This window comes from Bufo gargarizans, chromosome 3, assembly GCF_014858855.1.
Source record: "Bufo gargarizans isolate SCDJY-AF-19 chromosome 3, ASM1485885v1, whole genome shotgun sequence".
In the NCBI taxonomy this organism is placed as follows: Eukaryota; Metazoa; Chordata; class Amphibia; order Anura; family Bufonidae; genus Bufo; species Bufo gargarizans.
This window is the reverse complement of record NC_058082.1, coordinates 402,000,991-402,073,079: the sequence shown is the minus strand read 5'-3', so window position 1 is coordinate 402,073,079 and position 72,089 is coordinate 402,000,991. Positions and strand designations below refer to the sequence as shown.

The 72,089-nt window shown below is 44.7% G+C and overlaps 1 protein-coding gene across 4 annotated transcripts; it reads right to left on the bottom strand.

The window, feature by feature from the left end:
• Positions 1-32,203: 32,203 nt before the first annotated feature.
• On the bottom strand, positions 32,204-54,293 carry NFYA (nuclear transcription factor Y subunit alpha). Of its 4 annotated transcripts, XM_044285987.1 has the most exons (10): positions 54,180-54,293; positions 45,483-45,582; positions 41,731-41,874; positions 40,969-41,100; positions 40,777-40,882; positions 40,351-40,499; positions 40,096-40,269; positions 36,407-36,508; positions 32,670-32,711; positions 32,204-32,588 (listed from the first exon to the last, which is right to left on the bottom strand). In XM_044285987.1, exons 2-9 carry the CDS (start codon positions 45,555-45,557, stop codon positions 32,694-32,696), a joined length of 900 nt encoding a protein of 299 aa, XP_044141922.1. In that variant the 5' UTR covers positions 45,558-45,582; positions 54,180-54,293; the 3' UTR covers positions 32,204-32,588; positions 32,670-32,693. The 4 variants fall into 4 exon arrangements, with proteins under 4 accessions (XP_044141922.1, XP_044141918.1, XP_044141920.1 ...); XM_044285983.1 differs by lacking the exon at positions 32,670-32,711; XM_044285985.1 differs by lacking the exons at positions 32,670-32,711; positions 54,180-54,293 and adding an exon at positions 52,661-52,779.
• Between the last annotated feature and the right edge of the window lie 17,796 nt (positions 54,294-72,089).

Below are 72,089 nucleotides of genomic sequence, written 5' to 3'. Positions count from 1 at the left end.
CCCTCATTTTCTTGGATCAATCCCCAAAACACGCCAGATTACAAACGTGTAGCATCATCACTAAATATGCTTTGGACATGTGGAAAGACTCCAAATGGACACAGCATCTACTGTCTAATTACCACACCCTAATGCAGGTTCGGGATGTACTTTGCCACTCCTCGACCCAGTTTTGGGAAACCGTATCGGACAGAGCCAAAGCTATTACCACTCCGGTTTTGGCGTTATGCCCAGATAATGATGTTCCAACTTTTGAAGATTTGGGTAAACACCCGACAGTAGCGTGCCTGTCAGACTTCCAAAAAGCACATTTTCTTCACTCTATGAAGTCCCATCTTAAAACTTTAAGTGCCCCTTTAGAAAACTCCCTTTTTGAAAAAATGGCTCTGCAATTAAAAGACTCAAAAGGTAAGATGTCTAAATTATATAGCCTACTAATGGCCCTATCCCGCCCAGACAAGTTTCTTTTCATATCTAAGTGGGAGAGTGAGCTAAGTATTCAGTTTTCAGCGAAAGAATTACATAGTGTATTGATGGCTCCTCATGGGGTGTCCAGGTGTGTCAGACTACAAGAGAATAGCTATAAGGTACTCACTCAATAGTATTATACGCCACAAAGAATTAACCGCATGTTCCCTGAATGCAGCCCAAACTGTTGGAGATGTGAACAGGATATAGGTGATCATAGCCATTTATGGTGGAAGTGTACGAAGATTTCTCCCTACTGGCAAAAAAATATGTAGAGTCCTGTCTGAGATATGTAAGATATCATTTCCGGTCTCTCCGAAAGTTTGTCTCTTTGGGGTGTTCGGGGATCTCAGGTGCCCTAGAGACACGCGAAAGTTGAGTCAAATATTATTGGCGGCTTCCAGAATACTCATTGCAGTTTACTGGAAAAAGATGGAGATTCCCCCATTAAAACAATGGATCACTAGATGTGACCAATTGTACCGCCTGGAGCAGATAGCTCACTGGGAGGCCCGAACACCACACAGATTTGAAGCGATATGGAAACCTTGGAAAGACTATAGAGGTTTTTCGATCTGACTTGTACAGCTTTAGGGATCTCGCAAACATCAACGGTAGCATAACAGCAAGTATTTGGTAATAGTCCAACCTTATGGCAACATGGGGAAATTTCTCTTCCCCCCCACCCTTCCCTTTCCTCCCCTCAGACCTTCCTATGTTATTATCTCCCTCTTTTTGTTTGTTATTATGTGATATGCACTTTATCATACGAATGTACTACTTCAGATGCATTCTTGTATTTGCGCCTATGAAGGCAAACAAAGATTGTACGTCCTGCTGTTGTAAAACCAATAAAAACAATTTTAAAACAATAAAAGGTTAGTATATAAAATGAGAATGCTCGGACTGGGAGAGAATGTCTGTATGTGGATAAGTAACTGGCTGGGTGATAGAAAACAGAGGGCGGTTATTAACGGTACACACTCAGATTGGGTCAGAAGGAAAGGAATGACATATGGTTTTTGGAAGGCAGATTTTGCTGGACTGGTTTTTTGACACCATGTCCCATTTGAAGCCCCTCCCGATGCACCCCTAGAATAGAAACGCCAAAAAAGTGACCCCATTTTGGAAACGACTGAATAGGGTGGGAGTTATGTTGGTACTATTTTAGGGTAAATATGATTTTTGGTTGCTCTATATTACACTTTTTGTGAGGCACAGTAACAAGAAATAGCTGTTTTGTCACGGTTTTAATTTCTTGTTATTTACAACATTCATCTAACAGGTTAGATCATGATGTATTTTTATAGAGCAGGTTATTATAGAGCAGCGATACCTAATATATGTCAACTTTTTTTTATTTATGGAAGTCTTGCACAATTATTTCATTTTTGAAACAAAATAAATCATGTTTTAGTGTCTCCATAGTCCGAGAGCCATATATTTTTCAGTTTTTGGGCGATAATCTTGATTAGAGTATGATTTTTGCGGGATGAGATGAGTTTTATGGGCACTATTTTGGGGTGTATGACTTTTTGATCGCTTGCTATTACACTTTTTGTGATGTAAGGTGACAAAAAATGGCTTTTTTTTACACTTTTTTTTTCTTTACTTTTTTACGGTATTCATCTGAGGGGTTAGGTCATGTGATATTTTTATAGAGCAGGTTATTACGGACGTGGCAATACCTAATATATGTATGCATTTTATTTTAAAAAAATGTAATCAGTGATAAATGTGTTTTTTATTTTCTACTTTTTTTTCACTTTCTTTTTAAAAAAAATTGACCCAGACCCACTTGGTTTTGGGGATCCAGTGGGTCTGATGTCTGTATAATACAGTACAGTACACTATATAGTGTACTGTACTGTATTTTCACTTTACACTTAGTATGATCAGACTTCTGCCTTTAGCAGAAGTCTGATCAGCACCATGGAAAGCCAGAAGCCTGTGAAGGCACCCGGTTGCCGTGGTAACCATCGCCCACTGCCACAACAGAGGAGCGGGTGATGGGGAGGGAGGGGGCCCCCTCCCTCTGTGATCCCGTCAAGAATCGGGGGCTGAAATGGCACAGCAGCCCCAATGGGAGAGGGAGGTAGCTCCCTCCCTGTTAACCCCTTCCATACCGCGGTCCCTACAGACCGCGGCATGGAAGGGGTTAAACGGCTGACATCACAGCACATATGTCAGCCGTTTCAAGCAGAGTGTCAGCAATGTGCTGACACTCTGCTTGCTAACCACTCGGCCATCCTGGAAATTCAAAAATGTAGGTCATTTTGAAGTTTCTGATCCCCATGGTCACGGACCGCGGGGATCAGAAACTTCTGTTGTGGAAATTTTTTTAGGATGTGTATTTTATATATTGTGTATGGTCATCATGTCTCTCAGTGTCAGGGTAAACCATTGGAGTGGATATCTTTCCGTGTATGTCCTGTCACAGCTGCTGGGCGCAGAGGTCTCCGTCGGCGAATGGTCCATGTGCTAAGCACTGGGCTGTGGGCGGGGGTAGACTGATGTGTTCAGCAGTGCAGTGTTTTGTTGGCTGATGTATGGACGTCGGCTAGGGCCCCCGCGCAAGACACGGATTTATTGGCTTAGCGTGGATGCATTTGTTAAGAGAACAATATATGAAAGGAAAGTGCCTTTGTTGTCGCTAGTGCGCCTGATCAGCCGCTGGAGATAATGACATTGTCCTGTAAATAAACATGCATGAGGATCATAGTCATTTTATCTGGCATTGATCACTGAGAAAGGCTGGATAAAATTAGCTCCAGTGGTAATGGTAGGTTATAGTATACATGTGTTTGAACGCTAGCTAGGTTATTCTAAATGCTGGTGTCTTGTCTTCTTATGTCATCACTTCCTGTATCCTTGTCTTGGGCCAGCCCCTTTTACACCTTTTGTTAGTAAATAAAAGACACAGCCTGAGCAGGGCGGAGGGGAGTAGCTCAGCAAGAATTCAATCAATATCATAACATCTGATTACAACTATTTCTACATCAGATGGCGAGCTTGGAAGGATTCAACTGATTTTTTTTCTCTGCACAGCAGGTAAAAGGGAGAGAATAGTAAACTGTAGTTTTGTCTGCTGTCAGAGAAAATTTCTGCTTGTTAAAAGAACATTTTTCGCTCTATTTGTGTAAGGATAAGGTAAGAGTTTTTCCGTTGTGTAGTTTTTGGTGGATCTGAGTTGATTGTACAGAGATTGTATGATGAGCAGTACAGGGTATTGTGTATTTTTGTAACTTCTTAACTTTTATGTTACTGTCATTTTGTAAGAGGCGATTCTATAGAGGTTTATAGAGGCAGCAATTGGTTTTAGTGTTTGTAGATTAGAGACAGCATTTAAAGAGTATTTTTATATTGTTAACCTGTAAATCACCCACAGAGTGGAGGTTTTGCTCTGGTTTCGGGGGTAGGGAACAGGAAACATAGAAACTTTCTATTGCTGGATTTTGTAGACACTATCTTGATTTCCTTTGTGTGATGACGGCTTGTCGGCCATCTTTATGACCATGTGGCTCGTCGGCCATCTTTATGACCATGTGCTATGTCGGCCATCTTTAACCCCTTAAGGACCGGGCTCATTTTCACCTTAAGGACCGGGCCATTTTTTGCAAATCTGACCAGTGTCACTTTAAGTGCTCATAACTTTCAAACGCTTTGACTTACCCAGGCCGTTCTGAGATTGTTTTTTCGTCACATATTGTACTTCATGACACTGCTAAAATTGGGTCAAAAAAGTTATTTTTTTTGCATAAAAAAATACATTTTTTACCAAAAATTTTGAAAAATTAGCAAATTTCAAAGTTTCAGTTTCTCTACTTCTGTAATACATAGTAATACCCCCAAAAATTGTGATGACTTTACATTCCCCATATGTCTACTTCATGTTTGTAGCATTTTGGGAATGATATTTTATTTTTTGGGGATGTTACAAGGCTTAGAAGTTTAGAAGCAAATTTTGAAATTTTTGAGAAATCTTCAAAATCCCACTTTTTATGGACCAGTTCAGGTTTGAAGTCATATTGTGAGGCTTAGATAATAGAAACCTCCCAAAAATGACCCCATTCTAGAAACTACACCCCTCAAGGTATTCAAAACTGTTTTTTCAAACTTTATTAACCCTTTAGGTGTTCCACAAGAGTTAATGGCAGATGGAGAAACAATTTTGAAATTTCTATTTTTTGGAAAATTTTCCAATATAATAAATTTTTTCCAGGAGTAAAATAAGGGTTAACTGCCAAACAACACTCAAAATGGGTTGCCCTGATTCTGTAGTTTGCAAAAACACCCCATATGTGGTCGTAAACTACTGTTTGGCCGAACGGTAGCACATAGAAGGAGGGGAACACCATATGGGTTTTGGAAGGCAGATTTTGCAGGACTGGTTTTGTTTATACCATGTCCCATTTGAAGCCCCCTGTTGCACCCCTAGAATAGAAATTTCAAAAAAGTGACTCCATCTAAGAAAGTACACCCCTCAAGGTATTCAAAACTGGGTTTACAAACTTTGTTAACCCTTTAGGTGTTCCACAAGAGTTAATGGCAGATGGAGAAACAATTATGAAATTTCAATTTTTTGGAAAATTTTCCAATATAATCAATTTTTTCTAGGAGTAAAACAAGGGTTAACTGCCAAACAACACTCAAAATGGGTTGCCCTGATTCTGTAGTTTGCAGAAACACCCCATATGTGGTGGTAAACTACTATTTGGCTAAACGGCAGGACATAGAAGAAGGGGAACGCCATATGGTTTTTGGAAGGCAGATTTTGCTGGACTGGTTTATTTACACCATGTACCCTTTCAAGCCCCCTGATGCACCCCTAGAGTAGAAACTCCATAAAAGTGACCCCATCTAGGAAACTACGGGATAAGGTGGTTGTTGTTTTGGGACTATTTTTGGGGTAAATTTGATATTTGGTTGCTCTATATTACTCTTTTTTGAGGCAATGTAACAAAAAAATTAAAATCTAAAATTGTTTCTACATTCGCTATTTAGTTTTGTGGAACACCTAAAGGGTTAACATAGTTTGTAAAGTAACTTTTGAATACCTTGAGGGGTGTAGTTTCTTAGATGGGGTCACTTTTTTGGAGTTTCTAGTCTGGGCTACATCAGGGGGGGCTTCTAATGGGACATGGTGTCAAAAAAAAAACTGTCCATCAAAATCTGCCTTCCAGAAACCGTATGGCGTTCCCTTCGTTCTATGCCCTGCCGTGCGGCTATATAGCCATTTACGACCACATATGGGGTGTTTCTGCAAACGACAGAATCGGGGCAATAAATATTTAGTTTTGTTTGGCTGTTAACCCTTGCTTTATTACCGGCAAAATGGATTTAAATTGAAATTTTGCCCAAAAATAGGTGTTTTGGCACCGTTTTTATTTTATATTTTTAACACCGTTCATCCGAGGCGTTTGCTCAAAAGTTATTTTTATAGCGACGACTTTTACGCACGCGACGATGCCCAATATGTATGGCTCTCAGACTTTGGAGACACTAAGCAGGCATCCTAAAACTGCGGCCCTCCAGATGTTGTAAAACTACAATTCCCACCATGCCCTGCTGATGGCTGTAGGTTGTCTGGGCATGCTGGGAGTTATAGTTTTACAACATCTGGAGGGCCGCAGTTTGAGGATGCCTGCACTAAAACTAATATTTTGGGGGGAAAGAAAAATAGTTTTCGTGTCTCCAAAGTCTGAGAGCCATAGTGTTTTATGTTCTCTAGTGAACTGTTGGGGATTATAAAAATTTAGTACTCCATGGAAGTGTGATACTCCCTGAAGCAATCGATAACGCAGAGGCCCGGATGATCGGGGCACGTGTCGCACTGAGTGGTGGTGTCCTTCCGTATCCCCCTCCTGCGACACACTCTGCACTTTTTTTGGGTTCGTCCCTTCTTTCCAGTATGGGGGACCACACCTGGAAAGTGTTGGCCAGGGACGATCCGGGCGCCTCCAGTTCCCGAGGTACTCCGGCCTGCTCTTTCCCGGTCCGAAAAGATCAGGTCCTTGAGGACTGCCTCATAGAATTGGAGGAATGTCCCTGTGCTGCCAGCGCTTCGGGATAGTACAAAAGAGTTGTACATGGCAACCTGCACCAAGTAGACCGCAACTTTTTTGTACCATGCCCGGGTTTTGCGCATGGCGTTATATGGCGTGAGGACTTGATCCGAGAGATCAACTCCTCCCATATACCGATTGTAGTCGACGATACAATCGGGCTTGAGGACCGTTGCCGCGGTACCTCGCACAGGGACTGGGGTGGTGCCGTTACCGTGGATTGTGGACAGCATAAGGACATCCCTCTTGTCCTTATACCTGACCAGCAACAGGTTTCCACTGGTAAGTGCACGGGTCTCACCCCTGGGGATAGGTACCTGGAGGGGGTAGGCAGGGAGGCCGCGCTGATTTTTCCGCACGGTCCCACAAGCGAACGTAGATCTGGCGGCAAGGGACCTGAACAAGGGAATGCTGGTATAAAAGTTATCCACGTACAAGTGGTAACCATTATCCAGCAGTGGGTACATAAGGTCCCACACGAGTTTCCCGCTAACACCCAGAGTGGGGGGACATTCTGGGGGTTGAATACGGGAATCTCGCCCCTCGTACACACGAAATTTGTAAGTGTACCCTGAGGTACTCTCACAAATTTTGTATAGCTTCACGCCATACCTCGCTCGCTTTGTGGGAATATATTGGCGGAAACTGAGTCTCCCCTTGAACGCAATGAGCGACTCATCAACCGCGACCTCCCTTCCAGGTACGTAGGCCTGCTGAAATGTGGCCCCAAAGTGATCGATGACAGGCCGTATCTTATACAGCCGGTCATAGGCAGGATCACCTCGGGGTGGACATGCTGCATTATCGGAATAATGCAGACATTTCCGGATGGCCTCAAACCGGGAGCGTGTCATGACCATACTGTACAGTGGGGTCTGGTACAGGACGTCCCCACTCCAGTATTGCCTGACACTGGGTTTTTGGACTAGACCCATATGCAGCACGAGGCCCCAAAATGTCCTCATTTCGGCTGCACTGACCGGCGTCCAGCCACCGGGTCTAGCCAAAACTGAGCCTGGGTTTTGAGCGACGAACTGTTGGGCGTACAGATTCGTCTGCTCCACCATCAAATTCACCAGTGGGTTACTGAAAAAAAAACTAAAATAGTCAATTTCAGTAAACCCCACTGTGGGAATCTGGATTCCAGGATTGCCAGCAAAATCCGGAATCTCAGGCTCAAAGTCCACTGGGGGACACCAGCTAAGTTCATCGGCAGGGGTCTCCGGTGAACTTATTTGGTGGGCCGGGAAACCAGTACGAACCCCAGGGCGGCTCGTACTAGGGTGGGCCACAGGATCCCTAGCATGTGCGGCCCCTGGCTCCGCCTGGCGGCGTCTCCGCCGCCTTGGTGGCTCATCGTCATCCGATGATGAGGAGGATGCTGATGATAAGAGGAATGTGGGGTCATCCTCATCCTCACTGGGGCTCTCGGAGTCGGAGGCAATCTGGGCATATGCCTCCTCGGCCGAGAACACCCGGCGGGCCATGGGTGTGTGTGCGTGTAGGTGTGCGTGTGTGTAAAACTTTATTATATGTGCGTGTGTGTGGGGGCAACGGGTGTTCGCGTACTAAAAAAAAGGAAAAAAGGGCAAGTGTTAGGGAAAAAAAAAAAGTTGCTGATTAGCGGTACAACGCTGATCAGCGGTGGGGCAGGCGATGCGCTAACAGTGGACGGACGCTAAAGAGTGCCGACCAGTCAGCGAAAAAAAAAAGTGGTGGTGAGGGGGCTAGTGGTGGGGGGGGGGGGGTTGGGGGGAGTGGTGGGGGGATGGGTGGAGGGGGTGGGGGGGCTGGTGGTGGTGGGGGGCTGGTAGGGGGGGGGCAAGTGGCAGGGGGGGGTCTGGGGTCTGATAGATGGATCAAAAAAAGTTTTGTGTAAAAGTTAAAAGTTTTTTTTTTTTTTTTTTTCCTAACTAACTTTTCCCTTCTTTCCCTGCCTAACGATGCCTCTCCCTCACTGACCCTAACCTACCTGGGTGGCGATGGGTGCAGGAGGGTGATGGATGGCGATTAGGGGGACACAGGAGCTGGTGCTGGACGATGCTGCCGGGTGCTCGTGCAGAACAGGAAGAGGAGGGGAGAGAGGAGCGCAGGAAGTTTGAATCTCGCGCCTCTCTCCCCTGCACCAATCAGCACCCTGGACAGCAGTGTTCAGCACCAGGGCCAGCACCGCCTCCTCAAATCCTCGGACTGCGATTGGTGGTGTATAATTACGCCACCGATCGCAGTCTTTTTCCGGTTCATCGGGTCACCGGACACCCGAATGGACCGGAAACGCAGAAAACCGCAGGTCTGAATTGACCTGCGGTTTTCTGCGATCGCCGATACGGGGGGGTCAAATGACCCCCCCCTGCGTTGTTACGGGATGCCGGCTGAATGATTTCAGCCGAAATCCCGTTCCGATTAACCCCCGCGGCGCCGGAATGCCGATTTTAAGTCAGGACGTACCGGTACGCCCTTGGTCCTTAAGGACTCGGGAAATAGGGCGTACCGGTACGCCCTGTGTCCTTAAGGGGTTAAGTTGCTATGGAAAGCGATTTGATTGTTTTTGCCTGAAATGTTAGTTTTGTCCAGAATAGTTATCTTGTCTTTTTGTAACCTTTCTATGTACAGTTTGATTTTGTTTTGATAAGTTTTGTGCTGGATATCAGTTGAGTGTTCGGTTATGGTATAGCGCAGTGACCAGTCTGATACAGGAATCATTGTGTGAGCATTAGTGGCAGTTTAGTGGTGAAATCGTCCTATAGTTGATGATTCTGCTTAAAGGGGTTAGCCACCATAAGTATAAAAAACAATAAAGTGCCCCAGGCAATAACTAAAGCCAAGAGGAATTTGTATCATGACAGATATACTATATATATATATATATATATATATATATATATAATTTTTCTACTGCATTCGGCATAGCATGCCCTCATTAATGAGAGGCTGCGGGGGTGGAGCAGCTGCAAAGTGAAAGTAAAAATCCCAGCATGCATCACAGCAAAGCATCTCCAGGGGAGCAGTCACATGACATCTCTGCCTACTTGTGATGCCATAGTGACAACAGAACATTAGGTGTCATTTCATCAGTGCTTTAGCATACCTCCCAACTTTAGAATAGAAGGAAGAGGGACACTACGTGCCCAAGGCTACATTCACACTTGTGTTTTTTGCGGATCCGTCATGGATCTGCAAAAAACGGTTCTGTTACCATAATATAACCACATGCATCCGTCATAAACGGATCCATTTGTATTAGGTCTTCTATAACCATAACGGATCCATCTTGAACACCATTGAAAGTGAATGGGGGACGGATCCGTTTTCTATTGTGCCAGAGAAAGCGGATCCGTCCCCATTGACTTACATTGTGTGCCAGGACATCCGTTTGGCTCAGTTTCATCAGGCGGACAGCGTTTTGGTGTCCGCCTCCAAAGTGGAATGGAGACTGAACAGAGGCAAACTGATGCATTCTGAGTGGATCCATTTCCAGTCAGAATGCATTAGGGGAAAACTGATCCATTTTCGACATACCTCCCCCGTACCAGGACCGCCACTGAAATCCGGGACTGTCCTTCCGGATACTGGAAGGAGGTATGGCTTTAGGCCTCATGCACATGACCATAGCCTGCCTGTGCTTGTATTGTGGCCCGCGAACAGGGGGTCCGCTATATACAGGCACCAGCCGTGTACGCACCGTATCAAGTGATGGGTCTGAAATTCGAAAGATATGGTGTGGTCTGGAATGGAAGCACATATCGGAAACCTATGGAGTGCATCCATGGGTTTTCTGTCCATGCCTCTGCACTGCGAAAAAGTACTGTCAGATGCAGATTGCAGACCCCATTTAAATGAATGGGTTCATATCTCCAGACAGTGGACACACTGTCGGCGCCCATGCATTGCAATGTATACACACACACACACGTGTGTAAATATATGTATATAAATATGTATACAGTACAGACCAAAAGTTTGGACACACCTTTTCATTCAAAGAATTTTCTTTATTTTCATGACTATGAAAATTGTAGATTCACACTGAAGGCATCAAAACTATGAATTAACACATGTGAAATTATATACATAACAAAAAAGTGTGAAACAACTGAAAATATGTCATGGGTTCTTCAAAGTAGCCACCTTTTGCTTTAATTACTGCTTTGCACACTCTTGGCATTCTCATGATGAGCTTCAAGAGGTACCAGAAGAAGATACAAGCGGCACTTCTGCTATCAGCGATGCGGTGCGCGTGTCCCAGAGAAGATCCACAGATAATTGTATAGAAAGGACCAGCACTCGCTCTAATTGTAATTTCAAGTAGATTTAATGGTCACATACATGTGGTAAGTGACGCGTTTCGGCTGCTGAGAGCCTTTGTCAAACATAATGAATACAGGTTACAAACAAATTTAAATAGCCCGCGATGGAGCCGGAAGTGACGTAGGTAACCATAGCAACGTCGTAAACAAAGGACACAACAATGCAGAGATAATGAATTAACAAGTAAATGAACAAGTGACTATCATTAGTTAACAGGGCACCATGCTTTGCAGTGCTACATTCTGCTGATCATAGTTATATTGTAATGTATTACTCAATACTGGATGCTACCAACTGTAGCAAACTTTGTACAACAGAAAAAAGAAGACATCATTGAATCTCAGTGCACCATGCTTTACAGTGCCACATTTTGCTAAACATAGTATAATAATGCAAAATACTGAATGCAACAGTGCTACAATATTGCGTGGTAAGACTTACGCCCTGATCAAGCACTAAATGACATGGGATTTGGAATCAAGTTCTCTGTGGAAGAAAGAAAGAGAAATAGTGTCCGGGATTACCGCAAATGCGGATTTTCTGAAGGTACCATCTGCTGAGTACAAGGGACGCGAGTGGGAGAAGAAAGCAAGGAAACAGACAGCTTGGGAGCTGCACACTACTACGCTGGCTGAATACTGCAGACTTCAACGCATCCCACGAGGGAGATGGGTGAGAGACGTCTGGCCCGGCGCATGCGCGGTGCAGAGGGAGGGACGCCAGCGCTGGCTGACTCGGCGGGTCCATTGGCGGTAAGCTCCACTGTTTTTAACTTCTGATATGATGCAGCTGCATCATGAATAATGAATTTTAACCCTTGATGCACCGAGCACGTCTGCACCGTACTTACCCTTTGGACTTTGCACTCAAGGGACACTAATTTTGTACATCAAACTGTAATAATATATATATATGAACTGGAGTGTATATTTTATAACACTGATGTAAGATCACTTATAATGTATTTTATAACTTTTGTACCTTTTATATGGATTTAATACAAATGTATACTAGACACAGAGTGTCATGTGATGATGATGTAGTTGGAGATCATGTGACCCGATTGTTAACATGTGTATTCACTAATTGTATTGAGTATGTACTGAGTTGTGGGTATATATACCCAGTTGTAAGCACTGTTGTGTAGCTTGATAAAGGCCTCATTGAGTAGGCCGAAACGTTGCTGGGATTAAAGTTTTGGGGTCTTCACCCTGTCACCTAAAGCTGGAAGTGCTGCCTCGTCATTTGCAAAGTGTGTGTATATGTGTGTATATATATATATATATATATATATATACACACATATACACACACTTTGCAAATGACGAGGCAGCACTTCCAGCTTTAGGTGACAGGGTGAAGACCCCAAAACTTTAATCCCTGCAACGTTTCGGCCTACTCAATGAGGCCTTTATCAAGCTACACATATACATATACATACATACAACTAATAGGGGCATGTATGCATATCTATATATATATATATATATACACACACACACACACACACACTTGGGCCCATACAATATATACACAACCTGGGGGATACAGGGGACATAAATATCTATCCACATATATACTGGGCCCAAACAGGAATATATATGTATATAGAGATACACATACACAGAACCTGGGTCAAATACTAGGACCCCCTTCTGGCCATACAGGGCAAATATATATGTATATATGTATAACTTAGACATATATGCAGATATATACCAAGAGGTTTAGTCTTCAAGGTGACGGAGTGAAAGGCATAATTAGACCTTGATCCAGTGAAGGGATTACAGGATGAAACCACCCTTCTATTTGCAGGCCTTCATTATATAGTGGTGGGAATACAGAGAGATGACACCCCCATGCTTTCAGTGGTACTGAAGCTTGGCATAAAGAAAAGTTAAGAATGATCACCATGTGCAGATGTTTTTCTCTGGGTTCAGTGAAAGGCAAACGGAAAAGAAGATAGCCTACTCAAAAAGGGCAGAGATATAAAGGTAGCTATTACTATTTTACGCTTATATGTCTTGTCAATGTAGTGTACAGGTTGCAGCACCTGAACGTGGAATGGTAACAGAAAGTAGTATAAAGCAGCACTTAAAAGAGGACTATAGCACTTAACCCTAAAACTTAAAGGGAACCCTGGAGCATACACTAAGCACAAGTCGAGAGTGGCTTGGTTTAAAGTAAGGGTGTATGTAGTACCCCAGAGCAGGCACTACCATTCCTACACCCTGCTACTGTCTCTAGTGGCTAACAAATAATGTCGTCTGTGTATTTGATTCAAGGTCCTTTAATATTGTGCATTAATAATATTGCTATGTAACTTATGTATTGTATTACATGTAATGTCCCTGGTTCACCAGCAGGTTGCCTTGTATCTGGCAGAGGGAGATCATTAGATAGAATGGAACTTAACATTTCATTCTTCCCCCTTTTGGGCAGAAGTGGGCTAGCCCCGTTTTCCTATCAAGGGAAAGGTTGCAGGAAGCTATAGTAGTTGATAGAAGAATTGAAAAGAGACAAGACATGATGAAGTGGGGGGGGGGGGGGATCCCTCCCCCTCCTGCAGCAGGAGTCTTCCAGGGGAAGCAGCTCATACAGCAACATGAGTCAAGGAAGTTCATAGACTGAGTATTAAAAGGGGGTCAACAGCAAAAGGCACCCCCACTCAAAAGGTATCAGAACTGCTACAAAGTCCAGTATCCAGAATTTAGCACAGCAGAGAGAAAAAGCAAGGTATCCAAGTTTGCATGCCAGTTTACCCCAAAACCTGCTGGAACCAAGAGAAAGATCAAGTGATGTCTGGATGCCAGTTTAATCAAGTAAAACTCTTGAACTTTATCAAGTCTGGACTCGACTTATTCTCCACCGACTACAACTCTCTTTTTTGAATGCTAAGGAGCCTAACCCTGGGGAAAAACAGTATCCAGGTAGGAGCACTGTAACACACAGAACGATCACCACTCTGCATTTCCTACACACTGGGACCCCGATCGTGCCCTAGGGGGCAACAAGTTGCAAAAGGTAGCAGCCAAGGAGCAAAAACAAGTAATAATTTTGTCCCAGAGTTAGCCAATTGACATCCCCTTGCAATGATAGTAGAGGCGCACGTTTAGGTTAGTTTTGAGGACCATGCTGCTAGAAACATGCAAAACTGCAGGTGTGTTTTGCACTTGCCAAAGTAAACTGTGGCATTATTCCAATCTGCACAAAAGGGTATTTTTGGACAATGCCTCTCCCCATGTAAAACGGCACCCTCGACTCACAGAAATACAAATGTGCCCTCACCTATTGATTTGAGAAATGAAGTGTCATGGCTGCTGCCAGATGGCAAACAGTCAGGACCCATTGTGATGGTCATCGTCCATGGATGCTAAGGGGCTCCATTATGACACACTCCGTTTTCCTTCTATGGAGATTTTCTATTGGGGCTGCTTTTTAGATCTTCAGTTAGACAGACAAGTCAATCGAAAGAATTTGGGCTCTGCAGAATAGTTGGAATTGGAAAAGTAGGAGCCAGCAAGGAGGAAACCCTGTCTCTGTGCAGCATTGCTTACAGCTGCACTGGAGCGCTGGGCTGGGCTCAGTTTTCTGGAATAGGTCAGGTGCAAAAGTCCTGAGGACGTTTCCTACCAGCACTGTAGGTTGATCAGACAGACAGGCGCAAACTCAATTTCCATTAACCAAAACCTTTCAAAAGGTATGTTTGCTATTCTAAGGAAACTGGACCTCCAGACAAACTAATCTGAACCTGCAAGGAACCGACCAAGGTGCAAAAACAAGAATTTATTTTGTCCCAGAGTTATCCGATTGACATCCCCTTGCGATGACAGTGGAAGCATACATTTAGTCAACAAGAATTGAAGTTCGAATTCAGGTACATGCTGAATTGCGTTATGGATTCTGTTACCACAAACCATAACGCAATTCCATGGCGGAATGCATAACGAAATGCCTTTAGTGCCATTCCGTCATAATAGAAGCATAACAGATAAATTCAGTTTCCGTTATGCAGGAGTCCTCAATTTCCATGGGCGAAAACTTTTTAAAAAGGCATGCTTGCAATTCTAGGTGAATGGGACAAGAGCAAAAACAAGAAAAGAGTAAGCAGATTCCCATACCCTTGTGATGACATCAGAGGTGCACATTTACTGACAAGTTTTAAAGACCATGCTGCCGGACACAGGGATGACGTGATGAACAGGCACGTCAAGCCCTCCTCCTGCTTCACATGATGTCTGCTGTTGGGAGCTGCTCCTGAGCCTCAGAGCTACCTAGTCCCGGATCGAAACCCTTCTTTGACATGGAGGCGCTTCACCTGACTGCGGGGGCTTGTTATTGACGATGATGCTATTTGCCTTTGCGGTTCTCTCGGTCCCGCTGGCTGCCCATGTGAACTCCCTTGTTGGCTTCTCTCCTCTGCCCTCTGTGTTGTCTTCCCGGAGCTTGGGCGTCCTGCTGAATCCTGTTGATATTTAGTGAGAGGACTGATGAGATCTTTCCGCTTTGGATTATGTTTTTTCTTGTTTTTTGTGCTTATGTACTTATAACGAACGAACACTCTAATATGCAAGGGATGAGAGAATTTCAAGTTTTGAAGTTCGAATTCAGGTACATGCTGAATTGCGTTATGGATTCTATTACCACAAACAATAACGCAATTCCATGGCAGGATGTATAACGGAATGCCTTTAGTGCCATTCTGTCATAATAGAAGTCTATGGCCAGCATAACAGATCCATTCAGTTTCCAGTTATGCAGGAGTCCTCAATTTCCATGGATGAAAACTTTTCAAAAGGCATGCTTGCAATTCTAGGTGAACGGGACCAGATCAAAAACAAGAAGTGATTCTGCCCCAGAAATAGCAGATTCCCATACCCTTGTGATGACATCAGAGGTGCACGTTTACTGACAAGTTTTAAAGACCATGCTGTCGGACACAGGGATGACGTGATGACGTGAAGAACAGGCGCGTCAAGCCCTTCTCCTGCTTCGCATGATGTCTGCTGTTGGGTTCTGCTCCTGAGCCTCAGAGCTACCTAGTCCTGGATCAAAACCCTTTTTGACATGGCGGGGCTTCACCTGACTGTGGGGGCTTGTCATTGACGATGTTATTTGCATTTGCAGTTCTCTTGGTCCCACGATAACCATCAAAAATATACCCAAAGGAGAACTAATCAGGGCTAGAAGAAATTGCAGCGACAAGACAGCCTATGAGACAGAGGCCAAGAAATTATGAGAAGGTTAGCACACAGAGCATATTCAGAAAAAATGATGAAAAAATGCATATTTCAAATATGAACAGAAACACATTGCTGGTCTACCTGGGACTTCTGAGCAGAGTACTTTTGTAGCTGGTTCCTACACAGCCCTGAATATTGGAGACTTTAGTAAGTCCAAAGTGAGGCAGTATCTTTAGTGATAGGGACCCATCTGCGGAAGCCACCTTGACGCTTGGTAGGTGGGCCCGACACGTATGTGCGCTAAGAGCTTCCATTACTAATTTATAGTCGGTATTGTACCACTTATCTAGAACGACCCCCATTTCTTAGCTCTATTGTTTGCATATATAATGGTGTGCAGCCATTTAGTTTTTTGTAATTATGTTTGCTTCATGGATATGCACCTGTGATTCTGAAGGTTTTAGTCTAAATTTTCTTGCAATATATTGGGGGTGGCACCCCTTTTAGACTGGACACGCCCATCTACCTGGGACTTCTGAGCAGAGTACGTTTGTAGGTGGTTCCTACACTGCCCTGAATATTGGAGACTTTAGTAAGTCCAAAGCGAGGCAGTATCTTTAGTGATAGGGACCCATCTGTGGAAGCCACCTTGACGCTTGGTAGGTGGGCCCGACACGTATGTGCGCTAAGAGCTTCCATTACTAATTTATAGTCGGTATTGTACCACTTTTATCTAGAATGACCCCCATTTCTTAGCTCTATTGTTTGCATATATAATGGTATGCAGCCATTTTGTTTTTTTGAATTGCAGAGGTGGGAGCAGGCAAGGAGGAAACCTGGTCTCTGTGCAGCATTGCTTGCAGTTGCAATGGAGCGTGGGCTGGATCCTACTCTCAGGTTTCTGGAACAGGTAGGTCAGGTGCAGAGGTCCTGGAGAAGTATGCTACCACCACAGGGATTTAATCGGACAGACAGGTGCAAACTCAATTTCCATGGACCAAAACTTTTCAAACGTTATTCTTGCTATTGCAGGTAAACGGGACCTGCAGACACTAAACTGATCTGAACCTGCAAGGCAGCAGCCAAAGAGCAAAAACAAGAAATTATTTTGCCCCTGAGTTAGCCAATTGATATCCCCTTGTGCTGACAGCGGAGGCCCACGTTCAGATAACAAGCTTTGAGGAACATGCTGTCAGAAACAGGTAAGGCTACTTTAACACTCACCTTGAACTCTGCCAGCACCAGGTGATCAGTGAGCAATAGCAGGAGAATGAACATATACCGTATTTAGGGTACAGATATTAATCTATTGTCCACTATGTGAGGGAGCAGTGAGGGCAGACGCCCAGCACAGCCGTCTTCACAGTCAGTACTGCACTGTACTAGGAAGACAGATGTGCCTACAGAGTGCTGTTAAGGGACATTTCTGACCAAGTTTTTTACTACAAACCGGATTCCCAAAAAGTTGGGACACTATACAAATCGTGAATAAAAACTGAATGCAATGATGTGGAGGTGCCAACTTCTAAAATTGTATTCGGAATAGAACATAAATCACGGAACAAAAGTTTAAACTGAGAAAATGTACCATTTTAAGGGAAAAATATGTTGAATCAGAATTTCATGGTGTCAACAAATCCCCAAAAAGTTGGGACAAGGCCATTTTCACCACTGTGTGGCATCTCCCCTTCTTCTTACAACACTCAGACGTCTGGGGACCGAGGAGACCAGTTTCTCAAGTTTAGAAATTGGAATGCTCTCCCATTCTTGTCTAATACAGGCCTCTAACTGTTCAATCGTCTTGGGCCTTCTTTGTTGCACCTTCCTCTTTATGATGCGCCAAATGTTCTCTATAGGTGAAAGATCTGGGCTGCAGACTGGCCATTTCAGTACCCAGATCCTTCTCCTACGCAGCCATGATGTTGTGATTGATGCAGAATGTGGTCTGGCATTATCTTGTTGAAAAATGCAGGGCCTTCCCTGAAAGAGATGACGTCTGGATGGGAGCATATGTTGTTCTAGAACCTGAATATATTTTTCTGCATTGATGGTGCGTTTCCAGACATACAAGCTGCCCATGCCACACGCACTCATGCAACCCCATACAAATCAGAGATGCAGGCTTCTGAACTGAGCGTTGATAACAACTTGGGTTGTCCTTGTCCTCTTTGGTCCGGATGACATGGCGTCCCAGATTTCCAAAAAGAACTTCGAATCGTGACTCGTCTGATCACAGAATAGTCTTAGATTTTGCCACACTCCATTTTAAATGATCCCTGGCCCAGTGAAAACGCCTGAGCTTGTGGATCTTGCTTAGAAATGGCTTCTTCTTTGCACTGTAGAGTTTCAGCTGGCAACGACGGATGGCACGGTGGATTGTGTCCACTGACAATGGTTTCTGGAAGTATTCCTGAGCCCATTCTGTGATTTCCTTTACAGTAGCATTCCTGTTTGTGGTGCAGTGTCGTTTAAGGGCCCGGAGATCACGGGCATCCAGTATGGTTTTACGGCCTTGACCCTTATGCACAGAGATTGTTCCAGATTCTCTGAATCTTCGGATGATGTTATGCACAGTTGATGATGACAGATGCAAAGTCTTTGCAATTTTTCGCTGGGTAACACCTTTCTGATATTGCTCCACTATCTTTCTGCGCAACATTGTGGGAATTGGTGATCCTCTACCCATCTTGGCTTCTGAGAGACACTGCCACTCTGAGAAGCTCTTTTTATACCCAATCATGTTGCCAATTGACCTAATTAGTGTTAATTGGTCTTCCAGCTCTTCGTTATGCTCACATTTACTTTTTCCAGCCTCTTATTGCTACTTGTCCCAACTTTTTTGGGATTTGTTGACACCGTGAAAATTTGAATCAACGTATTTTTCCTTTAAAATGATACATTTACTCGGATTAAACGTTTGATCTGTCATCTACGTTCTATTACACATAAAATATTGACATTTGCCATCTCCACATCATTGCATTCAGTTTTTTTTCACAATTTGTTTAGTGTCCCAACTTTTTTGGAATCCGGTTTGTATAAATGTACAACTTTAATAAAGTATATTAGAAAAATGTTCCCCATCACTGTCCCTACACATTAGCAGAAAAAATAAATAAAACTGTTACACTTTAAAGCGATCTCGGAGGTCCCTTTTTTATGTCTGGAAGGGGGGCAGTCTCACAGGTGCAATCATAGGATGTAAGAAAAAAAAATATCTGGTTTTATAGACAGATACGTATTATATGGACATAACCTTAGTTCTTATGCACAAAACTGTATTTGTTCATACATGTGCTATCCACATTTTTGGGGACAGTACACTGATCCTTTAATTTCTAAGGGGCCATGCACAGAACTGTATTTTTTGCTAATATGTTTGGCCAATTAACAGTTATAATTCATATTCGTATTGCAGACTAGAATAGCCCTTTCTATTGATAGAAGTGAGAAGCATACATAATGCACATGGAAGGTATCTGCAGATACATTGCAGAGTGAAATCAGATATGGCTGTGAGCTTGAAGACTAATGCTAAGGGTTAAATTCACTGTATAAAGTTTTCAAATCCCCAAAGATTTCAATTCCCCATACTATCCGGACTGAACCCATTCATTTCAATGGTTATGGGTACGGGTACATGAGCATTATTTTCCACTGACCATCTGTTCATTCAGGAAAAATCACAGCATCTCCATACGTCCATTCAAGTCAATAGGTCAGTGCAAATTCTTAACTTTTTCTTTATTCGCTTGAAAAAGGATGTAAAATGAATGCAATCCTGAATGCAATTGCAGACCAAACTTACTCCACTTGCATGCAAAACCATCAGTTTTTTCACTGAACTGAAAGAGGCCTAAGAAAGGATTCACATAAGGAATGTTTATTGCAGAAATTCATTCATCTTCACCGAACTTGCAGAAATTCATGCCACTTCAATGAAAATGATTTTCAGGAAGTTTCTGAATTTCAAAGCCTGCCCAGTGTGAATCCATCTTAAAAACTAGAACCAAAACACAGATGTCATATTTAGGGCTCGTTCACACGACCATGCCATTTTTATGGTCCGCAAATTGCGGATCCGCAAAACACGGAGGGCGCCCGTGTGGCTTCCGTAATTTGCAGAATGGAACAGGAGGCCTATTATAAAAATGCCTATTCTTGTCCGCAAAACAGACAAGAATAGAATAGGACTAAATTTTTGCGGGGCCATGGAACGAAGCAACGGATGCGGACAACACACAGAGTGCTGTCTGCATATTTTGTGGACCCATTGAAATGAATGGTTCCGTATATGGACTGTATGTAGAACGCAGAAAACGGCCCGTATACGAAACGCTAAATAAGTTTGTGTGAACGAGCCCTTACTTTTAAAAATGCCAAATACGAGAAAAGAATTTAAAGGCTATGGATACACTTGCGGCATTTTGTATTATTGCATTCTGCTTATCTTGGGCTAAAATCTTCTTTCCATTTGGTCTTTGTTACAAAATAAATCTGTCAGAGTGGATAGCTCTGTCTGTAGGACATATGTATATTTTCTTCAATCTAGATTAGGTCCGGATGATTCTCAAATGTGTTCAGTGAAAAATGTGCGATTTCGCAGGGAAAATCATTTCGTTTTGCCTGTGATCGCATTCAGTTGTTCAGTTTTTATTGCGCGGGTGCAATGCGTTTTGATGCATTTTGCACGCGCATGATAAGGATTACACTTACCGGTAATTGGATTTCCAGTCCCCACAACAGCACTACAGAGAGGATCTGCCATCAGGGACAGGAAACCTGCAGAATAAAAAGGTGGAGCCTCTCTCAAACCTCAGTGGTTTACAGAGCATGAGAGGGATTCCCAACCTGGGTTAGTTCACCTAATTATGTACAGGTCCTTCTAAAAAAAAATTGCATATTGTGATAAAGTTCATTCTTTTCTGTAATGTACTGATAAACATTAGACTTTCATATACTTTAGATTCATTACACACAACTGAAGTAGTTCAAGCCTTTTATTGTTTTAATATTGATGATTTTGGCATACAGCTCATGAAAACCCAAAATTCCTATCTAAAAAAATTAGCATATCATGAAAAGGTTCTCTAAACGAGCTATTAACCTAATCATCTGAATCAACTAATTAACTCTAAACACCTGCAAAAGATTCCTGAGGCTTTTAAAAACTCCCAGCCTGGTTCATTACTCAAAACCGCAATCATGGGTAAGACTGCCGACCTGACTGCTGTCCAGAAGGCCATCATTGACACCCTCAGGCAACAGGGTAAGACACAGAAAGAAATTTCTGAACGAATAGGCTGTTCCCAGAGTGCTGTATCAAGGCACCTCAGTGGGAAGTCTGTGGCAAGGAAAAAGTGTGGCAGAAAACGCTGCACAACGAGAAGAGGTGACCGGACCCTGAGGAAGATTGTGGAGAAGGACCGATTCCAGACCTTGGGGGACCTGCGGAAGCAGTGGACTGAGTCTGGAGTAGAAACATCCAGAACCACCGTGTACAGACGTGTGCAGGAAATGGGCTACAGGTGCCGCATTCCCCAGGTCAAGCCACTTTTGAACCAGAAACAGCGGCAGAAGCGCCTGACCTGGGCTACAGAGAAGCAGCACTGGACTGTTGCATGTCATTCGGAAATCAAGGTGCCAGAGTCTGGAGGAAGACTTGGGGAGAGGGAAATGCCAAAATGCCTGAAGTCCAGTGTCAAGTACCCACAGTCAGTGATGGTCTGGGGTGCCATGTCAGCTGCTGGTGTTGGTCCACTGTGTTTTATCAAGGGCAGGGTCAATGCAGCTAGCCATCAGGAGATTTTGGAGCACTTCATGCTTCCATCTGCTGAAAAGCTTTATGGAGATGAAGATTTCATTTTTCAGCACGACCTGGCACCTGCTCACAGTGCCAAAACCACTGGTAAATGGTTTACTGACCATGGTATTACTGTGCTCAATTGGCCTGCCAACTCTCCTGACCTGAACCCCATAGACAATCTGTGGGATATTGGGAAGAGAAAGTTGAGAGACGCAAGACCCAACACTCTGGATGAGCTTAAGGCCGCTATCGAAGCATCCTGGGCCTCCATAACACCTCAGCAGTGCCACAGGCTGATTGCCTCCATGCCACGCCGCATTGAAGCAGTGATTTCTGCAAAAGGATTCCCGACCAAGTATTGAGTGCATAACTGAACATAATTATTTGAAGATTGACTTTTTTTGTATTAAAAACACTTTTCTTTTATTGGTCGGATGAAATATGCTAATTTCTTGAGATAGGAAATTTGGGTTTTCATGAGCTGTATGCCAAAATCATCAATATTAAAACAATAAAAGGCTTGAACTACTTCAGTTGGTGTGTAATGAATCTAAAATATATGAAAGTCTAATGTTTATCAGTACATTACAGAAAATAATTAACTTTATCACAATATGCTAATTTTTTGAGAAGGACCTGTATATATATTGTGACATAGCAAGGGGTTTGTTTGGGAAGGCAGGTATTTTCCTCCCAACATGGGCGGCTGGTCTAAATTCCAGCCAGGCGAGATCAAATATCGGACCGGAGTTTAAGTGCCAGTCCGGGTTTTGGCAGCACCTGGCTGTCCTTTAAATAGGCAGCTGGGCTCAGAATCAAGGTCTCTGTTTTGTGATCTGAGGCATGGTGCTGTGCTAGAGGGCTGAGAGCCGCATGAGGGGGAAACAGGCCCCCTAAAGCTTGTTGTGGACAGTTGGAAAAAACCTGCTTACAAGGTGATTGTTTTACACTTTGGACTTTCCTTTGTGTGAACGAACACTAAGACTGAAAAGTGATGCTTTGTTTTTTCCGCCTGTGTGAATAAACACTGAAGTTTTGTTAGTGTGCACCATAGGAAAATAATCCAGCGGCACTTACCAATCAACGTTTTCATTTACTTTATTCACCACGGGTCAGGAGCAGACACGATACAGTGCAACAAAACAAATAGTAAGCGGCGACGGCCGTTTTGTGCACAAAGCACTTCCTAAACGAAAACGTCGATTGGTGAGTGCCGCTGGATTATTTTCACCACTTGCAGAACTTCTTACCGACAGAAGAACAGAGGCAGAATTTAGCTGGAGCCAATAGAGACAGTAAGGTAGAAGGAGAAGACCATGTGGCAGCCTAACAGGTTTGCACAATAGAAACATTAGCCCACCCCTCCCAAGAGGTAGACTGCGCAAGTAGAAAAAGTTTCCCTACCTTCTAACTATTGCCTTTGCTAAATAAATATCAACATCTATCTTTTACCTATGATCAACTGGTGTTACAAAAATTATTGGACACCAGGTTGGGTAATTTGTGAAATAATACCTCTGATGCCTATCTAAATACTGCATCTATGTCCCCTGATCAGCCCACTTTACACACTGGGGGGAAACGCGTTGGGCTAAAGGGACCTATAAATTAATTGCGATGATCTTTGCCAACTGAATCAGGATACAATTTGATATTGCAGAAATTGTACTGCACATTTATTCATCTATTGATGTACTCAGCATTATTTATTTTTTTGCGTACTCAGTGTTTATTATTTTTCGTATTTATAGTAGGGTATCTAATAGACCTACCTTAGGGCACATTATTTAGGTGCCTTGCATATCTGTCTTGAGGGCCATCAGAAGGTTTGCAGGAGGCTCCTGAATACGGGATTGCTCCCATCAGGGCAGCTATTCAGTTCTATAGGCAGGGATTGATAGCATAGGGTGAGAACCAGGGAAAGTTCCCCATCAGACCATCACCATCCTGTCTAGAAATCTGCCATATCCCATATTGTGGAATACGAATAACTGCTCAGTTTACACAGCCTTTCTTTTGATTTAATATTTCTTTTGTTTTGCATATTTTGTGTTGGATAATTTTAGCTCTTTGACTAAAAGTTAAATTTTAATTAGGGTGGTACTCTGAATACTCTAAACTTGACTTTATACTACCTTGGCATACTGACCCTCAGACGGGCTACTGTCTTATCTGCGATTCCAGAAGAGATGTAAGCCAGAGAAAAAAAATGACCTAAGCTATCTGGCTAGGAAACTCTTCGAGGCAGCCCTACCCTTATTTATGCCAAAAAGGAAACAAAAGTGCAGAGGACTTCTCTAATCCTTAGTTACCCCCTAGGTAATGTATAAGGCATCTCCGAAAAGTCCAGACAGTGGCAAGTTAATCCTTTAGATTCCTGGGATTATCAGAAGTGCTTGAAAAGTAAGGATACCCAGATGGAAGCATAGGGAATCTAAAAGCTAACTGGAGGTCTGAACCTAAAGAAAAAAAAGTGTTGGATCAATAACATTCTAGGAATTTTTAATACCAGACATTATATTTAAATCTAACAATCTTATAAAAGAAATCTAGTAACATATTTTAACAAAACCTCTTAAGAGAAGCATTTATCTTGACAAGGAATGACCAACTAAAGATGATGGTTGAACACCGATTCCTTTGGTGCAGAATATATTGCGAGACAGATGCTTTGATCCAAGATCCACTGGAGGCCTTGTGTTACATCTACCAGAAGAACTTTAGACGCCAAATCTCCTTCCTCGCAATCTGGCATCCATGATGGAAAACTACTGTGGCCTCCATCCCTCGGGGGAGCTCACGGGTCTGCCGCCAGAGGTCCAAAGAGCACACTGGACCCTTCAGTTTTGGAATTCTAGATCCGCAGCAAGTATTTATAGAGTTTGCTGGTGTGCCATACCTCCTGTAAGCCATGCAGACTAAATGTTCCATTAGTCGTGCTCGCACATTATAGTAAAAAAGCGCCATCCTCTCTGGTGGCTGGGACAGGGGAAGGGCACATAGGCTAGTGCCTTTTCCAACAGTGTGCAAGCAGGGCCACTGCTGCTGGATAGCAGACTGGTCGTAACCATGGATACGACAAGTGTATAACGTGATGGAAAAAATAAATCCAGCCAGTAAAGGAAGCAATATGAGCAATCACAATACATTAGTGAGTGGCTTATATTAACTTCCTCTACATGATGAATGCAATCTGCTAAAGTGAGACAACCCCTTTAAAGTGTAACAGTCTTTTTTTTTTGCTAATGTGAAGGGACAGAGGGAACTTTTTTCTAAAATCATTTATTCAGAGAAAATCACGCTTATACTAGAAAACTTGCCCAGAAATGTCCCTTAGCAGCGCTCTCTAAATAAGCATTGCTAGGGCACATCCGTCTGCAGTACTGACTGTGAAGATGGGCTGGGCGCTGCTGCCCTCATATAGTGGACACATATACTGCAGGCGGATGTGCCTTAGCAACGGTCATTTAGAGAAAGCTTAAGGGACAACTTTGGGCAGGTTTTCTACTATAAATGTACAACTTCTCTAAAGATTAGAAAAATGTTCCTTATCTCTATCCTTAGACATTAGCAAAAAAAAAAACACTGTTACAGTTTACTGGTAAATAACCCCATCGTGTGCCTCACATTAACCCGATGTTGCCCATCATGTGGGCAGGTACATAATGGGGTTACTATTAATGTGAGGCACATGGTGTCATTAATTTTGAACCTCCATGTGTCTTATATTAATAATGACATCATCAATAACCCCATGTTGCCCAGTATATGAGGTACACGATTGGGTCACTGTTGCTATTAAAGTGAGGCTTATGGAGGTACTAAAGTAATAAAACATTGTGCCTCACATTAATGCAGGCATACAGCATATACCTGTAAAAACAGAAGGATAAAAATAAATAAATAAAGATGTTGCTGGACACATGTCGATGACCTCAAAGGTCCTTTAACCGCGGTGAGTTTTTCTCTCTCGCCTACCATCCTATTCTCCTCCCCCCCCCCCCCCCCCCCCAATCGGGCCACTTAGTTATTCCATTGGTGGCATTGGCCGACAGAATCACATTGAAGAGAGAAGGATGCTCTCCATCCTTCTCCTCTGTGCAGCAGCTTATGAGAGCATGGGGTGCACCATGTTTTCCGATAGGGACTGATACTAAGGCTACTTTCACACTTGCGTTCAGAGCAGATCCGTCTGGTGTCTGCACAGACGGATCAGTCAGAACTTTTTCTAAAAAATAATGCAAAGTGTGAAAGTTACTCAGACGGATCCATCCAGACTTTACATTGAAAGTCAATGGGGGACGGATCCATTTGAAATTGAGCCATAGTGTGTCAACTTCAAACAGATCCGTCCCCATTGACTTACATTGTAAGTCTGGACGGATCGGTTTGGCTCCGCACGGCCAGGCGGACACCCAAACGCTGCAAGCAGCGTACGGGTGTCCGCCTGCTGAGTGGAAGCCAAACGGTGCCAGACTGAGGCATTCTGAGCGGATCCGCATCCACTCAGAATGCTTTGGGGCCATACGGATGCGTTCGGGGCCGCTTGTGAGAGCCTTCAAACGGAACTCACAAGCGGAGCCCCGAACGCTAGTGTGAAAGTAGCCCAAGATGCACAATAGAACAGCAAACAGCTTGGTATAGAACAAAAAAGGCCAATCCTGGCATCGAAAAATAAAAAAAATCCAGAAAAAGTATTGATAATTAACAACCGGTGAAACCCTAGAATGAACAGATAAGGACTACAGATCAAGCCGACAGAGCAGGATTTCAGTAGACAGCAGAGGTCTCTGAAACTTGAAGGCTGTAAAGTACAAAACTGTTAAACTTTTTATAAAGACCAAATGGCAAAGTGAATTTTACTAAATGATAAGCAGCCCTGCAATAAGTCCACAGCCTTTTCTATCTCACATAAGAAAAGATGATATATGAAATGTATAAACACATTTATTCATGGTTAATCGCTGCAAACTGTAGCTTCCTCTGTGTGGTGAATTAGCTACACTTCACATCACCACTGGCTGATATAAACCAAAGCAAGGATGAAAAGTAATTGGTTTTATAAAGGTTTTATTATTAGCTGGGCAAGGTACACAGTACTTACAAATACAGCTAATTAAAAAAAAAATACATCTGCAAAAAATATATAAAATAAAACGTTATGTACAAATATTTTGTTAATAACAAATTCATAATTTATGTCTGCTCTACTTCACCAGACATTTACTGTCAGAAATATAACATTCCCACATGCAATATTTATAGTGACATCTTAATACATAAATTTCCTCTTGTCATATTTAATTAACCTCTTGGTGGCGTCATACTGATAACATCGCTACTCTGAGGTCCCTAAAAGACATATTTATATAAAAATTTCTAAGTTTCTGTGAAGACTGTGTAAAGGAGCGTTAACTGGCAAAGAAAATGCCCATACCACATGCACTTTTCAACTTAAAGAATGGGAGGTAAAGTTTCATATGTGCTGGTAGTAGCGTGGCCACATTGTACGAAGGGAAGCTTAATGTTCTGTCCATTACAATAAACAAGGCTTCTGAGGTGAACTACTACAGCAACCAAAACAACGGTTGCAGACCTATGCTCTCATTCAGAATTTTATTTTTTTTACCCAATCATGTTTTATAAATAGTGTTAACTTCAATTATTGAAAAAATAAACTGGCTGGAGCGTGGGTAAAAACACTGTCACTGTAGATTCATAGGTTTCGTTATTATTTTGGTAGCCACAGCCCAGGGAGGGTCCAAGCATGCTGGGGTTCTCTGGGAATTATTTACAATGGCCGTAGGCAACCCCCTGCTAAAATGTGAATAGGATGGGTTGCATCCGCTTGGAGACGAGCCTAGGTGTTGAGGGTTGGGGCCACACGACACAGTTTACATTGCTGAGCTTTTCAGGATAACATCTTTACAAGCTATTGTAGAATAGGAAATCTGCTCTACAATAGATAGTAATGATGCCTTCGTGGCTGAACAGCCTGACAGGAACTGGGATCAGTATGATACAATCTTGCTTCCTGTTCCTTTCAGGCTGCTCAGCCATGATGGCATATTATAAGCAGAGTTACATCAATAGAATTCTAAGAGCAGAGTTCCAACATAATATCAGACTAGGTGATCCTGAAAGGCTCAGCATAGCAAGTAATTTAGACCCATCCCCTCAACACCCCGAGCAGGTCTACAAGTAGAGGCCACCTATTCTATTAATATTTAAGGACAGCTTGTTTGCAGTCAATTTAAATAATTCCTGGAAAACCCCTTTATGGACCCACCCTCCCCCAGAGGATCTAGCCCTTAATTTACTAATGGAAGCCCTCTTATCACAAGGATAGAAGAATTCCATTTCCATCTTGGGGCTAATGTCACCCTAGAAGTGGAAACCTGCTGAAAAGTTACCCTGAAGACTAGTACTAGTTCTAAGTGTCCAACAATGAGGCTTCTATCACTTTTGGATCCCATGATGCTCATCTACCTGTGCTAAAGAAGCACTCCCACAACATTTTTTAATCTCTGGCCTCTTAGAAAAACACATGATGTAAACTGGAGTGGAGGCAATTTCCTTACTGGTGACTGTTATCCACTCCTAAACTGTATCATCTGACTGACTGACGGGCAGATTTACTGTGACCAACGCTTCACACATTACAGTAAATCTGGAGGGCCCGAATGGCCCTGCCTGCTAAGCCCACCCTTTTTTTTTTTTTTGAGGGACTTTAGAAAAGTGCGAAACGTCACAAATCAAATATGGCATGTGCCATAATTTGTGACTTTTATGTGTAACCCCAGTGTTTTCTGTATGGACAGGAAGTCAGAATCTTAAATCATTCTCATGAGACAGTTATCGAGGCTCTGATACCATTGAGAGAAACTGACTTTCTGTCCACACACAGAACACTGGGGGGTAACTTACAAAATCTTTATGCTTGTTTTCTGACACAAAACAAAAGTAAAAACAAAATAAAAAATTGGGCAAAATGTCATTTTTAGAAAGGGGCGGATCCACCACATCCCACAATACTTTTAATATGATTTACTTCAGAAAACTGGGGATGTGTGTCCACTACTCCATTTACCTCTATGGGACTGCCAGAGTTAGTCTTCAGAAGCCCCATATAGCTAAATAGTGCGGCAGACATGAATGCATGTCCACAACTTTATTCAGATGGGAAACATGGGCACCAATTTTTGTGATCGGCAGGGGCCACACCAGTCGGATCTCCGCCGATCACACACTTATCCCCTATCCTGTGGATAAGTTGTCATGGGACAACCCCTTTAGGACATCTGCTTCCTTGGTCACACCTTTTGCCAGTGGACTTTTATTTTTACTAAAACCGGCATGTGAAATGCCAGTCTTTAGTACATAACCTTAAATGTATCAGTTGTCGAACACATAACACAGCCTGAATAGAAAATGTAGAATATAACTCACTACAGCCACCTGTTAAGATTACCTTCCCTAGATTATACATCATGTAACTGTCTAACAGGCCAGAGAAAAGTTGGAGTACCTCTTTAAAACACTGATGCATGTGATCAGTAACATTTCTAATACTTCTGGAGCATTTTCTAGTCTGAAAAAAATAAATACTTGAACATGTTTTTGAGCATTAGAAATAAAACTGTACAAAACTATATATAACTGTTCCTTCACAGCAGTTTATAAACGCAAGTTACAATTCCCCCCCCCTCCCCATTTGTGAAAAAGGTCATTATGTCAATTCCTCAATTAAAAAAAGTTCATAGGAAAACTGATCTAGCTGAATATTAAAAACTGTAACTTGTACACTTACATTTTCAATAACTTTAAATAGACATTTCCTTCTTTACAGAAAACCTGATCTCCTTTACAGTATATACAGGTCCAGTCGTAAAGCAAAATACAGAACACCTAACAAATTCACTGAACAGGTAGGCATGATGGAACACTTGTAATGAATTCATAAATGGGATCCGGCACATTTTACTGTGAGTCTGTCAACAAGAAAAGAAATTCATTGTTGAAGGCACAATGCCTTCTAGGGCTAGCTCAGCTGAGAACAAACACCTTTTACTTAGCGATCCACTGCCAATAAGTTATTCTGGAGAAAATGTCATTTTAATCCAAATGCAAATAAACACTTTAAAGGGATTCTGTCACCAGTTTTTGACCCCCACATTCAAAAATATGGTTATGTGCATGGTGCCCTTGTGATTCCTAAGGTGGTCTTATAAGCTAAATCTGTAGGCTCATTTAGTGTAAAAAACGTTTTATCTAACCTGTCATTCATCAGATTAAGGTGCCCAGGAGGACGCTCATGTCTCCAAGATGCCGCCCGCCGCCGCCGTTCGTGCCCAGCTCCTCCTTTGCTTTCATCAGCGATGTGCCCAGCTCCTCCTTTGCAGTCCTGCTCCAACGGTCTTCAATCTGCCCAAGGGGCGGCGTTTCACCTCTCTTGCGCCCAGCCAGCCTCCCCCAACTGCCGCTTTGAAGCGCCGCCCAGCTCATGAATATTCAGTTTGCTGGGCGGCTTCTGCGGTCCCCGCTCTGAAGCGCTGCGCTGAACAGTGCCCTGCGCATGCGCCGGATCTTGTAAAGTCGGGGACAGTAAGCGCCGCCCAGCGAAGTGAATATTGATGAGCTGGGCGGCGCTTACTGTACCGAACTTCACAAGATCCGGCGCATGCGCCGGGCACTGTTAAGCGCAGCGCTTCAGAGCGGGGACCGCAGAAGCCGCCCAGCAAACTGAATATTCATGAGCTGGGCGGCGCTTCAAAGCGGCAGTTGGGGGAGGCTGGCTGGGCGCAAGAGAGGTGAAACGCCGCCCCTTGGGCAGATTGAAGACCGTTGGAGCAGGACTGCAAAGGAGGAGCTGGGCACATCGCTGATGAAAGCAAAGGAGGAGCTGGGCACGAACGGCGGCGGGCGGCATCTTGGAGACATGAGCCTCCTCCTGGGCACCTTAATCTGATGAATGACAGGTTAGATAAAACGTTTTTTACACTAAATGAGCCTACAGATTTAGCTTAGAAGACCACATTAGGAATCACAAGGGCACCATGCACATAACCATATTTTTGAATGTGGGGGTCAAAAACTGGTGACAGAATCCCTTTAAAGGACTATTCCCATTTGGGAAATTGGGGGCATATTGCAAGGATATGCCCCCAATGTCTAATAAGTGCAGGTCCCACCTCTGCAACCCGCACTTATCTTTAGAACGGAGCCTGTAAAGTGAATGTGGGTGCAATGTTCGTTTGCCGCCTCCCTCCATTCATTCTGTGGAAGCGCTGACATGGCTATATTAGTCAGCCCCTTATTAGTGAATTAAGCAGTGGCAGCGCGTGCGCGGTGTGCTTCCTAATAATTTTGTGTCACTCTGCTATTTTCGGTGCTCCCATAGGAATGAATAGAGGGTGGCCAAGCTTGAGCGGTGCACCCTCATTCACTTTGCAGGACCTGCACCTATCACATTGTGGGAATATCCCAACGAAATGTCCAAGATGGGAATACCCCTTTAAGGGCTCATGCAGCACATGACCGTATTTTGGGTCCGCATCCACATTTTCTGCAGATCACAAACTGACCCTTTCATTTCTATGGGACCACAAATCATCCCTGTGCTGCCTACATCCACCCGGCCATTCCGCATAATACAGAATATGTCCTATTCTTGTCCATTTTGCGGACAACTGGCAGTTCTATTAGGTAAATGTGCCATGCACACGGCCAGTGTCCATATTTATTTTTTGGTGGATCTGCAGTTTGCAAACTGCAAAATACATATGGTCGTGTGCATGCAGCCTGCACCAAGGCCAGGCCAACCCAGTCTGTGCATCCTTGCTACTTCCTGCTTCCTCTGCCAGTCCCTCTCTTTCCCTCTTCATGGACCGGGTCAGGTATCTAGTTACATTGTTTTCTTGACTGGCCTTGTTAATCAAGGAGGAGAGGAAAGGGCTGGCAGGAGGTGCAAGAGTGCACAGAGTGACCTGCCATGCCCTCCATGCACTAGGGGTACTTTCACACTTGCGTTTTTCTTTTCCGGTGTTGAGTTCCGTCCAAGGGGCTCTATACCGGAAAAGAACTGATCAATTCTATCCCCCTGCATTCTGAATGGAGAGCAATCCGTTCTGAAGACATCCTGTTCAGTCGTTTTGACTGTTCAGGATGGAAATAATACCGCAGCATGCTACGGTTTTATCTCCACCCCAAAAAACTAAACACTTGCCTGAATGCTGGATCTGGCATTTTTTTTCCATAGGAATGTATTAGTGCTGGATCCGGCATTCAAAATACCGCAATGCCGGATCCGTCCTTCCGGTCTGCGCAGACCCAAAAAAATAAAAATCTAAACTGTCTTTATGACAAACAGACGGATCAGTTTTTGCAATGCATTTGTAAGATGGATCAGGATCCTGATTAGTCTTAAAATGCAATCAGTTGGCATACGCTTTGCCAGACCAACTCTGCCGCAAGTGTAAAAGTAGCCTTAACTGCTTATTTACATAGAGATTAAAAGTATTTTCTCCAGAAAGACAATAGATCGCTATGTGAAAAGTATCATTACATTCAGCTGGGCTACAAGACTTGTGCCTGCTTTGACAGTAAAATTCCTGGCGACTGACTACCTTTATGGGCACAGTGCCATTTGGTTAAACGTAGGTCGAGGAAGGTTATAAATCTGACATAGTGGAAGTTATAAAGTCACTGTTCCAGCATGGCTGCATCATGTGTGTAAACTTCTCTTCCCTGAGATGAATCCTGCGGAAACAGAAAAATGAAAACATAGACCTAAACACCAAACACAAAAACTAAGATAACTAACTTCAGAAAAGGCTTTACCGTTCGATCGGCTCCATCTTATGTTTATTGAAACTCCACTTCCTGAATCATAAAAGAAAATATATTATGTAACAGAAGATTTCTCTCCCTTTTCATGTTCTTGTAAGAAAAAATATGTATAACAAAAAAAAAAAAAAAAAAAAAAAAAAAAGAAAATCTCTCTCTCTCTGAAATATTTAAAGAGTTCGTCCAAGACATTTAAAAATCTCGGACAAGCCCTAAAATATAATTGTCTTATAATCACCTCTTTATCCAGTGCTGTCCTCTGTGGCTCTCCTGCTGCTGTCTAGACAGCTGAGGACAGTAATTGTCTTCAGCAGTAACATGCCTTATCCAGGCCCGTCAATGCCACTTTGAAACAGCTGCAGGAAAACCGAACCGCAACGAAGGGTAAGGCTACTTTCACACTAGCGTTAATATTTTACGGTATTGAGATCCCTCATAGGGTCTCAATACCGGAAAAAAACGCTTCTGTTTTGTTCCGCTTCATTGTCAATGGGGACAAAACAGAACTGAATGCTCCAAAATACATTCCGTTCTCATACCGGCGAGCAAACCGCAGAATGCTGCAGTTTGCTTTCCATCCTGGGATGCGGAGCAAGACTGATTCATCATGACCCAGAATGCAAGTCAATGGAGACCGATCCGTTTTCTCACAGTCTGCCACAATAGAAAACGGATCCGTCCCTCATTGACTGTCAATGGAGTCTTGGGTATGTTAAGGATAATACAACCGGATCCGTTCATAACTGATGCAGATGGTTGTATTATCAGTAACAGAAGCGTTTTTGCTGAACCCTGCCGGATCCAGTAAAAATGAAGGGATGAAGATTTAATTATTTTATAATTTTTTAGGGTTTATCCGAGATTTTTAATTCTCTCTCACAATCCCTTTAAATAGGTAAGCAAAATGATAAGCAAGCAAAATTAAAGGCTATATCTCCCGTGCCTTTAAACACTGCCTTTCTGAACACAGGAAGAGCTAGTGGTTGCAGAATTACCTTCAATCTAGAGTTGTTGCGATACCAAATTTTTGATTCGGTTTCGATACCATGAAAAAGTATTGCGATACTCGATACCATTCGATACCAGGCGAAAAAAAATAAACCAAAAAAGCCACGTGCATTCCGCATGTTTAAAAATGGCGAATCGCGCAGTTTTTATTAATTTTTTTCTGTTCCGGCGTTCACCACCTAGATTTTTTTTTATATTTTAATAGTTTGGACTTTTCTGACGTGGCTATATGTAATATGTTTATTATTTATATATGTGAAATTGGGAAAAGGGGGTCATTTATACTTCATATTTTGGTGGGGGTTTTTTTTACTTTTTTTTTTTACACTTTTTATTTAATAACTATTTCCCCCCTTAGGCTACTTTCACACTAGCGTTCGGGTGTCCGCTTGTGAGCTCCGTTTGAAGGGGCTCACAAGCGGCCCCGAACGCATCCGTCCAGCCCTAATGCATTCTGAGTGGATGCGGATCCGCTCAGAATGCATCAGTCTGGCAGCGTTCAGCCTCCGCTCCGCTCAGCAGGCGGACACCTGAACGCTCCTTGCAGCGTTCGGGTGTCCGCCTGGCCGTGCGGAGGCAAGCGGATCCGTCCAGACTTACAATGGAAGTCAATGGGGACGGATCCGTTTGAAGATGACACAATATGGCTCAATCTTCAAACGGATCTGTCCCCCATTGACTTTCAATGTAAAAGTCTGGACGGATCCGTTCAGGCTACTTTCACAGTTAGAATTTTTTTTACAATATAATGCAGACGGATCCGTTCTGAACGGATCCACCGTCTGCATTATATGAGCGGATCCGTCTCAGACGGCTACGTTCTGAACGCAAGTGTGAAAGTAGCCTTAGGGGCTAGAACCTGGGATCTTTCATCCCTTGTCCTATTCAGCTCAGGGTGAATAGAACTTCACACTGTCCCTGCTGCTCTGTGCCTTGTGCACACAGCATCAGGGATGTTACCATGGCAACCAGGGCTTCTGTAGCGTCCTGGCTGCCATGGTAACTGATCGGAGCCCCAGGCTTACACAGCTGGGGCTCCAATCAGAAGCTGCCACTGCACCACCAATGAGGGGGAGGGGAGAGGTCCCTGTGGCCACTGCCACCAATGATTTTAATACTGGGGGGTTGAGAGGGGCCGGCGCACTGTGCCACCAATGATTTTAATGGGATGGGGGGTTGAGGGGCACACTGAAGCACCAATGATAAATTACCCCTTTATACAGGAGGCGGGTACTGGCAGATCAGCAGTTAACCCCTTAGGTGCCGCACCTGAGGGGTTAACTGCCTCTGATCGCAGCTCCCTGTCAGCGACAGGGTGCCGGCAATGCGATTCTGCTGCCGGCACCCGCCTCCTGTATTGTGTTAGACTGACTTTCACTATCAGGCCGCTCCGTTCGCCTGCAGTGCTCCATTACTGTCTCCTCTCCTGCTCCACATGCTGCTGATTACTATCGGAGCGATGGGAGGAGACATCAGCTTCACTAGTGGGCGTTCCTTCTTCCTGGCTGTAGCGCAGTCCAATCGCAGCGCAGGGAGAAGGAACGCCCACTAGTGAAGCTGATGTCTCCTCCCATTGCTCCGATAGTAATGAGCAGCATGTGGAGCAGGAGAGGAGACAGTAATGGGGCACAGCGGGCGAACGGAGCGGCGCCCAGGACTAATGGTGAGTGCTGAGACATCGCTGGGCGCCGCTCTGTGGGAAATGGGAATAGTCCTATTTGGTAGCGCAGTGCGCCCGCCCCTCCTCCGCCCCTCTATCCTCATTGGTGGCGCAGTGCGCCCGCCCCTCCCCCCCCTCTCTTCTCATTGGTGGCAGCAGCACAGGGGGAGGGAGGACAGCTTCCTTCTCCCTGTGCTGCTGAGAGAACATGAGCGCGCTGATAGCAGCGCGCTCATGTTCAGAGATACTAGGCTGCGCAGAAGCGCAGCCCAGTATCAAAAAAACGGAAATCCCGGTATCGTATCGATACCGGGACAAAAGTATCGATTGGGTATCGGAATTTCGATACCCGCAACAACCCTACTTCAATCATACACCAATTATTAACAATGGACATGCAACTACCCGATATTGTTTTATATACTGTATGTTTTTTTTTCCTCAACATTACCATGTACAGAAATAAACCAATCAAAATGTGTACAACACTTTAATGTCCTGATGGATTACTCCTTTTCCAAATCACAAACTATTTAATCGCTCCACAAGATAGGAAATAAAATATCAACTTTGAAAGGTCCAACTGCTGGGACTCCCATTCTGATTCTGTAAATAAGGGGTCCCCTGAGCGAAGCAGTAGTGCACGAGGCAACATTCACTTTTATGGGGCAGATGTAGACAGAACTTAGTGAACCTCAAAGAAGATAATAGATTAGTGGACGTGTGTACAGTGCTCCATTCAGATGGGATAAGGAGATGGGGGAGGGGGGATGCCTTCTTTAGCTTTCATGCTCCTTGGCTTTCATGCTAAAAATAAAATAATTCCTGCATAGTATACGGTTGTTACTGGATGCATCTGTAGGTGGCACTATTCGATCATAATATAAGGTATTTCGACGTATGCCAGCCTGAGTAAAGGAAAAACACCACTGCTTTGGCCTCTGTTGGGCCTCAGGTGAATGGTACCTACAGATACACTTCCCGATGCATTTACTAAACAGATACTGCACAACGCAGTGCAAATCAACCCTGTCTTGTAAGAACATAAACCATCAACAATTACCTGCAAGTGATGACCCTCTTTTTCTTTTGGGGAGAAGAAGCGTCCGCCATCTCCCCTTTTCCTGGCCATAGCATGGCGATGACGTGATTCATGCAAATATTTCTACAGGTCAGAAATAAATATTGTGTCATTGAAACACTGTCAACATCAAAATAGTAACACTATACTAACAATCCTTAACCCTTTCATGACCAAAGGTCATTGATGCCCTAGTGTCCAGGTCAAAATTTACAAATCTGACATGCGTCACTTTAAGTGGTAATAGCTTTGGAACACTTTTACTTATCCACGCCATTCTGAGACGGTTTTCTCGTGACACATTGTACTTCATGACAGTCATAAATTTGAGTCAATATATATCACCTTTATTTACGAAAAAAAAAAAATTACCAAAAAAATTGTAAAAATTTGCAATTTTTAAATTTCAATTTCTCTGCTTCTAAAACAGAAAGTGATACCTCATAAAATATTTATTACATAACATTCCCCACATGTCTACTTTATGTTGACATCATTTTGGAAATGTTATTTTATTTTTTTAGGATGTTAGAAGGCTTAGAAGCAATTCTTACAATTTTTAAGAAAATTTCCAAAACCCACTTTTTAAGGACTAGTTCAGGTCTGAAGTCACTTTGTGGGGCTTACATAGTGGAAACCCCCCATAAATTACCCCATTGTAGAAACTACACCCCTCAAGTTACTTAAAACCCTTTTTTGGAACAGTTTTCTATTAATTTTTTTTTACAGCGTTCATCTGAGGGGGTTAGGTCATGTGACAGTTTTATAGAGCAGATCGTTACGGACAGTGGCAATACCCAATATGTATACTTTTTCTTAATTTATTTAAAGGGATTCTGTCACCTCCCCTAACCCAAAATCCGATTTTAAAGCAGCCATGCAGCACAGCTTACCTTGATTAGGCTGTGCTCTTTTATCTTGTAATCCGTCCAGTAGTTTCTGCAAAAAACGACTTTTTGGGATATGCAAATGAGTCCTGAATGTGCCCAGAGGGGCGTTTTGTTCCTCTTAGATAGCCCAGGACCGCCTCTCTTACAGTGCCCAGCCGCCTTCCTTGCACTGTCTAACCGCCCCCAGCCTGCCACAGCCTCTCCTCCCCCTCCCTCACGGCCGAACGAACTCTCGCACAGGCGCAGTACCCACTGAGGGCTGCGCCTGTGCGATCTGCAGGAGACTGAGGGCAGGAGCTTCATCCTCGTCACTGGGCATGCGCCGAACCCAGTGACGTCCGATGCTCGCTCTTCCCTCAGTCAGCAGGGAAGAGCGAGCATCGGACGTCACTGGGCTCGGCGCATGCCCAGTGACGAGGATGAAGCTCCTGCCCTCAGTCTCCTGCTGATCGCACAGGCGCAGCCCTCAGTGGGTACTGCGCCTGTGCGAGAGTTCGTTCGGCCGTGAGGGAGGGGGAGGAGAGGCTGTGGCAGGCTGGGGGCGGTTAGACAGTGCAAGGAAGGCGGGCTGGGCACTGTAAGAGGGGCGGTACTGGGCTCTCTAAGAGGAACAAAACGCCCCTCTGGGCACATTCAGGGCTCGTTTTTTGCAGAAACTACTGGATGGATTACAAGATAAAAGAGCACAGTCTAATCAAGGTAAGCTGTGCTGCATGGCTGCTTTAAAACCGGATTTTGGGTTAGGGGAGGTGACAGAATCCCTTTAAGTTTTACACAATAATAGCATTTCTGAAACCAAAAAAATGATGTTTTAGTGTCTCCATAGTCTGAGAGCCATAGCTTTTTTATTTTTTGGGCGATTGTCTTAAATATGGGCTCATTTTTTGCGGGATGAGGTAACGGTTTGATTGGTACTATTTTGGGGTATATGCGCCTTTTTTGATCGCTTGGTGTTGCACTTTTTGTGATGTAAGGTGACAAAAATGGCTTATTTTTTGACACAGTTTTTATTTTTTATGGGGTTTATTGGACGGGGTTGATGATGTGATATATTTATAGAGATGGTCGTTACGGACACGGCGACACCTAATATGTGTGGTTTTTGTTTGGGGTATTTTTTGTTTGTTTTTTATAGGAAAAGGAAATTTATTTTTTACATTTTTATTTATTTAATTTTCACATTTTTTTTTTTATCAGTTCCCTCTTGGATCTTAAAGATCCAGTGGGGCTGATGGTTGTACTATACTTTGCAATGCTCTTGCATTGCAAAGTATAATACAATCAGATGCCTGTAGGTGGCAGCACTGGACGCCTATACCATGGCAACCGTACGCCTTTGCAAAGCGTCCGGTTGCCATGGCAACTATCAGGCGCTGCGATCGCAGCAGCCCTGATGGTTGAGAGAGAGGGAGGCCCCTCCCTCTATTAACCCCATGGATGCCACTACTGCGGCATCTATGGGGTTACAGCAGTGTCAGCATAGAGCTGACACACGCTGCTGATGGCGGCAGCTCAGGAATGGAGCCGCCGCCATCACACACACAAGGGGGACCTCATCGGGGGCAGGGGACAGCGGGCAGCGCTGGAAACGGGGGCAGCATTTCACTTATTACAGATCGCGGCAGGAAGGGGCGGACCGCATCGGGGGGGGGGGGGCAGGATAAGATGATGGACAAGAAGGGGGCACAGATCGGGGCAGGAGGGGGCGGACCGCATCGGGGGCAGGACAAGAACAAGGAGGGGGCACAGATCGGGGGCTTCAAGGGGGCACAGATCGGGGGCTTCAGGACACATTACTGATTTCAGGCTCTGATCTGCAGAGCGCAGATCAGAGCCTGAAACCGGCATTTTAACACTGCCGCGATACGATTGGTTAGTCTGCACAGACTAACCAATCGGATTGATTGCCGGCAAGGGGCCACTCTGATTGGTCCCTTGCCGGCATTACTGCACTGTATGCTGTCCGTGACAGCATACAGGGCAGGGGCAGAAGCTTTAATCCAAGCGCTTTGCAGCGCTTGGATTAAAGAGCTGCCAGAACGTATATATACACGTGGTAGCTGCACGGGGTATGTGCAGCTATCACGTATATATACAGATTGCAGTCGTGAAGGGGTTAAAAAGGCTGTCCGAGGATAGGTCCTCAATATCAGATTGGTAGGGCTCTGGCCTACCAGGACCCCCGCTGATCTGCTGTTTGAAGAAGACAAATCAAATATTAAACACACCTAAATCCCCTTTATTCCTTTAAAACAGTTCTCTTTTTGTAAAAAAATTTTTCCCTTCCGGTATGGAAAGATATTTTTACTGCTTATAAGTATACTGATCATACTGAAGTTCAGCAACTTACTGGATTTCATGTGGTAAAAAGGGGGTTCGTTAAAGGAACACTGAATCAATAAGCAAGAAAGCTGAGTAGCAAATTATCTGCAGCTGCAATAGGGACTAAATACTAAATCTACCTAAATAAATCCTTCTCCTCACTCCCAAATAGTGGCATAGCTAAGTAGATTTGCCTTTAGGGTCCTAGGAAAGTTGAGTTACCTGCACAGTGTGGCAGTGTGTACAGCTCCACAAGGCTTGTAATCAATCTTTCTAACAGTGGTGAATGTCATATTTGCCTACACAGTCTTGCCTTACTATTAGATTGGTGTGGACCATGTACTTCATGAAGCCCCCTCCCCCTTTTTAAATCTCCAACTTCATGGAGAATGCGTCACATACAAATTAGATGTACTGTCATTCATACTGTTAACGACATTGACCGCCATAACTACTCACTCTCCTCTCTTTGGGGATTTTGCCCTCAGCCTCTAATTTGGCTCTTGCCTGGCGCCTCTTCAGAATGCGATGATATTGCTTGGCGTTAACATATAATGGTTCCTCCTCCAGCATCTCAGCTCCTGGTAGAGGGATTCTTTGCAGAGCAGGGACAGAACTTGCACCAGGAACCATCTAAATAGGCAGAAGATTTCTTTAATAACAGGACAGCAACAAGAATTAGGAGAGAAAATACTATTACATCCCGATACCTACCATAACCATGCCCCCAGAGTTCATCACATTTCCCGTTACAGGTAGAGTAACAGTCACTGTTCCCTGGCTACTATTTGTGGTACTGGCGTTTCCTCCGGCTTGTACAATCTGGGCTCCTGCCAAGCTGGCAGCTGGTATAGTGATCATTCCTGTAACAGGGACTGTCACTTTAGGAAATAACACAAAATAGGAAACAGAGGGACAAAAGGGGAGGTCACACAGTTAATTCCTGGGAACCTCTAGTGTTCACCATGGACAAGACGACTAGTATAGATGGTGTATGTTGCCAACAGAAGGAAACAATTACAGAGAAGACAAAATGACAACTGGCATGGTTGGGGGAAGTGCATAGTCATGGTAAAAGTGGACAGAAATGGAGCATCCAGCTGATTGTCCTAAAAACCTAAATGAAAATGAATGACTTACCTTGCTGTAGAATTGTACCATCAGCATTCACTGGCTGGTAAACGATGGTTTGTCCTTCTGCTGTCTGTGCAACCTGCTGACCCTGAACAGCTATCTGCTGCTGACTCTGGACAGAAACAAGAAGAATTGCGGGTTATGTGAAAACTTCAGAATGAAAAGATGACGGTATTCTGTATTTAATAGCCCCCATACCTGACTCTGCCCTGCTGTGACCGCAGTCTGTGGCTGCTGAATGATTATTTGCTGTGGCTGGCCCTGCTGCGTTTGAAGCTGGACAGCCTGTCCTCCTTGGATCTGAATCTGCCCTTGCTGCACCAACTGGATCTGTTAGGAATACAGAAAAACAATGAGGGGCCTTTCACAAAAAATAAAATAAATATCCACAATATCAGGTATTAAAAATCTATGGCTCGTGTTTTGTGCTGCATTAAGCCTCATGCGCATAATTGTATTTTACATCCGTGTGCTAACCCCATTCTTTTATAGGAGCCCATGCACACCCTGTCCTAATCTGGTGCGTACTGCGGACAAGAGCTGTCCTTTTTATTGATGGCAGTGAGAAAAATGCAGAATGCACACAGAAGTCCAAAATACAGACAGTCGTGTGCATGAGGCCTAAGGACGACAGTAGGACGTCCATGCCGCGAACCACAAAGCATGGGCACCGGCCGTATGAATCCTGCATTGCGGACAGGACCCATTGGCTTGAATGGTCCACGATCCGCAACATATGGCAAAATATAGGAAGTGTCCTATCTTTTGAAATGCGGAGTACAGACCCAAATGCCTACGGAAAGGTATTCATAGTGCTTCTGATTCCTGCCTCCGCTCCTCACCATTTCTTGCAGATTGCGAACCCATTCCAAGTCATTTGCTGTCCGCAATATGGGCACAGATGGTCTACAGTCGTGTGAATAACCCCTAAATCATAAATTCTTAGTCCACAAAACATACCTGCTGAAGACCTTGGGATCCAGATACAGGAACTTGCATAAGAGTTTGACCTTGTCCACCCATTGCCTGAACCATAATTGGTTGTCCAGTAGAAGTAATCAGTTGACCGCCACTGACTTGTACCATTAGCGGCTGGCCTTGTACCTAAATGGAGAAAGTAACCTGGTGTTAGGCAGAAAACAAACTATATATAATGCTAATCCCAGAATCATACAGAACTACTGGCATTTTATTATCTTCAGGAACCTAGACTGCATACAGATGTTTTCTCTAACCACCTGATGTACATCAGGGACTACTTGCATTCCCCATGTATCTATTCTTATGACTCCTTGCTGTACTTTTCCTTTACTATTCCTGATAGATTTTAGGAATAAATGGCTAGCAGTCTAAAATGAAGGTACAGATGGGCGTTACCAGTTGGGAATGTGTCCCTGTACAGTCTGACATTATCCAATCAACTGGTAACACCCATCTGGACCTTTATTGCAAACTGCTAGCAATTCATGCATAACATCTAGCAGTAATAGAAAAGGAAAGGCACAAAACAGTCAGTAAAAAAGATGCCTTTGCCACCCACCCACCATCGTAGGAAAACTATAAAAACTGTAAATGTGTCTCCAATTTATTCTTCAGATCAAGCAAAACTGTCAGCACCATTAGGGAAAGCGTGAGACTTGTGGTACTACAGTTAATAAGAACAAAAATGTTATTCTATAGCAGGGGTACTCAATTGACGAAACGCATCCTAAATCTGGACCATGGGTGCCAGCTGTCCAGACCCCTGCATGTCATGATGTCAACTGACATCATGATGTCATGATGTCCACAAACATTTTTGTTGCGGCTCCATTCACTTCACTGGAGCCGCAAAAAATGAAAATTACTCCATGTTCATATGTCCGTTCTGCTAAAAAACAGAACATGCCCCATTATTGTCCGCATTACAGACAAGGACAGGAATGTTCTGTTAGGGACCAGCTGTTCCGTTCCACAAAATGCAGAAAGAATGCGGCCAGAACAGTGTTTTGCAGATCCATAATTTGCAGACCACAAAACATTTAACGGCTGTGTGCATGAGCCCTAAAACCATGGTGAAGCAGAGAACAGTCATCTCCCTGCTTTACCATTCCCCTGCCATAGGCAATTCAGGGCTATAAGCACGATGCAGTGACATCACGCCTGCTGCGCAGTAACAGCGCAGACCTGCTCCACTCTGTTCGTCAGGTGAACATGGGGTAGATTATTCAAATTGGGGGTGGGGGGGCAACTTAAGGGCATCATACTGCATGGAGGCAGGGCACTTGAAGCATAGGGGAACATAAAGTGACTCCCCACATAGTAGGATGCCCCTAAGGCTACTTTCACACTGGCGTTTTGGCTTTCCGTTTGTGAGGTCATTCAGGGCTCTCACAAGCGGTCCAAAACGGATCAGTTTTGCCCTAATGCATTCGGAATGGAAAAGGATCCACTCGGAATGCATCAGGTTTCCATCCGATTAGTCTCCATTCCAACGAAATTAAGGCAAACGGATCCGTCCTGGCACAAAATGTAAGTCAATGGGACGGATCCGTTTTCTCTGACAATAGAAAACTGTTCCGTCCCACACTGACTTTCAATAGAGTTCATGACGGATGCATGCGGTTGTATTATTGTAAAGGATCAGTTTTTGCCGATCCATGATGGATCCACGCAAAACGAGTGTGAAAGTAGCCTTAGGGCACTAAATGGGCAAGTGGACCTTAACGAAAAGTACTTGAGTACACCTGTCCTAGAACTTGGACCTCATCTATGGATTCTGAAACCAATTGTATTTGGATTTCCCTTGCAACAAATTACTCTCCAGTCAGAAGGTGTTTTGGTGTTACGTCACCCATCCACAGGATGAGTGATAAATACTAGGTCACAGCCTCAATTCTCAGAGCAGAGGGTCCGTTCATATCTATGGCCAGAGGACATTGGGACCCTCCCCCATCCCAGTACCGCTGGGGGTCCCGGCAGTTATTCCCCCACAGTTCAATATGCATCATCGTCCCTGTGGATAGGCAATTATAAGTACTAAGGGTACTTTCACCCTTGCAGCAGAGGATTCCGGCAGGCAGTTCCATCGCTGAAACTGCCTGCCGGATCAGTCAAAACATATGCAAACTGATGTCAGACGGATCAGGATCCTGATCAGTCTGACAAATGCTTTGAAATGCTGGATCCGTCTCTCCAGTGTCATCCAGAAAAATGTATCCGGCATTTATTTTTTTTCAAATTTTTTGCAGTCTGAGCATGGGCAGACCGCAAAAACTGATCCGTTTTGCAGGAACTCAGGGCCGGAATCGGCATTAATGCATGTCAAGGGGAAAAAATGCCGGATCCGGCATTCTGGCAAGTCTTACTTAATTTTGGACGGAGATAAAACCGCAGCATGATGTATTCTCTCCGCCCTGAAAAGGCAAAAAGACTGAACTGAAGACATCCTGAACGGATCGCTCTCCATTCAGAATGCATGGGGATAAAACTGATCAGTTCTCTTCCGGTATAGAGCCCCTAGGACAGAACTCTATGCCAGAAAAGAAAAACGCTAGTGTGAAAGTACCCTAATAACTACTTTTTGTGGGGATGAGTCCCCTTTAAAGCTGATAAACAGGAACTTTACACAACACTGAAAAAAGGAACTGTACCATGATAAAAATGGATAGAGTCATGCAAGATCAAAAACAAAAAGATACTATTAACCATGCAGACTCTGCCATATACCACCTCATGCATGTGACAACTTATACATCGACCAAATATGAAGACAACACATCCATGCCCCTATACACAAGACCGAAGAGGCAATGAGAAATTGAAATGCTCATGCATTCGTCAGACACAACTACCTGGAGGGTCTGTACTTGCTGTCCAGAGGCTGCTCCGACCTGAGCCTCGGTCTGTAACTGGACAGCAGTAACTGCACCAGGCTACGAAAAGGGAAAGGAACAAGAAAAGACAGCCTGACCATGAGACTGTACCAGGGGTCAAAAGTGAGACATCTTTCAACCAGGTTTCTTCACTAGTAAGGTTTATCTCACTACACAAACTGCTCCACAGTGGGAAAGTCATACCCAAGATGGATGGGTAATGTACACAAACCCAGATTTACCTCCATCCCACAAAACATTGCACCACTATCTCCTCACTGTGGTGTCGTAGGGATTTTTCAAATTAAAAAAAAATTTAAAGGAGTTGTCTTACTCATTCAGTTTTCCATCTCATTATACACTGCTTGTTTCCATGGTTACGACTCCCCCCTGCAATCCAGCAGTGGTGGTGGTGGTGCTTGCACACTATAGGAAAAATCACCAGCCTATGTGTGCCCCCACGGATCCAGCTAAGGAGGCCGGCACTTTTCCCTGTATTGTGCAAGCATGACCACCGCTGATGGATTATAGGGCGAAGTCATATCCATGGAAACGAGCAGTGTATAATGTGATGGAAAAATGAATCCAGACAGTAAAGGAAGCAATATGGACAATAACAATACATAAGTGCATTGTATTAACTCGGTCTACATAATAAACGCAACTTGCTGAAGGAACACAAAAAAATAAAATAAAAATAAGTCCTGCAGACAATAAGTGCTTAGAAAGAATTGGAAGGAGAAGAAAGAAAAACAAATATTGGGTCCTGAAAGCCCCAAATCAACCTGTACTTAAGGGGCTAAAGAGATATATATAAATATCAGCATCATACAACCATGTACAAGTTCAGGACCTCACCTGCTGCTGGATCTGCCCCGCCTGGACCACAATCTGTTCTGGAGAGCCATTGCTGCTTGTTGTGTACTGCTCCATCTGCAGTCCTGCAGTCTATGAGTATCTATGGAGATAAAAACATCAAAACGGTGATATAAGTTAGGTATGCCCTATACCAGTGATGGCTAACCTCTGGCACTCCAGCTGTGGTGAAACTACGACTCCCAGCATGCTCCATTCATTTCTGGGGAGTTTGAGAACAGCCAAGCAAGTGTGTATCTTGGGATTCGTAGTTTTGCCACAGCTGCAGGGCCGGAGGTTAGCCATCACAGGACTATACAATCCAACAACTGTAAGCCCATATCACCATATTGACTCTGTACTGGATGTAATCTAACACAGACATGCTCAAACCTTCTATAACCAACATCTGCTGTCAGAGGCCCTCATATGACTTTAATGTGTATTGCCACCTATTATTTATAATTTATAGGTTTACTATTTCTTTAACCACATAGAGCCCTTGTTACATCTCCTAACATGCAATCTCCACGTAAAATTCTGGATTATGTTCTTTAGTATTGCTACCAGAAGATATGAATGAACTACTAACAGTTTACAATGAAGGTCTAGATGCGCGTTACCAGTTTGGGTGGGTCCCTGTACAGTCCCACACTGGCAGGCAATAGCCTCCCCAGTGTCACCTGCAATGCTAGGGAGGCTTGCCTCTGTATGTTCTGACCTGCACGACGGGGAGAGGCAGTGGCGCCCGTGCAAGGGTCAGGAGCGACGTGGATGCCGGGGAGCGGGATAAGTATAACATAAGGCATTTCTTTTGTGTCATTAGATGACAGATAGAGATATACAAAGGATTTCAAGACAAAACATTTCTAAAACCACTACCGTATGTTTGTACTGTGAAAATGGATGCTACTTATGCAATGTATCTACTGGCTTTGCTCACCACAAGACTTCAACTAGAGCATATTTGAAGGCCTATTTTTTTTTTATTGCTGGTTCTATGGCACCATACTGCCAGAACATATACTTTTCTTCACAGAGGATTGTTGTAACAGCACGCAACATCGATCAGATGCCTGAAGACCACTCTAGTTGGTCTCCGGGATCTTCGCTGTGACCGCAGCCATATAATAGCAGGGCAGTCACAGCAATCTGCAGCACCACAAGGTTATAGTTTACAGCCAACCACCACGACATGTAAAGTTGGGAGGCGGTGGGTAAATATATTTTTAAAGAATTGCACCACCAATTATTCTACTTTATAATACTGGTGTTGGGGGGAGTTCGGTGCACTGCGCCACCAATTAATATAGTTTATGCTTAATACAAACGCAGGATGCGGGTTCCGGCCATATCCCATACCAGGTACCCAGCCCCTTTGACTGCGCGCTGCGATCTGCCGCTATTAACCCCTCAGGTGCCACACCTGACTGGTTAATAGCAGGGGATCGCAGCGCGCAGTCAAAGAGGCTGGGTGCCGGGTATGGGATATGGCCGACACCCGCAGCTCAGCCTGCGTTTGTATTAAGCATAAACTATATTAATTGGTGGCGCAGTGCACCGAACCCCCCCCCCCCCCCCCCCCCCCTTCCTTGCTATCAGCCCATTGGTGGCAGCAGCACAGGGGGAAGGGACTGCCTCCTTCTCCCCTCTGCTGTTGAGAAGAACATGGCACGCGCTGCCTTGTGTGTGAGAGGCAGAGCAGCGGAGGGTCTAGGCGCAAATGGCAACAAGACTATAAATTCTTGTCGCCATTTAGCAATTCTAAGTCGCATTTTAGCAATTCTAGTCGCCATCTGTTGCTCTGTCATAGCAACTGAACGGGGCCACTCCCTCTGCCTAACTTCACAGTTGTAACTGGCAACAGCATCTACAGGGTTAAATGACCAGGAACGGCATCATCACCAATCCCAGTCACTGCCAGTGATTGCCCGCCACCGCCTGGACTGACACGACTTATGGCACAGTCAGTTCCTGTCTGATGGTGGGTCTATTATACAGTACTGACATGATGTGAGCACAGTACAATACACCCACAATCAGATAGGAACTGACTGTACCATAAATGGTAACATATGGGGGCATTTCTCAAACTGGTGTAAAGTAGAACTGACTTAGTTGCCCATAGATTCCTCCTTTCATTTTCCAAAAGGAGCTGTCCAAAAGGAAAGGTGGAATCTGATTGGTTGCCATGAGCAACTAAGCCAGTTCTACTTTACACCAGTTTGAGAAATGACCCCAATAGTTTGTAAGGCTGAAAATATTTTACAGTGAGGAACATCTGCCCATAATTATTCATACCCCTGGCAAATTTTGACTTACTTTTATTCAACTAGCAAGTAATTTTTTGACGGGGAATGACATAGGTGTCTCCAAAGATAATAAGACGATGTACAAGAGGCATTATTGTGGAAAAAAATAAAAATTTCTCAGCTTTTATTTACAATTGATCAAAAAATACAAGATGGTCCGCACTGTAAAATCTCAGAGAATGTGGTCGGAAGCCAAAAGTGACACCTGTGCTGGCCAGGGGGATAGTTAGGTGAAAAAGAATCCAAGGATCACCACCGAGGCCACCCTGGTGAATCTGGGCTCTGCTGGTGGCAATGTCTCAAGGCGGACAATCCAACGGACACTGCACACTGCAGACTTCTCCAGATAAGGCACAGAAAAGCTCGCTTGGCCTTTGCAAAAGCTCATCTGGACAAAGAAGACGACTTCTGGTCTTCTGTGTTATGATCAGATGAAACAAAAATTGAATTGTTTTGTCACAATGATGTTTCCTTCATTTGGCGCAAAAAAGGAAAAGCCTTTAACCCAAAGAACACCATCCCCACTGTCAAACATGGTGGTGGGAACCTCATGCTTTGGGGGTGTTTTTCAGTCAATGGACCAGGGAACCTAATCACAGTAAACGGCACAATGAGAAAAGAGCAATACATGAGGATTCTCAACGACAACATCAGGCAGTCTGCAGAGAAACTTGGCCTTGGGCACCAGTGGACATTTCAGCATGACAATGACCCAAAACACACAGCAAAAGTGGTGAAGAAATAGTTAGCAGACAACAACATTAACATTTTGGAGTGGCCCAGCCAGAGTCCAGACTTGAATCCAATTGAGAATCTGTGGAGGGAGCTAAAGATCAGGGTGATGGCAAGAAAACCCTCCAACCTGAAAGATTTGGAGCTCATTGCTAAAGATGAATGGGCAAAAATACCTGTGGAGACATGCAAAAAGCTGGTCTGCAATTATAGGAAGCGTTTGATTGCTGTAATGGCCAATAAAGGCTTTTCTATTGATTATTGAGAAGGGTATGAATAATTTTGGACTGGACACTTTTTTTCTCAAATGTAAATAAAAGCTGAGAAACAGGGTGGATTTGATTTAAATCAAACCGATTTAAATCACTAGTCAGTAAGGCTTGATTTAAAGGGACTCTGTCACCAGTTTCTAACCCCCACTTTCAAAACTATTGTTCTGTCCATGAAGCCCTTGTGATTACTAAGGTGTTGTTATAAGCTAAATCTGCTGGCTCGTTTTGATAAAAAAAAAACTTTTATCTAACCTGTCAGTCATGTAGATAAGATGCCCAGGGCGTTTCTCCTGGTCTGAACATGCCGCCCGCCGCCGTTGGTGCCCAGCTCCTCCTCTGCTCTGAATTAGCCCCGCTTGAATGTCAAGAAATACGCCTCCGGCTCTCCCTCAGTCCCCCCTCCTTCTTTTCTAAGATCCCGCGCGTGCGGCAGTGTTCGCGTTATCGGGAGGTTGAGCGAAGTGCGCATGCGCACTTCGCTCAATGAGGCTGAATCGAAAAGTCCGCACGGGCGCATCAGGCACAGGCCTGTGCGCACGCGCGTGATCTTAGAAAAGAAGGAGGGGGGACTGAGGGAGAGCCGGAGGCGTATTTCTTGACATTCAGGCGGCGCTAATTCAGAGCAGAGGAGGAGCTGGGCACCAACGGCGGCGGCGGGCGGCATGTTCAGACCAGGAGAAACGCCCTGGGCACCTTATCTACATGACTGACAGGTTAGATAAAAGTTTTTTTATCAAAACGAGCCAGCAGATTTAGCTTATAACAACACCTTAGTAATCACAAGGGCTCCATGGACAGAACAATAGTTTTAAAAGTGGGGGTTAGAAACTGGTGACAGAGTCCCTTTAAATCATAGTTTTTTACATAAAGATTCATATTTGGACAATTTTTCTGTTGCACTTAGGAAGGAGAAAAATGTGTTTCTTTGGTCATCTTCATCACAGCACATCTCATGATGTTGCCTCATTCGGGCCACCAGGCATTGCATTTCTTTGTTGCAGTGTTTGCATTTTGCACACATGCCTGCCTTACCGATAGGTAAAGGAACTTCATTAAAATATTGCCAAACTGGGTCTCTTTTACGGCCTGCTGCCATTATAGTTTTTTTCCTCTAAGGAAAGAATGTGATAAACCTCAGGTCATACACACAAAAAGATCCAAAGACTTGTCTGTGAAGGTTCTCATTTATCCAGGTCATAGTATATCTGTAAAGAATAAATCAAGGCAACTGGACTTACTGTAGATTTCTTGAAAACGTTTCACTCGTTCTTCCAACGAGCTTTCTCAATTCTGAGTGACTGTACAAAAATTCTGGGAATAAATATGTAACTTAATCAACATCTGGTAATTATACCCAGCATTGGGTCAAAGGTGTTGATTCATTATCCTAATTGGAGTCAGTAGATGATAAAGACTTCCCAGAAAAAGGTGTCAAGACAGCATTGTATATGGCAGACAATAGATGTCTAACCCCCCCACCTCTATTCAAGCTTGGCTTCTCCATTTTTACGTAGATGGCCTCTTTCACGTACAATGCTGTCTTGACACCTTTTTCTGGGAAGTCTTTATCACCATATCAGACTATGGAACTCTCTGCCTGAGGAGGTGGTGATGGTGAGTACAATAAAGGAATTCAAGAGGGGCCTGGATGTATTTCTGGAGCGTAATAATATTACAGGCTATAGCTACTAGAGAGAGATCGTTGATCCAGTGATTTATTCTGATTGCCTGATTGGAGTCGGGAAGGAATTTTTATTCCCCTAAAGTGAGGAAAATTGGTTTCTACCTCACAGGTTTTTTTTGCCTTCCTCTGGATCAACTTGCAGGATGACAGGCCGAACTGGATGGACAAATGTCTTTTCGGCCTTATGTACTATGTTACTGACTCCAATTAGGATAATGAATCAACACCTTTGACCCAATGCTGGGTATAATTACCAGATGTTGATTAAGTTACATATTTATTCCCAGAATTTTTGTACAGTCACTCAGAATTGAGAAGGCTCGTTGGAAGAACGAGTGAAACGTTTTCAAGAAATCTACAGTACGTCCAGTTGCCTTGATTTATTCTTTACAGATGATCCAAAGACTTGTCTGTCTGTGGCTGTGCAGTACTGTGCTCAGAAAGTTTCACTTTAATTTTGTAGTACTCCTTGTCTGCTTGCCTTTTCCTCCTTACACTTAGTTTCACTTTCTTCTTGTGCAGATCTATTCCACTCCAAACAATCAGAAAAATATTGTTTATATTCTATTCACTGAACTTTAAACTTAGCACTGAAGGGATTGATTCTGTATTTATAGGTTTGTAGAAGTTAGTATTTAGATCTTTTTCTCAACTCTTTTCATGTTATAAATTCAGTTTTGAGAACTCCAAAATTAAACCATCTGTGATAATATCTTGTAGGCAGAGAAACTACCCAGTAATCTTACAAAAGCCTCTGGAAGAGCATGACATTGTGAATGGATTAATGGAATTTAACAAAAAATTAAACATATACAGCCTTATTCTACATAATTAAAAAAGTAATCTATTTCATAATGAAATAACCTTTGGCTGGTAATATATTTTCCTCAAAAAGCATTTTATATAAAAAAAATCTGATTTAAATAAAAAAAAATCTGATTTAAATTTTAAAAAAAATCTGATTTATTTTAAAAAAAAATCATTGATTTTTATCCACCCTGCTGAGAAATGGTTTTTTTTCCACAATAATGCCTCTTGTACATCGTCTTATCTTTTGGGAGACACCTATGTCATTTCCCGTCAAAAAATTACTTGCTGGTTGAATAAAAGTAACTTTAAGTCAAAATTTGCCAGGGGTATGAATAATTATGGGCAGCACTGGATGTCCATCCAGTCCAGCCTGTTGTCCTCCAAGTTGATCCAAAGGAAATCGCTACGATGAAGTCAGTTTGGGTCAGGGGAGCCACGGTCAGCCCAGGAGATTCAGCTGGCACACGGGTCATGTGACTGACTGCTCTGAACGCCCACAGTGCCGCTCCATCCTAGCACCAGGCGGTGACTGCAGTAGTGATGTTGGTAAACCTCAGTGCAGCCAATCACTGGTCTCAACCATCTCAGGCAGTATAGAGCTTAGGCTGGTGATTGGCTGAACTGATCACATGGTGTAAACAGGGCTGTCACTGCTGCAGAGAAAAACATGACATCAGAGCACCGGATCAGAGGGGGCTCAGATTGGTTTGTATCATTTTTTGGATTCTGAGACAAAAAAAAATAATAATAATATGAGGATGCAGCGGTTCTGAGCCTCTCAGTGCAGGGAGGGCGCCGATACCGGCTCAATCCTGTAGACGCATATACTCCTCTGTGACAGGGGAGGACAGCCGCCCTGCACTGGAATGTGCCTCAATAAGCCATCATTATTCCACCGTAATCCCAGGACCACCACTGAAACTGTGCAGGGATTCCCTACATAGAAGATATACTTGACTAGGTGGGTTTATTCAAAACAGAAGAGCCGTAGGGTGGTATGGATATGAGTTAGATGCAATTGTAATAGAAAACTGCAGCACTCTCCAGCCTTGATCTTTCCAAATTTTATTTCACCAATACAAATGCGACGCTTGAGAAAGATCACACAGATCGAAACGTCGCATTTGTATTGGTGAAATAAATTTTGGAAAGATCAAGGCTGGAGAGTGCTGCAGTTTTCTATTACAATTGCATCTGGATTTGGGGGAAGCACAAGACTGGCTTCTGACACAGCGAGCACCACCACAGTAAGGAACAACCATCATTCTTGTAGTGCTGCTACATTTTTCTTTTTTTTGCTATGGATATGAGTTAGCCTATAGTAACCGTTCCCAAAAAGTCACAATAATGCTCACAGCAGTGTACAGATACCTAGCTCAGACTTTAATAGTATTACACCTTTATATGTCCAGAGAAGTGTAATATCAGAGACGTAGTGGGGTCATACTGTCACAGCGCTCCAGGCGGCAGCCGAGAAATAAACTCTTGCTAACATGAACAAAAGCAACGTTTTATTGGAAGAAAAGGGAGGGGGGCAGTAACTATCAGCTGCAGGGGTTAAACAGAAATAATTACATGTATATATCACACTGGAATATATACACACAGAACATGCTAATGGCCACCCCAATATCTACTCAATCCATAGACCTTCTCTATCCACCCCCATAGCATGTACCACCAGGCTGACCACTACACCGCCATACCCTCACTACAGCCCTTCTACAAGAGGATGACCACTACACCGCCATACCCTCACCACATCCCTGGTACAGGAGGACAATGACTACAGTCATACCCTCACTACAGCCCTTCTACAAGAGGATGACCACTACACTGCCATACCCTCCGACACCAGGAAACCCTCATTAAAGATCATGTTAAGGACAACCACTACACTGTCATGCCCTCCCTAATGGAGGACGACCAGGACACCGCCATACCCTCAGTACAGCTCCTGGTACAGGAGGACGACCACGACACCGCCATACCCTCACTACAGCCCCTGGTACAGGAGGACGACCACTACACCGCCATACCCTCAGTACACCGCTCGTACAGGAGGACGAACACGGACACCGCCATACCCTCAGTACAGCCCCTGGTACAGGAGGACGACCACGCCATACCCTCACTACAGCCTCTGGTACAGGAGGACGACCACGCCATACCCTCACTACAGCCTCTGGTACAGGAGGACGACCACGACACTGCCATACCCTCACTACAGCCTCTGTACAGGAGGAGGACCACTACACCGCCATACCCTCAGTACACCGCTCGTACAGGAGGACGAACACGGACACCACCATACCCTCAGTACAGCCCCTGGTACAGGAGGACGACCACGCCATACCCTCACTACAGCCTCTGGTACAGGAGGACGACCACGACACTGCCATACCCTCACTACAGCCCCTGTGCAGGAGGCCGCCGACTACACCGCCATACCCTCCCTACAGCCCCTGTGCAGGAGGCCGCCGACTACACCGCCATACCCTCACTACAGCCCCTGTACAGGAAACCGCCGACTACACCGCCATAACCTCCCTACAGCCCCTGCACAGGAGGCCGCCGACTACACCGCCATACCCTCCCTACAGCCCCTGCACAGGAGGCCGCCGACTACACCGCCATACCCTCCCTACAGCCCCTGCACAGGAGGCCGCCTATCTAGAGGGACCGCACTGGCAGCAGCGTCACCACAGCTCTCCACACTGCAGCCCGAATACTAGATCACCAGGCGTCTTGTCCGGGAGATGCTGGCTTTGTCTGCCCGGATTGGCTATTTATGTTACTGCCTAATACATTGGTGTTATTGGCTGTGAGGCTTAGGTCATGTTTCTCCCTCCCCGTGGTGTTATTGGCTCTCTCCCCCGGTCCTACTCACCACCTCTCCCGGTCTCGGTTCTCCTCTCCGCTCTGATTGGTTCCAGAACCGGAGCACGGAGCCCAATCAGCGCTAGACACGCAAAATGGCGGAAGGACAAAGGCGCCGAAAAACTGCTCTTCACGCGCATGCGTAATTTCCCACGCCCACCCTATTACGCAGGCGCAGAGGGACAACGCGGAGACCCACCCTCTGTACAAATTTCTCGAGCACGCGTACTAGCCTCTTCTTCTGTGGAACTTTCTAGTAAAATCGTACGTCCGCCATGGAGGTGGGACTTGTAGTGAAACATAGGTGTCAGAGAAATCGTCTGTAACGGCGAAGAAAGAGCTGTAGGAGGCAGGAGAGACGCTGCTGCCCCGGCACATGAATACATTAGAACAGCGGAGACTATGTTCTGTTCTCATGGTATCCTGTGCCTGATAACAGTCTGCGGCTACATAAAATGGCGCCCGTGTCCGCCTGAGTAATAGGTCTATGCGGAGGGGAAACTGGTTTCAAACACTGTTGAGTACACACGACACAAAAAGTTATAATAATGCGGCGCAGACTGCATTACAATGGACGCTGTGGCGAAATACATAGGAGCAAGCCCTGCTCTCCCCCAGGAGTGAATATTTACTAAGGTCTCTGTACCAAAAGTCTGTCTTAAAATGGCACGATTTTCCACTTCGTGGACTAGTACATCTGGACCAGAGTCCAAGCATGGCCTAAACCAGGGATCAGCACTTCAGCTGTGGTGAAACTACCACACCCAGCATGCACAATTGCTTGCTTGTTCTCAGATCTCCCACAGAAGTGAATGGAGAATGCTGGGAGTTACTGGAGTGCCAGAGGCTGCTGATCTCTGGTCTACACTGAAATGGTTTCTGTCACTCGAATTTTCAGCATTGAACTGGCTGACATTAGTGATGTGCTACTGTCAGCTGCACCTAACTCTGCTATTCTAATGATGATCCGTGCCCCCGTTACTGTAGAATTCTTACTTTTATAATATATAAATGAGCCTCCTGCACCTAGAGGCTCCCGTCTCCCACCTCAAGTCACACCTTCCAAGTGTTAATTGACAGGGCCAGGCATCATTCGCATCCTTCTGCCTGCCCTGGGGAAATCTCACGCCCTTCAGTATTCTGCTCAGGCGCAGTGAGGGAAGGACACTCACAGGCTGCCAGCTTCCTCACCGGGCCTGCGCAGAATACCGAACTCTGAAAAATGCATCCGTATATCTTCCGTATCCGTTCAGTTTTTGCAGAAACATCTTTTGAAAATTTTATGTCCAGCCCATTTTTTTCTATGTAATTACTGTATATGCCATACAGAAAAACGGAACAGAATCAGAAACACAACGGAAACAAAAAATGGAACAACAGATCCGTGGAAAAACAGCCCACAAAACACTGAAAAAGCCATACGGTCGTGTGAAAGAGGCCTAATTCATTAGATACAAGTCAGGCAGAGACACCCAGCATTATAAATCATTATAATGCCTGCGATCCTAAAAAACAAGCAGTGTCCATAAGGGGAACTCACACATGGAGCATGATTTCTGCACAGGAGACACTTGTCTGAATGAGGTTTTAGGGTCCATTCACACGTCCGCAATTACAGACCCATTCATTTCTATGGGACAGCACAATGTGCTGCCCGGACACGGAATTGCGGACCCGCACTTCTGGGTCCGCAATTCAGTTCCCGAAAAAATAGAACATGTTTTATTCTTGTCCGCAATTACTGACAAGGACAGGCATATTCTATTAGTGTCCGCAAAATGCGGAACGCACATTGCAGCTGTCCGTGTTTTGTGGATCCGCAAAACACGTTGCGGACGTGTGAATGGACCCTTAGACTTACTGTCTTTTGAGAGCAGCTACATGCGTCAGACAGTACAGGACGCCATTGACTTATATGGGTGAGCTTTCTAGGTATGCTCTGTGACAGCTGCAGTGGTCAGGAAGAAGTAGATAAGGCTACTTTCACAGCTGCGTTAGGTGCGGATTCGTCTGGTAATTGCACAGACAGATCCGCACCTATAAATGCAAACAATTGTATCCGTTCAGTACAGATCCGTCTGCATACACTTAGTCAAAAAAAAAGTCAAACTAATCCGTCCTGACTTTATATTGAAAGTCAATGGGGGACGGATTCGTTTGCACCAATATTGTGTCAATGTAAACTGATCCGTCACCATTGACTTCCATTGTAAGTCAGGATGGATCCATTTAGCACTGCATCGCCAGGCGGACAGTTTTGGTGTCCGCCTCCAGAGCGGAATGGAGGCGAAACGGAGCCAAACTGATGCATTCTGAACGGATCCGCATCCATTCAGAATGCATTGGGGCTAAACTGATCCGTTTGGGGACGCTTGTGAGAGTCTTGAGACGGATCTCACAGGCGGACCCAGAAACGGCAGTGTGAAAGTAGCCTAAGCTGTAATATCACCTATTGTGAATGGTGGATCATGTGTTGTCTATACAGAGGTGTTACTTGACATTTTAATTCTGTCTGTGGTTATAATGGCAATAGCTAATGAAAGTTACCTGCACAGAACAGGAAATCATGGGGCACATTTAATAATAAGCTCGCCTCTTTTTCTCCGTCATTTTCTGCCCCCGCCATGTGCACGCATTTAGGGTTTGATTTATTACTTGGCACACTGCTTTTCTGAAATGAGCCATATTTTGTCTGCAGCACAGAGGTTTTACGTTTGATAGTACTTCGCAATTGTGGTGCGAGACTATTAAATGTATTATAGTGGCGCATGCTGCCAAGTGTCTATGTGGTCCAGGTTGCTTTTGGCGCATCCGTTACCCATATATAGGCAGCCTGTGTGAGGCAAATATTTGGTTCCATCTTTCCTGCAAGCTTTTTTGTCTGCAAGGTATGTACCGTCCCCCAAAGTAGGGGAAAAATGTCCCTGCGTCTTATGGGGTGAAAACTTATAAGCACTTCCATTATGGAAGTGCTTATTAGTACCGGAGTACTGGGAAAAGGTGAAGGCTCTGTACTCACCGCTTCCTGGTCCTCGGCTGTCAGCTGTGAAGGCTGTGCACAGCGTGAGGACGCTCTGTGACCTCACACTGTGCGCGCCGGTTCACAGCACAGCCGACATCAGGAGGAAGAGGATCGCAGGCAGTGAGGAGAGGCGGCGTCCAGGAGCAGGAGAGGTAAGAGTTTTTTTTTTACTTTATGTCATCTGAGGCAATGGGGGCTGATATGAGACTGGGACTAGTAAAAAGAGGCATGGGGGGCTGATTTGAGACTGGGGGTTTGATCCGAGGTCTGAATGGGGTCTTATTTATATTGGGGCTCATATCTGAGGTCTGATTGGGGGTCATTCACTTTTCAGTGTGAGCTGAGGTCTGATTGGGGGGTCTGATCTGAGGTCTTTTTGTGGTCTTATTAACATTCGGGACCTGATTGGAGCTGTGATCTAAGGTCTAATTAACATTGGGGGTCTGATGGCTGGTCTGACCTGAGGTCTAATGATTTTTTTTTTCTTATTGTCCTCCTCTAAAACCTAGGGGCGTCTTATAGGGCAAAAAATACAGTAATATGTCCTGGTTACTCACACAAGAGCTAATTGGCCTATGCTGGTCACGCTGCTCAATGAGCAGAAAGGAAAGAGATTTCTATATTAATATATATATTTCATTGATAATAACTGTATTGCCCCACTACTATATGAGGGAACAGTGACGGCAGATGCCCGCCTGCTCCCAGCCCATCTCCCTACTCAGTGCAGCACTGCACTGTTAGGAAGACTGATGTCACTTAGCAGCAGTTCTGAAAAAAGGGACATTTCGGCCCTAGTTTTCCACTATAAATGTTTTCCCTAAATAAAGTACGGTATATCAGAAACATTTTTCCAATCCCTGTCCCTACCCATTGGCAAGAAAAAATAAAATAAATTGGCAGTAAAATGTTGTTTATTAGACAAAAAGCTGTTTGGAAAAGGTCAAAGATTACATTGTAGAACACATCTAAAAAAAAGTGCACAAAAAAGTCTAAATTGTGCCACCCCAAAGTTTTGTAGTTTTAAGCCACTTTGTACGCCTAAAAAGGATGGACAAATAGGCGCATGTGTTAAATGTGTCCTCAAAAAAGGCCCCCACCCCGAGGATAGCACATCACTTAAAGGCTGCCAGGAACCTGAGAATGTGAGCAGGGCTGGTTGCCTCCACTTGCAGAACTGCCTAGGTGGGTAAAAGGTCACAGCGTCACTACACACTATATTCTGGCACTTGTGTACACTACATATTGTTGAGTTTTCCTCTCAGGCTGCTCAGAGATGGCGGGATATTGTAGGCAGAATGGCATCATTACCATCTATACCCCAGCCCCCTCATCCATCTATGCAGTGACATAACTAGAATTATATGGGCCCCAGGGCAAATTTTAGATCGGCACACGCCTGTTGCTGTTTTTGCGGTCCACAAATGATAGATCCGCAAAACATGGATACTGGTCGTGTGCGTTCCATTTCCTGTCCTCTATATAGAACAGTCCTATCCTTGTCCGTAATGCAGACAAAAATAGGACATACAGATGCCACAGAACGGACATACAGATGTGGACAGCACACAGTGTGCTATCTGCATCTTTTGTGGCCCCATTCAAGTGAATGGGTCCGCATCCAACCCGCAAAAAGTGCAGATCGGATACAGACTAAAAATATGTTTGTGTGCATGAGCCCTAACAACCTAACCGACAGCAATTTAGACGCCAGTCTTCATCTCTCCTGCGCTGGCGGTTCATCCACCTAAAGCCTCATGCAGACATCAGTGAAACACAGTCCGTGAGATACCGGACTGGCATCCTGTTTAGTGCAGGAGTGCACAGTGTCAGTGGTTGCTATGACGCCGTGTGCTTTGTGCCGCCGCCACAGTATAGTAATGATCTATACGAGTGTATTACTGTACTGCGGCACGAAGTGCACGGCGTCATAGCAACCATAGCACTAAGCAGGATGCCAGTCCAGTATCTCACTGACTGTGTTCCGCGGACGTCTGCATGAGGCTTAAGTTATGTAGAGGCGTCAGCAGTAGTTAAAGCTGAATGCCGCCAGCCTGCATGTCCTGTGCTCTGCAGTCGGGTCCTGCTCCAAGGCAGAGGAGAGAGGAGGCACTGCTGCTCTCTTTGTTGAGCCAACTAGTGGTGAGCACAGTGGGAACTACAGCCTCCACCAATTTAGTCAGTTGCCCAGCAGCTCGCCACGGAAAAGAGAGGGAAGGCGCGTTACTGATCTTGCGGCAGCACTGTTTTTGCTTTCACTGGGACGCCACTGGGGGCTGTCTCCACCTGAGACTGAGTGAGTGACAGCCTGCATATGAAGGGGACCTCAAGGACCAACCTTGACAAGTATGTATTACATATGACTATAACCTTCCCTCACCCATAGGAATACAATTATGTACTGCAGTACATGGGTGCATTCTTAACGATATGGGGGTTATAGTAATTTAATATAAACACTATCCAAGGACTGTACCATTATTGGCCTGTGTTTGTATTAAATGTGACTATAATCCCCCTTATCCATAGGAATACACCCATGTGCAGCAGTACATGGGTGAATTCCTATGGATGAGGGCGGTTATAGTCACATTTAATATAAACACTGTCCAGGGATTGTACTAGTGAAGTGTATATTAAATGTGACCATAAGCCCCCTCAGCTATAGGAATACACCCATGTACTGCAGCCACAAAATGGGATATTTTTTAAAGCATCATAAAATCTAATTGTGAGAGGTACATACCTTATGGGAATAAAAGGATAATGAACAAAAAAAAAAAAAACTATATGGATAAATAGAATTGTAAAGAAAGCAATAAATAAATAATAAATGACAAAAAGAAAACATTTAAATCACAAAAACAGGAGGGTAGCGAGGAAGAATTGAAAAACTATAAGGAAAAAAATAGAATATGTAAAAGACAAATAAAAGCAGCCAAACTAAACTAAACTAGAGACAGAGATATACATTGCCAAAGAGTAAAACTAACCCTAAAATATTCTTCAATTATATAAATGGCAAAAAGTATAAATCTGAAGGTGTCGGCCCTTTGCAAAGTGATGAGTGAGAAGTTGCAGAAGGCGATGAGGAGAAAGCAAACCTATTAATCCCTTACGCTGGGTTCACCCCTGAGCGTTTTACATCGCGTTCCTACGCGCTGTAAAACGCACAACAGGCAAGAACCAATGATTCCCTATGGGAAGGGTTCACACCTGGGCGTTTTACAGCGCGTACGATCGCGCTGTAAAACGCCCGACGCTCAAACAAGTACAGGAGCTTTTTTTGGCGCGTTTGACGCGCGTTTGGGCCATAGACTCTTTGGACAACACTGCTGTCAATCACCCAAACGCGCGTTCACTATTAAAAAAAATGTGCATAAAACGCGCATAGAAACGCGCGTTTGAGAAACGCCTAGGTGTGAACCCAGCGTTAAGGACACGGCCATGTTTCCCGTTAAGGACCAGGCCATTTTTTGCAAATCTAACCAGTGTCACTTTATGTGGTGATAACTTTAACCGCCTCCGGACCGCCTAACGCAGGATCGCGTTCCAGAGGCGGCTCACTCAGGCACAGTCATGCATCTATGCGTCATTTCGCGAGACGCGAGATGACGCTCACAGCCGGCCCGCGCATGCGCATCGCGGGCCGGCAAAAGTTACAGGACAAGTTCGTCATCCATTTTACTGGGCGCCTTGGCTTCAAACAATACATCCCAAGCAAGCGCGCCCGGTATGGGGTCAAATTGTATAAGCTCTGTGAAAGGGCCTCAGGCTATACCCACAAATTTCGGATCTATAAGGGTAAAGACCAGACCCTGAAGCCGGTCGGTTGCCCTGACTACCTGGGGAGCAGTGGGAAGACAGTCTGGGACTTGGTGTCACCCTTATTTGGCAAGGGGTACCATCTTTATGTGGACAATTTTTACACAAGTGTGCCCCTCTTCAGGCATTTGTTCCTAGAACAGATTGGCTGCTGTGGCACCGCGCGACCTAGTCGCCGCGGCTTCCCCCAACGTCTCGTTACCACCTGTCTTGCAAGGGGGGAGAGGGCTGCCTTGTGTAACAAAGAACTGCTCGCGGTGAAATGGAGAGACAAGTGTGACATTTACATGCTCTCCTCCATTCACACAGACACGACAATACAAATTGAACGAGCAACCAGTGTCATTTAAAAGCCCCTCTCGGTCCACGACTATAATTCGCTCATGGGAGGGGTGGACTTCAATGACCAGATGTTAGCTCCTTATTTAGTGTCCCGCCGCACCAGACGCTGGTATAAGGAGGTGTCTGTATATTTGATTCAATTGGCTGTATATAATAGTTTTGTTCTCTACAGTAAGGCTGGGAGAACAAGCTCCTTCCTCAAATTTCAGGTTGAGATCATCGAGCACCTCCTGTATCCAGGAGGTTCCATGGCCCCACCCACCAGTGTAGTGAGCCGTCTACACGAGCGACATTTCCCCCAATGTCGTTTCTGGTACCTCAACCCAAGCGTCACCCCGAAAAAGATGTTGTGTCTGTAGCAGGAGTGGAATAAAGCGTGACACCCGCTATTTCTGTCCTGACTGCCCTGACCACCCTGCCCTATGCTTAGGGGAGTGTTTCTGGAAGTACCACTCACAGGTACACTTAGCACAGGGATTGCGTTACACAGGACAGGCACACAGGGCTATTAGGGCCCTTTCACACAGAGCTGCTGCAAACCTCTCCTTTCACCTGGGACAAAGTGCATAATGTACTTCTTCACCACATCTCTGGGCGATTTGCACTTTGCACATTGTCCCATGGGGAAGGAGAGGTTTGTCCTATAAAAAAGGTAAAAAAAAAAAAATCACTGGTAAGCAAAAAAGTTAATGTTCTGTTCAAAAAGTTAAATAAAGTTTATAAAACGTAATGTTCCGTTCAAATGTTATTATAATGTGAATAAATTTATTGCATTGCGGCCTGTTTTTTTTTGTTTGTTTTTTACCTTCTAGGTGGACCAACCGATGAACCAGCTGCAGCACTGATGTGCATTCTGACAGAAGCATTGTGCTGCTGTCAGATTACACAAAAGTCAGTGTATGCGGCGCTGCAAGACGAGATTTCTCCTCTGCAGTAAAAGATACGTTTGCCGAGGTTTAGGAGCTGAGGGGGCGGTGGTGTTCATATGCTTTGGCAAACACTTTGTATATAAAAAATAAATAAAAAAAATCCCGGCAATGATTTATACATCCACATCGATTGATGTAAATGGAGAAATCGGGTTTGCCAGGGCATACGAGCTAAGTGGGTTTGGATGTTGGGCGGAGCTCCTATGTCCTGGCAGACGCCTTTCCCCTCCTTTTTTTTTTGTTGGCAGAGATTTTTTCATCCACATTGATCGATGCGAATGAAGAAATCTGTGCCGTTCATTTTTTTCTTTCAGAGGCTGAACGAAAAAAAAAAAACAATCTCATTACCCGTATGCTCAATATAAGGAGAATAGCAGAAACTACTAATGCTGGCCATACATGTAATGATTGCGGAGACCCTCAAATGCCAGGGCAGTACAAACACCCCACAAATGACCCTATTTTGGAAAGAAGACACCCCAAGGTATTCGCTGAGGGGCATATTGAGTCCATGAAAGATTGAAATTTTTGTCCCAAGTTAGCGGAAAAGGAGCCTTTGTGAGAAAAATAAATAAATCAATTTCCGCTAACTTGTGCCCCCCAAAAAAAATCTTCTATGAACTCGCCATGCCTCTCATGGAATACCTTGGGGTGTCTTCTTTCCAAAATGGGGTCACATGTGGGGTATTTATACTGCCCTGGAATTTTAGGGGCCCTAAAGCGTGATAAGAAGTCTGGAATCCAAATGTCTAAAAATGCCCCCCTAAAAGGAATTTGTGCCCCTTTGCGCCCCTAGGCTGCAAAAAAGTGTCACACATGTGGTATCGCCGTACTCAGGAGAAGTTGGGCAATGTGTTTTGGGGTGTCTTTTTACATATACCCATGCTGGGTGAGATAAATATCTCTGTCAAATGCCAACTTTGTATAAAAAAAATGGAGATATTTCTCTCACCCAGCATGGGTATATGTAAAAAGACACCCCAAAACACATTGCCCAACTTCTCCTGAGTAAGGCGATACCACATGTGTGACACTTTTTTGCAGCCTAGGTGGGCAAAGGGGCACAAATTCCAAAGAGCACCTTTAGGATTTCACAGGGCAAACTACTTCTCACGCATTAGGGCCCCTAAAATGCCAGGGCAGTATATCTACCCCACAAGTGACCCAATTTTGGAAAGAAGACACCCCAAGGTATTTCGCGATGGGCATAGTGAGTTCATGGAAGTTTTTATTTTTTGTCACAAGTTAGTGGAATATGAGACTTTGTAAGAAAAAAATAATAATCATTTTCTATGAACTCACTATGCCCATGAGCGAATACCTTAAGGTGTCTACTTTCCGAAATGGGGTAATTTGTGGGGTTTTCCTACTGTCTGGGCATTGTAGAACCTCAGGAAACATGAAAGGTGCTCAGAAAGTCAGAGCTGCTTCAAAATGCGGAAATTCACACTGTCACGTACCGGCAGGACAGGTAGTGGATCCTCTGGACCAGAGAGGCGATGGCGCGGGTTGTACTAAAGGACCGGTTCTAAGCAGTTACTGGTCTTCACCAGAGCCCGCCGCAAGGCGGGATGGATTTGCTGCGGCGGTAACTACCAGGTCGTGTCCCCTAGTAACAACTCGACCTCTCTGGCAGCTGATAAGGCGTGGTACACAGGGAGAAGGCAAGAGCGTAGTCGGACGTAGCAGAGGTCAGGGCAGGCGGCAAAGGTTCAAAGGCGAGTAGACGGTAGCAATGGGTTCGGCAACAGGCAAGGCAAACAAGCACAGTGGAACGCTTTCTCTGAGGCACAAGGCACAAAGATCCGGCAGGAAGCTGTGGGAGGAGAAGGTATAAATGGGCAGTGCACAGGTGCAGCCTAATTAAGTCAGCACTGCCTCTCACAAACCTTAACCCTTAATAACCCTTTTGGACCAGGCACCAATCACTGGTGCACTGGCCCTTTGAATCTAAGAGTCCCGGCGCACGCGCGCCCTAGAGAGCGAGGACACACACGCCGAGACACTGGAGTGCTGCCTGGGGGCATACGCTGTGAGCGCTCCGAGGCCAGCAGGGGACCCGGAGCGCTCAGCGTAACACACATTTTTGTACCATAGTTTGTAAACGCTATAACTTTTACCCAAACCAATTTTTTTTTTTTACTCAAACATTTTTTTTTAGCAAAGACATGTAAGAACAATAAATTTTGATAAAATTTTTTATATAGAAATGTAGTTTTATTTGAAAAATTTTACAACTTAGTGAAAAATTTCATTTTTTTTGCAAAAATGTCGGTAAATTTTGATTAATAACAAAAAAGTAAAAATGTCAGCAGCAATGAAATACCACCAAATGAAAGCTCTATTAGTGAGAAGAAAAGGAGGTAAAATTCATTTGGGTGGTAAGTTGTATGACCGAGCAATAAACAGTGAAAGTAGTGTAGTGCAGAATTGTAAAAAGTGGTCTGGTCATTAAGGGTGTTTAAGCTAGGGGAGCTGAGGTGGTTAAAAACATTTTACTTATCCAAACCATTCTGAGATCGTTTTATCGTCACATATTGTACTTCATGACAATGCAAATTTAAATTTCTCTACTTTTATAAAAGATAGTAATACATCCAAAATAGTTATTACTTTACATTCCCCATATGTCTACTTCATGTTTGGATGATTTGGGAATGATATTTTATTTTTTGGGGATGTCAGAAGCCTTAGAAGTTTAGAAGCAAATCCTGAAATTTTTCAGAAAATTTCCAAAACACACTTTTTAAGAACCAGTTCAGGTCTGAAGTCACTTTGTGAGGCTTACATAATAGAAACCACCCAAAAATGACCCAATTTTAGAAACTAGTGAGTGGAATTTCAATTTTTTCTATTTTGATCTAGCAATCGGACCTGATCTGACAGCCCCAATCAGACACCCAATGTTAATAAGCCCCTTAATCAGACCCTTATGCCTCAGATCAGCCTCCCATGCCAGTTATGAGCCCCATGCCAGTTATGAGCCCCAGTGCCATTTATGACCCCCCCATGCCATTTATGAGCCCCCAGTGCCACAGAGCAAATAAAATAAAAAAAACACTTACCTCTCCTGCTCCTGGACGCCGCCGCTACTCACCTCCAGCGCGCTCACCTCCGGTCTTCCTCCTCCTCTGTCTGCTGTGCTGTGGATCCGGAGCGCACAGCGTGAGGTCACAGAGCGCCTTCATGCTGTGCGCAGCCTGCACAGCCGACAGCGGAGGACCAGGAAGCGGTGAGTACAGAGCCTTCGCCGCTTCCAAAATGGAAGTGCTCAATTAGTATTCGACCCATAAGACGCAGGGGCATTCCCCCCCGCCCCCACACACACACTTTTGAGAGAAAAAAATGTGTCTTATAGGGCAGAATACGGCAAATATCCAAATTATAGTGGATTTTATTATATAAGAGGCCATATTGTGACATATTCACCATTTTGTATGTATTTTAAAGTAAGCCGAAAGAGGTTCACGGAGAGGACACAGTTCATATAATTTCTTCTTTGTAGATGTACCAGTCTGAGAAGAGTCATTCTTGTCTCCTTATAGATTTATGACCTAGATAAGGATATCATGATGACCCGCAAGGTCCACTCGCCTAGTCTGTCGTCTAACGAAATTCTTCTCCTAACAGGAGGCAAGACACGGTGCTCTACCGGCGCAGTCTACTCCTGCTTCCCAAAACCCTCAGTTTCCCACATGCCTCCAGGGAACAAGCCCGGCTAACCTGGCGGAGTGCGTCGATTCGCCTCCTCAGACGTCTCAGAGACCCCGTACTCCATCCAGATCCAACAAAGGCTGGAGCAGTGACTCCCGCTCCCCATGCAGAGAAAGCAGAGAGAAGACGCAGGGCGTGGCCTGTCTGTCACGGACGGTATACAGGAAACAAGGCAAAGCAACATGTATAAACGACTCGCTGGATCCAAAAACTAAGGAACCAAGGGAGACCCCTGCAGAAGACCTGCCACTTTCCCTGGCTGCTCAGCCTATGCAAAGATCCGAATGGTGGAGGTTTGCATATCCACGAACCTTGACTATAAAGCCCTGAGCACCCTACAATAGTGAGGGGACACGACCACCGGCTCCCTACACAAGATACGGAGGGAGTCAGGGTCACCTGGGATCCAGCAAACAGAAAATAACAGATAAAGGTACAACACTTAGCTTTGAAGCAAACAGGAGGACAGAGTCAGCGTGCACACACACTCCAGGAAGTAGTATAAGCCGCCCAGAAAAGCCTTCTGGGGAAGAATTTAAAGGGAAGCAATTAGTCCAACACATGACAGCTTGAGAGAGGCTAACGAGAGGAGGAGCTGAATACCACAACACAGAAACTCAAGGAGGAGGTTCTGAAAGGCCTCTGTCAGAGCTTCTCAGCTGTCTGGTTGTGACAGTACCCCTCCCTCTACGAGTGGACTCCGGACACTCAGAACCCACCTTCTCAGGATGGGACCTATGGAAAGCCCTGATGAGACGAGAGGCCTTAATGTCCGTCACTGGGACCCACATCCTCTCCTCAGGACCATACCCCTCCCACTGAACAAGGTACTGAAGAGAACCGCGGACAAGACGAGAATCCACAATCCTAGAGACCTGAAATTCAAGATTCCCATCAACCATAATCGGAGGAGGAGGCAAAGGCGAGGGTACAATGGGTTGAACATAAGGTTTCAATAAGGACTTATGAAAAACATTATGGATCTTCCAAGTCTGAGGAAGATCAAGACGGTATGCAACAGGATTGATGACAGACAGGATTTTGTAAGGCCCAATAAACCTAGGACCCAACTTCCAGGAGGGAACCTTCAATTTGATATTCTTGGTAGACAACCACACCAGATCACCAACATTCAGGTCCGGACCAAGCACACGTCTCTTATCAGCCACACGCTTATATCTCTCACTCATGCTCTTTAGATTATCTTGAATCTTTTGCCAAATAGATGACAAAGACGAGGAGAATCTGTCCTCATCAGGTAAACCAGAAGACCCCTCTCCCGAGAAAGTCCCAAACTGCGGATGAAACCCATATGCACCAAAAAATGGTGACTTATCAGAGGACTCCTGACGACGGTTATTTAAAGCAAACTCAGCAAGGGACAAAAAAGAACACCAATCCTCTTGATTCTCCGCCACAAAACAACGCAGATATGTCTCCAGATTCTGATTGACGCGCTCTGTCTGGCCATTCGACTGCGGGTGGAAAGCAGAAGAGAATGACAACCGAACCCCCAAGCGAGAACAGAAAGCCTTCCAGAATCTGGAAACAAACTGCGTGCCCCTATCAGAGACTATGTCTGAAGGAATACCGTGCAATTTGACAATGTGATCAACAAATGCCTGCGCCAGCGTCTTAGCATTGGGCAAACCAGGAAAAGGGATGAAATGCACCATTTAGCTAAAACGGTCCACCACCACCAGAATCACAGTCTTCCCCGAGGAACGAGGCAGGTCCGTTATGAAGTCCATGGACAGATGTGTCCAAGGACGGGAAGGAATGGGTAAGGGAAGGAGAGGACCTGATGGCCGTGAATGAGGGACTTTGGCACGAGCGCAAGTCTCGCAGGCTGCCACAAAACCCTCAACCGACTTACGAAGCGCAGGCCACCAGAATCTCCGAGCGATGAGATCCAGTGTGGCTCTTGCCCCCGGGTGCCCAGCAAGGACCGTATCGTGGTGTTCTTTAAAAATCTTGTGTCTTAAAGTGAGAGGCACAAACAACCTCCCAGGAGGACAAAGATCAGGAGCCTCTGACTGGGCTGCCTGCACCTCTGCCTCCAATTCAGGAAAAAGAGCAGAGACCACCACACCTTCAGCCAAAATGGGACCCGGGTCTTCAAAATTCCCTCCTCCCGGAAAACAACGTGACAGGGCATCTGCCTTCACATTCTTAACTCCAGGGCGGAACGTGACAACAAAATTAAACCTAGAAAAGAACAACGACCATCTGGCCTGTCTCGGGTTCAGACGCTTGGCTGACTCCAAGTAGGCCAGATTTTTATGGTCAGTAAATACGGTAATAGGGTGTCTGGCTCCCTCTAGCCAATGGCGCCATTCCTCAAAAGCCAACTTGATGGCCAACAATTCCCTATCTCCCACATCGTAATTTCTCTCTGCGGAGGAGAGTTTTCTTGAGAAAAAGGCACACGGTCGCCAATTGGCAGGAGAGGAACCCTGAGACAAGACCGCCCCCACACCCACCTCAGAAGCATCAACCTCAACTATGAAGGGTAAAGAAACATCAGGTTGCACCAAGATGGGAGCGGAAGCAAAACTCTCCTTGATATCAGAAAAAGCCTTACGCGCCTCTACTGACCAAGAAGAAAAATCTACCCCCTTTCTGGTCATATCAGTGAGTGGTTTAACAATAGAAGAATAATTCAAAATGAACTTCCTGTAATAATTGGCAAAGCCCAAAAAACGCATCAGCGCCTTTTGATTCTCAGGAAGCTCCCACTCAAGCACAGCGCGGACCTTCTCGGGGTCCATGCAAAAACCAGAAGCGGAGAGAAGAAACCCCAGAAATTGAATTTCTGGAACCGCAAACACACATTTTTCCAGTTTCGCATATAATTTATTCTCCCGCAGGATGAGCAAGACCTGACGTAAATGTTCCTTATGAGTTTTGAAATCGGGAGAAAAAATCTAAATGTCATCCAAATACACCAATACAAATTTTCCCATCAAATGATAAAAAATGCTGTTCACGAAATGCTGAAAAACGGCTGGGGCATTCATCAAACCAAAGGGCACAACCAAATTTTCAAAATGGCCCTCAGGGGTATTGAAGGCCGTCTTCCATTCGTCCCCTTCTCTGGCCCTGACCAGGTTGTATGCCCCTCTTAAATCTAATTTGGAAAAGACTTTAGCCCCAACAACCTGGTTAAATAGGTCCGGGATCAGAGGAAGCGGATAAGGGTCACGAATTGTGATATTGTTCAGCTCCCTGAAATCCAGACAAGGTCTTAAAGAACCATCTTTTTTCTTAACAAAGAAAAAACCAGCGGCAACAGGTGACTTCGAGGGTCGTATGTGTCCCTTTCTCAGACTCTCAGAGATATAAGCACGCATAGCGATCCTCTCAGGTTGGGAAAGATTGTATAAACGAGATTTAGGCAGCTTGGCGTCTGGGATGAGATTAATAGGGCAATCGTACTCCCTGTGCGGGGGCAAATCCTGAACTCCACTCTCAGAGAAGACATCCGAAAATTCAGAGAGAAAAGATGGTACAGTCTTAGTAGCAACCTCAGAAACAGATGTCATGAGGCAATTCTCTCTGCAAAAGTCACTCCAACCATTTATTTGCCTCGCTTGCCAATCAATGGTGGGGTTATGCTTAGTGAGCCAGGGCAGCCCCAACACCAGAGGGGTGGGTAAACCGCTAAGGACGAAACATGACACCTCCTCAACATGAGCATCACTCACAATTAAACGGATATTGTGAACTATGCCCTTTAATGATTTTTGAGAAAGTGGAGCGGAATCGATAGCAAAAACAGGAATATCCTTTCCCAAAGTGCGCACCTGGAAACCATGAGTTATCGCAAATTGATTATCAATGAGATTAACCGCTGCTCCACTATCCACAAAAATCTCACAAAAAAAATGTTCTTGCTCTCTAGCGCCACCCTAGCCGGCAGGACAAAACGGGAACTACAAGCAAATGGAAAACCTTCAATTTCCGCCTCAACCCTGCCAATAGTAACAGACGGAACATTTCTAAAAGATTTTTTCCTGTTTGTTTCTTTATTACTCCCAGAAAACTGCCTGAATCTCCTAGAGGGACAAATATTTGCCAAATGATTTATACCTCCACAACAAAAACAAACCCTCCCATGCGAGCTGAATCTTCTATTGTCAGAAGCAATCAACCCCAGCTGCATGGGCTCCCGCTCAGAAGGGGCTGACGGCGACCGAGACCCCTGCGCACAGAACGGGACCGCTGCACTGTCCTGGGACTGAGTATGACAGGAAGGGGACATCTCTCCTCTCTCTCTAAGACGCCTGTCAATACGAACGGCCTGAGACATAGCAGAGTCCAAAGAAATAGGCCTCTCATGAAAGGCAAATGCATCTTTCAATCCCTCTGAAAGACCATGGCAAAATTGACTTCGGAGCGCAGCATCATTCCAACCAGTATCAACTGCCCATCTCCGAAATTCTGAGCAGTATATTTCTGCGGATTGTTTACCCTGGCATAATAGACGTAGTTTAGACTCAGCCAGAGCAATACGATCCGGATCATCATATATCTGACCCAGGGCTAAAAAGAATTCATCCACTGAACGGAGAGGCCGTGCCCCCTCCGGCAGCGAAAAGGCCCAGGACTGAGTGTTACCTCTGAGCAGCGATATAATGATCCCCACCCTCCGTTCCTCATCACCAGAGGAGTGGGGAAGAAGGCGAAAATGGAGTTTGCAAGCCTCTCTAAAACGCACAAAATTCTCACTACCCCCGGAGAACGTATCCGGGAGCGAGATCTTAGGCTCAGAACAAACTCCATGAACGCAAGCTGAACCGGTCACTTGAAGCTGAGAAAAAGTCTTACGGAGATCAGCTACCTCCAATGAAAGACCCTGGAAGCGTTCAGCCAAAAGTGAAACCGGATCCATGCTTGAGACGGTTACGGCGGCTTATAATGTCACGGACGGTGTACAGGAAACAAGGCAAAGCAACATGTATAAACGACTCGCTGGATCCAAAAACTAAGGAACCAAGGGAGACCCCTGCAGAAGACCTGGCACTTTCCCTGGCTGCTCAGCCTATGCAAAGATCCGAATGGTGGAGGTTTGCATATCCACGAACCTTGACTATAAAGCCCTGAGCACCCTACAATAGTGAGGGGACACGACCACCGGCTCCCTACACAAGATACGGAGGGAGTCAGGGTCACCTGGGATCCAGCAAACAGAAAATAACAGATAAAGGTACAACACTTAGCTTTGAAGCAAACAGGAGGACAGAGTCAGCGTGCACACACACTCCAGGAAGTAGTATAAGCCGCCCAGAAAAGCCTTCTGGGGAAGAATTTAAAGGGAAGCAATTAGTCCAACACATGACAGCTTGAGAGAGGCTAACGAGAGGAGGAGCTGAATACCACAACACAGAAACTCAAGGAGGAGGTTCTGAAAGGCCTCTGTCAGAGCTTCTCAGCTGTCTGGTTGTGACACTGTCTCAGCAAAGGAGGGTAGATGGCTCCTGACCATGCGGTGAGTGACTCAGCAGCCTTACCACTGCCCAGTCCCCCGCACCAGAGGTACCGTGCATCCTCTATGTCCATTAACCCTATCCGTACCGAGATAGCTACAACGGCAGAACCCCTCCAAGATTTTCTGGCTTCAGACCAAAATCCATGATATCTGCCCTCCACCGCTCTATCACTTCCCAACTTCAATCTGTTGCTTCAGCCATCACATCTTCAATAGATGATATTGAAACCAGAGTAGACCATATTGAAAGTAAGATGGGAGAACTTACAAGTTCCCATAATGAATTGATTGACGCCCACTACTCGCTAGAAGTAGTCACTACTTTGAAAGCCAAAGTGGCTGACCTGGAGGATAGAAATAGGCGGAACAACCTGAAATTTAGAGGTATCCCTGATTCTGTCATCTCTTCAGATCTTACTCAATACCTCCAAGACCTTCTAAAGTATGCATTACTGCACGTGGACCCTCAGTTTTTCCTGATTGACCGTGCCCATTGTCTTCCTAAGCCGAAACATGTTTCAGGTTCACTTCCTAAAGATGTGATTGCTAGAATCCATTTTTACCTTGTTAAAGAGGACTTTGTTTCCGCCGTTAGAA

Coding starts and splice junctions, on each gene's coding strand:
- NFYA (XM_044285983.1), bottom strand. CDS start 45,557: ATGGAGCAGTACACAACAAGCAGCAATGGCTCTCCAGAACAGATTGTG. Junction 40,883..40,968: donor TCACAGCAGGGCAGAGTCAG/GTATGGGGGCTA, acceptor GTTTCTGTCCAG/AGTCAGCAGCAGATAGCTGT. Junction 40,270..40,350: donor ACTCTGGGGGCATGGTTATG/GTAGGTATCGGG, acceptor CTGCCTATTTAG/ATGGTTCCTGGTGCAAGTTC.